Raw genomic sequence first — 55,241 nt, forward strand, 5'->3', positions numbered from 1 at the left:
AATGGATCCAGCCCTGTGGAAGGGTATGTGCCATCCAGAGTCTATCTGAATTAGAAACATACATGCCCTTTGACCCAGCAACCCAGTTTTCTAGAGAGCCCACTGCATGCATGAAATGCTATGTGTGCAAGGCCAGGAGGAACATGCATTTCTTACTGGGTCTGCTAACTGCTCTGTGACCCCTCCTCACAGCAGAATTCCAGGCCCCCTTCACCAGAAAATGCAGCAGCTCTAAATGGGCTGGTGGAGAAAGTACTCAAAGATATAGTCAGCAAAAGAAGTAAAGTAAGTTCAGTGCACCTGGTTTGCCATTATGCAGGGTACAGACGTGTTTGTGAATGGACAGGGCACATGCACAGGGCACAGGAAGGGGCACATGAAAAGCCTCCTAATGTAGCTGCCAGGGAGGGGGCTGGGTGCTGGAGGACCAGGGAGGGATACTGTCTGCCCTTTACCATCACCCATGGGAATGCCCCCCTCCTCCAGTTCTGAGTCATACCCACAAGTTGTGATTCAAAACAAAAATACCATTAAAAAAACAAGAATAGTCCTAGTGATGGATTGCAAGACTGGATCAGGCTTGGCCATGTGGATACAAGCCAAGGAAAGTTCCAGAATGCTGGGTTTTATCATCACTCTTTGCTGCATTTCCCCTTCCCAGGAAGCTGAGAGGGAAGTCAGTGGATACCTTCTTGTCTATCCTCACCCTCAGACAAGTCAGCATTCAGAACTGTCTGGCAGGGTCTGTTTCCTGCATTGTGGTTGGTAAGTAATACTTACCAAGACAGAGGATGAGATGGTTGGATGGCATCACCGACTCAGTGGACAAGAGTTTGAGTAAACTCCAAGAGTTGGTCATGGATAGGGAGGCCTGGCGTGCTGCAGTCCATGGCGTCGCTAAGAGTCAGACACGACTGAGCGACTGAACTGAACTGAACTGAACTGGGATACCACTTCAGAATGGTAACTTGAAAGTTGTTACCTCCACCTCCCCGTGAGGAAGCACAGGGGTTGCAGGTTGAAGGCAGAGGACAGACCTTGGACTGGCAGCCAGGAGGCTTGGGTTCAGTCACACCTGCCTTTCCCACCTGTGTGATTCTAGGCGTCTTTCTGGAATCAGTCTGCTTCCGGGTACTTCATCTACAGTCACAGCTACAGTCAAGTGTGTGTGTGGGGAGGGGGGATCATGCATACATCTAACAGATTTGAGCTGTTTGTTGTTCAGTTGCTCAGTCTTGTCTGACTCTTTGCGATCCCATGGACTGCAGCACACCAGGCTTCCCTCTGCTTCACCATCTCCCGGAGCTTGCTCAAACTCATGTCCATTGAGCCGATGATGCCATCCAACCATCTCATCCTCTGTCGTCCTCTTCTACTCCTGCTTTCAATCTTTCCCAGCATCAGGGTCTTTTCCAATGAGTCGGCTCTTTGCATCAGGTGGCCAAAGTTTTGGAGTTTCAGCCTCAGCTGAAGCTTCAGCCTCAGATCTGAGCTGTCAAGTGTCCCATTCCCACCTCCCATCTGTAAAATGGGATCATAATTACCATTCTGCCTCCTTCACAGGAGGTCAGGAGTTTATTTGACTGCAGACAACATCCTTGACATTCTCAGAAGATAGATTTCTGTAAATGCACCAATTTAAAATGTCAGTAAAATAAGTGACATTACTGAGAGCCTGTTAAGGGCCATGTGCTGCTCAGAGGACTTTATAAGTTTGGGTTTAACCCCCCACCCTCACAATGTAAACTCCTGGGGGTCTGGTTGTCAGTTCTACACTGTTGTCTGCCACACCCAGCATACAGTTGGCACCCTGTAAATACCTGTGGTGTGAATAGACCTTTCAACAACTCTGTCAAGTTGGTCTGAAGTTTGCCCTGACTTTGTGAAGAGGAACCCATGGTCCCAGCAGGGGATTGTGTTGCTGATGGTGTGAAGCTAACTCAAGGGACTTGGGGGCTAAACCAAGAGAAATGGCCATCGACTCAGGTTGTAGGCATTTGGTATCACTTGCGGGCATTTGAAACACAAATGTTCACATCACAGAATCCCTGTGCTGGACAAACTCTAGGTGGGATGGTGATTTCCGTATCTCAGACCTTACGTGGCTGTTTCTTGCTGTTTTAGTGCCCACAGAATTCCTTCTCCCACCTCCAAGTGGAACGGGCAGCCTACTACCCGGGAGCTCTGTGATCCAGACCTCCTGCCGGGACCTGGCATCTCTGCCCACGCAGCACATTATGCTGACTGACCCGGGGGACCCAAAGGAGCAGGACTCAGAGGAACCAAAGGCAAGTGTGGTCCAGGCCAGGCTTGGAGGGCCTCCCATGCTACAGTGTTGTGGCATCATAACACGAGTGATAACACCTGCGTGTTAAACATGCTCTGTGTTCCAGGTTCTGGGCCGGCACTCCTGGGCATTATTTTTTCAAACCTTCACAGCACTGCAAAGCACAGAGAAGTCAAGGAACCTGCTCAGGGTCACATAGTAATTTGCAGAGCAGGATTTGATCTTGAAGAGTTTGGCTCCTGAACCTGACTACTCCAGGAAACTTGGGGGTTTGGTGAAGGTTCTGGGGTGAGGTGAGCAGTTCTTACCTGGGGGGATGACCTAGTCCATTTTCTGTGCGGGAAAGGCAGTTGGTGAGGGTTGGCATGGAAGGCACTGTGGTGGTTAAGTGGTGGCTAAGTGGGAAGAAGGTGGGCTTGGGAGGCAGACAGATGAGTATTGGAAGCATGGCTCTGCCATCTTTGAGCTGTGACACTTTGCACAAGGTGCATTAACTCTTTAAGACTTATTTACTTTTTGGTGAAACAGGGGTAACATTATTTGCATGCATGCTCAGTCGTGTCTGAGTCTTTGCAACCCATGGACTGTAACCCACCAGTCTCCTCTGTCCATGAGATTCTCCAGGCAAGAATACTAGAATGGGTTGCCATGCCCTCTTACAGGAGATCTTCTTGATCCAGGGATTGAACCCGTATCTCCTGCATTGCAGGCAGATTCTTTACCCCTGAGCCACCAGGGAAGCCCTAAACATTACCTACTTCAAAGGAATTTCTAAAGACTAAACAACTATCACATACTGAAAGGTCTGGTCCATAATGGGTGCACAACAAAATATTTTTTCTTTTTCTTTTTACTTTATTACTGTGAAAGTACAGCAAGAGATAACCAGGTCTGCTGAGAAATACTAAAAAGAAGCGGTACCCTACACCAGTTAGGATCAGGCTCAGCTTCACATAACTAAAACTCCCCAGATAATAGTAATTTGGGCTTCCCAGGTAGCTCAGTAGTAAAGAATCCACCTGCTAATGCTGGAGATGCAAGAGACATGGGTCCAGTCCCTAGGTCAGGAAGATCCCCTGGAGAAGGAAATGGCAACCCCACTCCAGTGTTCTTGCCTGGAAAGTTCCATGAACAGAAGTCTGGTGGGCTAAGGTCCATGGGGTTGCAGAGGTGAATGAACTAGAATTTTAAGTTAGGACCATGGTATCTAAAGGTGGGAAGCCAGCCTTTGACAGTTTACCTTTTCTTGTGGTATCTAAACATGTGATGCAGATAACGTCTTGTAATAAACATCTTCAGCATCCAGGTGAGGGTGGGGGATGCTGCATGCCCTCAACAAAGCTCTGCCCACATGAAAATCGCCAGGACTTTTCTGGGCGAGTTGTAAAGCCACCGGGGCCAAGATCCTTTTTCTAGCCATGATTATCATCATCAACTGAGCTTTGGTCTGGTTCCCAAATGATTGACATGGTTAGTTACATACAGGAAAATATTCTTCTCCTTGAGACCTGCTCAATTGCCTTGTAGAATCTGGTTCATTGATATGTTCTTGAGTTTTTTCTACCTTATCGGTAAAAAGAACACATGCACTGAACCCTGCTGTGTGCTGAGATGTCCTGGCCCTTTACAAACGTCAGCTCACCTACTGCAGTGCTATCTTTTGGTGTGTCGGTTAGGAAATGCAGAGGTAAAGGGGTCTCAGGTTCATGATGTGTCCGATCCAGGGACTCAGCCTGTCACTCAAGCCCCCACACTGTACCTTCGGCTACACCCTGCTGACTCCCAATGGACATTTTCTTTGTAAAAGAAAATTTGGTGTGTAAAACCAAATATCCAAAATTCACTGTCTGTTGCAATCTGAACATGAAAGGTCCATGCTGGTCAAGAATCCTACGGAGATGGATTTTATTTCCCCCTTGAATTTTGCTCGTCCATTGATCTTCTGCTGTCCTGCTGACTGCACTTTTTTGCAATGTCTTTCCTTGCTCAGCCATGTTCTACTTCTGCTTTTCCTTTTAAACTAACGTACGCAAGTGTGTGGGGAATGTTCTCCACGTAGTAACACCCGGTGCTAATGATCAGCTCACTGTGGACGTGGCTCTATTTAGGGCAGAGTCAATTTGGTTTAAATCCTGTGTGAGAAATTCAGCAAGAACAAAAAAGCTTCAGAGAAAAACATCCCCGCAGCCTTTCCAAGTGTCTTTGTCTCTGTAACTATGGTTTCTGGACAAACGCAGAAAACGCTCAGGAAGAATTTTCTTTGAATAAAGAAGCTGAAACAACGGGCCAAGGGTGGCAGTAAAATGATAAGCACTTTTATTTTGATTTTTGATTTATAAAACTAGAATATAGAGAAGTAACAATAAATATATGAAAGTGTTTCCTCCAATTAAAAACAAACAACTTTCCCTGTGTCCTTCAGCAGAGGAGCCAAGCAGGCAGACAGGAGGAGGCCGCTGTGATGCAGGGCACAGGTGACCTGGTCTGCCTCTCATGTGACTCCAGGCAGCTGTGGGGTCTCGCTCAGAAGGCACAGCTCTAACAGAAGCCGTGGTGTGCTCTGACTCTCAGCCTGGCCATTCGGTGGCCAAGTCACGTCATCTTTCTGAGAGTCTTCCTGTGTTGTGGGGAGATTAAAAGAGTTCCTTTGAGCAGGCAATGTGAGACTCAAATTCAGGAACATGTGTGTTGGAAAGTTCCTGGTGAACCAGACTGTAGAGATGGTTTCAGCTTTTATTACCAGAAATCAATGCTGACCACAGGACCCGGGAGCTCTCCAGGGTCCTGAAAGACTTGTCATTCCCTTCTGACTCCGGGGCTCAATCGAGTCAGAGTGAGCAAAGGAGAGTGTCATTTATTGTGCACCTGCTGCATGCCTGGTGCCTTGCTAGGTGCTCTGCAGAATTCTCTCTCTAACATGTGTGGTCACTAGCCTGGCTGTTTGCTTCTGCATGGGCTGAACTCTATGTTCTTGTTCCTTAAGTCCCCAGTGCCAGGCACTGCCCTGACCTCCTCTGTCCTGTGGCCCCCAACACATGTGGCCTGGCTGTGGTGGTATCAGATCCTCTCCCAGCCAGCCTGCTGGGTCACTGACCAGCTGTGTATCTCCTGGCACTGGGAAGGCTGAAATGGGCACGTCTGGGAGGGAGTTTTGAAAACTGGAAAACTGGAAAGCTGAAACAGAGGTTTTTAGGCCACATTTGGATTATTTGCCACCATTTTTGGCACCTGTGTGTGTTTGGTTTAGGGAAAATTTGAAACTGAGCCTTGAATGCAAGGGTGTCCAGACTGTCCTTCTGTAACCCTTAGTCCCTGAAATGAGTTGTTGCCATTATTTATATGCCCCAGACCTCCTCCATCAGACTGAGGCACTTGAGGGCCAGGCCTGCATCTTATTCAGCCCTCTAGCCTCCGATCATGGCCCAGGATCCCAGTGGCAGCAAGGGTGCAGGCACTGTTGATGAACCAAGAAACACAGTCCACAGGAGAGAGAGCTGCAGCTTGGGTCTCCCTCCTGAGAACTGGCTGTCACAGGAGGGGCTCTGCGTGTGACCGTGGCAGCCTGCATTTAGTGAGCACCTACTGTGTGCCTGGCTCTGCTGTAAGAACTACATGATTGTTTCCACGTTTAATCATCATTACAGCCCACAAGGTTCAGGCTATTATGATTCCCATTTTATAAGTGGGGAAACAGAGGCACAGGGATGTTACTAATTTGCCTGAGGTCACATGACAGAGAAGTGGCAGAGCTGAGATAGGAACCTAGGCTGAGCTAGTCAAGCTCAGAGGTTAACGCCCTGCCTCCAATACCAAGGCCTGGCCCCATCCCCACCCCCTCACCTTGAACCTAGTCACCCAAACCTCATGTTGCTTTCTTGTGTGCCCAATCACATGGCCATATGCTTCCTGGTGATTGGGCTTCCCTGTTGGCTCAGATGGTAAAGAATCTGCCTGCAATGTGGAAGACCTGGATTCAATCCCTGCATTGGGAGGATTCCCCAGAGGAGGGCATGGCAACCTACTCCAGTATTCTTGCCTGGAGAATCCCCATGGACAGAGGAGCCTGGTGGACTATGATCCATGGGGTTGAAAGAGTTGGACACGTCTGAGCTACTAAGCACATATGGTCATAACATGATGGGAGGGAACATCCCCGGCTCCTGCACCTGCTGGGGACACCCAGGCAGTGATTGCATTTCTCCAAGCCTCGGTTCCCTCATCTTCAGGGCATGATCATCTCTCCTCTGCAGAGCTGCCAGGAGGTCAGAGGTTACGTGGGGCGAGTGTGGCAAGGACTCTTTAGCATGTTGTCATATTATGGACTGTGATTCAAATAAGGTCAATCATTGTTGACAATCCTGAGGTCTTCCTGTGTATTACTATTTCAGAAAAGGAAAGGAGGCTGGCCTAAAGGCAAGAAAAGGAAACCCCCGAAGGATCTTGCTGTTCCCCGTGCTCCTACGACAGGGTAAGATGGGGAGATCACCTGACCCACTGTTAAGGTAACATTTTGGGCTCTCCACATGGCCTGCGCTATGTGCCGAGCCTGGATGGCCTCTGTCCCTTCTCAGCCTTTATCTGTTGTTCAGGACCCTTGACTGTTACGGGGTCTCACACCACAGGGAGCGAGAGAGGGTTGTTTAGTTCTTTAAGCTGGAATAAGGTTCTGGTACTCAAAGGAGAGCTGGGCTTGAGTCACAGACAGGAAAGTGGGTGACTGTGGGGCCAGTGTGTCTGGTTTCCCTTCCAGGCTTGTGGTACCGGGGGCTCCACGGCCTTGGGTGAGCTAGTGATCCTTCATCAAGGCTTAAAGTGCAACCCCCGAGTGTCCTGAGACCTGTCCCTCATCCCCTGGCATCTTGGGCTGCAGAAAAGAGGCCCAAGGCCAGTCACTTCCCACTGCTCTGAGGGTTACCTGACTCTTCTGGAAACTTGAGTGTTTTTCTCTTTATCCTCAAGGTTCACACGTTTCGAAGGGTGAAGGTCTTTTCTCAGTTTTCCCATGACTACAGTGCACATGGCTTTTGGTCCAAAGACTGGTTTGTCTCACTCCAACACCTGCAGACTTTCTCCCTCTGCCTTGACACAAATCCCTCGTCAGGCGGGTGGGAGAGCTTGTACCTGGAGCATCTGAGCCACACAGTAACCCCATGAACAGGTGATATTATGTCCATAATACAGAGGGGGAAACTGAGGCTCAAGTAGGCTTGAGCGAGTTGCCCACCCAGTCTTCATGCCTTTCCCATGGTGGGGGTGGAATCCCTCTTAAGTCTTCCATCAGTCTCTGGATAAGCCAGCCATTCGAGTAGTTCCCCATCTTCAAATAGCCTCCATTTCACTGGTTAGAATGAAACATGGGCAAACTCATGACTATTGATTTTCATGAAAACCTGAAAGTGGGAGTCGCTGCAGCAGGCCCCGGGGCCTCCCCTCCAGCAGCAGCTCAGCGCTGTTGTGTGTGTCCCATTCCCGGTGCAGTTACGTGATATTCCTGAACGAACAGAGGAGCCAGCTGAGGGCCCAGCACCCCAATCTGCCTTTCCCGGAAATCACGAAGATGCTGGCTGCTCAGTGGGCTCAGCTCCCACAAGAGAAAAAGCAAGTAAGTCTTCTTCTGCATGGAGTGGACAGAGAACTGGGTCTGGCTGTCTGCAGCCTCGATGAGGGGCTGCTCCCCCCGGGCCATCTTTTCATACAGGAGCCAGAGGGAATGTTCCAGAAGGCAGGCACGCAGTGCCTCCCACCTCACCCCTTAAAAGCAATTACTGGTCTCTGCGGCTTTGGCATCCACTGTCTCCCAAACTGTCAGGCAGAATGGTGAATCCATGAAAGATGGCTAAATTGTCCAGTAAGTTTAGGAAATTCTGGAGCAGATCAAGGGAAATAGATTTTTCCCTCTGCAGGGCTTTTTTGGAGCCTTTTGGTATAATTTGATTCACTTCAAATATTTCAGACGAGGTCCATGCTCTCCTGGAATGAGGTGTGGAGGGAGAGATGGAAAACAGCACGCTAGGGCACAAGAATCTCTGCCACCTCTCGTGAAAGGCTTTCTCAAACTAATCCACCAAGGAGCCCCTTATGCACAGAGCTCCTGTTAACCTCCTATGGAAGTATGTTCTGGGGTCACAGAGGAAGCAACACCAAGTTAGAGGATAGAGTCACTTTTATCATGGCATTTATGTCCAATGTCAGCTTCTGCCACCTTGTCCCCACTACATTCCAGTCACCCTGATCAAGCCATGCCTGCTGTGGCGTCACCTCCTACAAGAAGCCCTCCCAAACTCCTTCTAAGTATGTCTGACCCCAAAGCCCATACTTTTCCCAGAACAGCCTGCGGCCTCCAAAGTGTCATTTCTTTGGGTCAAATGCAAAAACTCTAAGATGAGCTTCTTTAACCCCTGCACTTCCAACTTTTTTTGCCATAGAAAACCTTTGGTTCAAATGAACTATTACAGAGAAATCCTAATTTGAGAGCATGGTATCAATTAATACCTCCCTTTGCTACTCAGATCTGCAACCACTCAGGAAGTAGTTCCAGTAGCCAGTCAGACAGTTGGACAAGCCCTGGCCATCACAGTTAGGGCAGGCCTCTGACTCTGGCCAAGAGCAGCCTGGGGCCCTGGCTGTCTGTCTCCATCAGGTCTCAGGGGAGGAGAGAGGAGGTGCTCCACAGAGCATCTCTGGTTCTGGCTCCCAGTTTACCCTTCAACAAGCCCCTCCTCCCAGCTGGAGGGGAGGGTGACCCTGGAGAGGCCAGCAGGATTAAGCTCCCCGCTTACAGAAGGAAACATCAGGAATGGGGAAGAAATGTTCTCTCTACACACCCCTGCTAACATGTAAAAGAAATGAAAGCAAAACCACCGTGGTTAAGTTGGGTGAAGATGGTTAGGGTTAGTCCCCACCTGTCAAGTGGCTTAAGCTGCCAACATTCCAGTCTGAGCAGCTGAGACAAAAATGACAATTGTCTTTGGAATAAGCATGGTGATTACAAAGCATAGGACAGCTCTTATGGGTCAGGGAGGGGCAGAACCTCTGATCCAAGATTTTAGGGAGTCTCTGAGCTACTTGCATGATTTCAGAAATCCTTCCCTCTCTCCTTGCCCCAGCTGCTGTGTCTGGAGCTCCTCCAAGTCGTAGTTTGAAAAGCCCTGCTGCAGCATTGCCAGCTCTCTCCTTGGTAGAGTCAAGTCCCTGCAGGAAGGGACAGAGGCCGTGCACCATGTGCCCGGTGGAAAGGGGCTCCAGAAGCCTGAGGAAAGAGGCCATGCTCAGCTCCATACTTTGTTAGGACCAGTTCAACCTGTGTGTGCTGTCACTTCAGCCGTGCCCAGCTCTTTGCCACCCTATGGACCATAGCCTGCCAGGCTCCTCTGTGTATGGGATTCCCCAGGCAAGAATATTGGAGTGGGTTGCCATGCCCTCCTCGAAGGGATCTTCCTGACCCAGGGATTGAAGTCAAACCTCTTACATCTCCTGCACTGGCAGGTGGGTTCTTTACCACCATGCCACCTGGGAAGCTCCCAGTTCAACACATCAATGCTTTAAGCTTTTTGTTTAACATGATAATTTATTTCAAATTACCAGGTGCATAAAATAAATAGTCACTGTGAATAATAACTACTTGACAAGCATTCTTAGAGTGAATTTTGGCTACACACACACACACCAGTCCCTTGGTTACACCAGTTGGTGCCAGCCTCTGTGGCTGAAGGTGAGTCCAAGTCCCTGCTTTCAAGGAGTTCGTAGTCTAGGGGGCCAGGACCCCCAAAGTGGACACATACAAAACACGGTGAGGAGTGTCTGGGACAGAGGTTTCTACCAGGGCCGGGGGGTGGTATCCAGGAGGCATCTAATCCAATGTGGGGGTGCCTGAGCCAACCTGGGGGCATCAGAGAAAGATTCTCCAGGAGGTGAATGTTCTGTGATAGATCTTGAAGGGTAAGTAAGATTTGGCCAGGGGAAGAAAGCTGAGACGAGTGTTCCAGATGGAGGGAAAACAATAGTAGATGAGGTAGCCTGGGGCTGGATCTGATTCCTCTCTTTATCACCTATTCTCCACCCAGCACCCTGCACAAAGTTAAGCCCTGATGTCTTAAGCACTGCCATAATTGAATAGAAGTGTAAGGTCCCACGGTGGGGGTGGGGGGCCACTGATAGTGCTACCCTCCCCTGCAGTCATCAGACCACACCAGTTTTGGTGAAAGCCACAGGGAGGCAGGTTCTAGTTGATTGGAAGGAAGACCTTCTGTATGGTCTGTGTCATTCGAAAGAGGCGTGAACTTGCTGTTAGGTAGCGAGGTTTCCATCTCTGGAGGTATGCAAGTAGAAGATGAGCAATAGCTTCTTGGTACCATCCTAGAGAGACCAAGGCAAGTTGGACAAGGGGATGCCACCAGCCCCCTCCAGATGAGGGGAGTCTCACAGTATCTCTGTGCTCCTTCTTCCAGAGGTATGTCTGTGAGGCGGATGAGGACAAGCAGCGCTACATCCGCGAGCTGCAGGCCTACCAGAACTCTGAGGCTTACCGAGCCTTCCTGCGGAGGCGGACCAAGCTCAAGGTGCAGGCGCTGTGCGGTGAGTGAGCCTGGCCAGGGTGGGCAGCAGGGGCTGTCTCCCAGGCTTGGGGCTATGAGATGTTCTACCGCAGATGGAGGGTTTGCAGAGCCCTCTGTGTTAGTCCCAGCCTCTGTCAACATTCACATCCTTATGTATTTGGGGTATTAACCCCTTGGGAGATGTACGGTTTGCAGGTGTCTTCTCCCATTTCGTAGCTTGCCTTTTCATTGGAGTGTGCAGCGCAGAAGCCTTTTAGTTTGATATAGTCCTAACTTGTTTATTTTTTGCTTTTGTCGCTGTGCTTTTGGTGTGCTATCCAAAACACCATTGCCAAGACTGGTGTCTAGGAGCTTTTTCCTGATATTTTCTTCTAGGAGCTTTTTTTCAGCTTCAGGTCTTACATTTAAGTCTTTAATCCATTTCAAGTTCATTTTTGTGTGTGGCGGAAGATGTGTCCAGTTTCATTCTTTTGCATGTGGTTATCCAGTTTTCCCAACATCATTTATTGAAGAGATTGTCCTTTCCCCATTGTGTATTGGATTTGCTGAGAGTAGATCATAAGTACCCACTCGGGAAACACAGGTTCGATCCCTGGATCAGGAAGATCCCCTGCAGGAGGAAATGGCAACCCACCCTAGTATTCTTGCCTGGAGAATTCCATGGACAGAGGAGCCTGGTGGGCTACAGCCCATGGGGTCACAAAAGAGACTTAGTGACTAAACAACAAGGTGCTCTCACCACAGATACAGAAAAGAAGACTATGTAAAATGAAGGATGTGTTAATTAACTTGATTGTGGTAAGGTATACTATATCCAGTCATCTGCTTTGAACACTTTAAGTATACACATTTTTTAATTTGCCAATTATACCTGAGCAAAACTGGAGGAGGGGAAGGAGCCATGCCCCCACACAAAGCAGCTGGCATCATCCCTTTGTGGCTCTTTTTTGGGGGGTTTGAGGCACCTTGTACCTAATTACGGAGGAGGCACCCCACTCCCTCCTCCTCCTGGGGAATGTCAGAGTGGTGCTGGGACAGTGATTCCATTTTAATCCTTAGGAGGAGGAAAGGAACCCAGAGTTATGAAACTCAGTAATGCAAAGTGCCCTGGATCACCCCGAGGCCTTTTAAAATGCAGGTTCTGACCCAGCAGGTCTGGAGTCTGCATTTTCAACACACGCCTGATTCAGTCCATGCTGCTGGTGAAGGGACTCAGCCTGGCCCAGCCTGAGTCATGCCTGATGTGCCAGGAAGTAAGACACTTATCATCCCTAAACCAGCGCACGCAAGAAGGGCAACAATGGCGGATAAAGACCTCAAGTCTCCCCTACCCGCCTTGCTGAAGTGTGTCCCATGCGCCCCCTAGAGGCTCCTGGTGGGACTGCGCCCTGTTGACTGGGCCTCGGCTCAGCGAGCGCCGGCCCCACCCCACCCCACCCCTGCACGACTGGCTTTCCTCTCTCCCCTGACCCACTTCCCCTCTCCTCTACCAGCATTTCCTGGGATCACTGTGCAAAAAAAAAAAAAAAAAAATGCTTGCACCAAAATCCTTGTAGTGTGCCTCTGAGGGGTGCAGGCCTAAGGCAGAGACAGGAGCTCCACCCTACTTGTGGCACGTTCCCCACCAAGGGGCCCATGACCTAGAGCAGCACTGGGCGTCCTCACCAAGGCTCATCACTGTCCCTCCTAAGGGTTCTTCCTGCATTCCCCATTCTAGGGGCTGACCGGCATCCCAACAGAACCTCTCAGTTCTCCACTTTGCTGCTTCTCCTTTCCACCTGAGCCTGGCAGAGCACCGTCTCCATAGTGATCAGTTGTGGGCTCAGTGGCCCAAATGCCTGGGGTCAAATTCTGGCTCTGTCACCTTGCCCAAATCATTAAAGCATTCAGGGCCTCAGTTTCCTCATATGGAAAGTGGGGCTGTGATAGGACTTCCCAGGTCCCAGCATCAGGCCTGGTGCTCATTGAGCAAGTTGAACCATAGGAGCTTGGCATCTAGTGAGTTCAGCAAATATTCATGCTTTGTACCCTTTGTTCTGGGGCATGAGCCCCCCACCATAGCTTCATCCAGAGCAGGGATCTGGATAGTAAATGCTTTACCATCCAGATAGTAATATCCAGACTAGATAGTAAATGCTTTACTCTTTATGGGTGCCGTGGTCTCTGTTGCAACCACTGAACTCTATGGTTGTAGCAGGAAAGGAGCCATAGACAATATGTTAACAAATGGGTGAGACTGTGTGCCAATAAAACTTTATTTACAGAAACAAGCCGGGTTGGTCCACAGACAGTTCCACTCTGGTCCATTGTACTTCTTGGGTTTCCACTTAATATTTGTTTCCAGTGAAGCACCTCCAGATAAAAATAATCCTCTAAAAACTACTGGTCTAGCTTGTAATTGGCATTAACAAAGTGGGGTGTTGGAAGGTTGCAAGGGAGTTGTGAAGCCGCTGGTCCTCATGTGCAAAGTTAAGCAGATCATGCCCTGAGACCTCTAGCTAAGGATCCCCAGAGGGCAGTTGTCATTCTCTGTTCATGTATTTCTCCCTAAAAATGCCATTTGTCAGACTTAGCAGAGAACACCTCATCTTGTTCCATTGTTCAGCCATGTTGGTCTCCTATTGCCTTCTTATTTTTGTGGTTATTTGTAGATTGTCATCACATGACTAGTTGCCATGTTACAAGGAAAGGCTACTCCAAGAGAACTTGGTTTTTAAACAAGATGTATTTCTGCCTTATTGCAAACACAGTATATTTTAAAAGTTTACTATATAAAAATTTAATAATTATAATGAATAATTTTTTTAAAAGACCACCTAGATTCTGCCATGCTAATAAAAAATGAATTGTTTATATTTTTCCTTGTTTCTCTCTAATCTTCATTTCGTACCTGGCTAGTTGTTTATTATAAATTGAAATCAGAGGTATCTGGTGTTTCTTCTTGGTTTAGAATAAGGTATTTTAAGACCTCTTTTTAAAAAAAATGTTTACGCATTTTCCATGAGGTTTTCAATTAATTGATTTTTAATTGAAGGATAATTTCTTTACAATTGTATTGGTTTCTGCCATGTATCAACATGAATCAGCCAGAAATTGAGCAACTGAAGTCAAGTACTGATCCTCCAGCAGGAAGCATGGAGACCTCTTAGGATAAGTGTTTTCATCCTCAGAAGGCACCTCTGACCCTTGAATTGATTCTCTCCCAACACGGCTGAGGCCTTTTCTGACACAGGTGCTTTGTAAAATGATGCTGTTTGTTTTTCTATCAGGAACAGGTGTGCCAGGACATGAATTTGAGGGCAAGGGCCTTGACTTCTCGGCAGTTGATGTAAGTACTGGGGGAGTGTGGTTTTAAGCTAATCAGCCTCATTTGGTGTGGGCCCCTGAGAAACAGTGCCTCCCAAAGGAGATCTGAATTCTAATTCCTGGGGTCTGTGAATGTTACCTTATATAGGAAAAACCGGGGAAGTCCTTGAAGTTGTGATTAAGTTAAGGATCTTAAGAGAGGGGCATTATGCAGAGGATGAGAGGGTTAGATAGTGTCACCAACTCAATGGACATGAATTTGAGCAAACTCAGGGAGATAGTGAAGGACAGGGAAGCCTGGCATGGGGTCGCAAAGGGTTGGATATGACTTAGCGACTAAACGACAATTATGTGGTCATAAGTGTCCTTACAAGAGGGAGATGGAGGGAGATTTGACACCAAAGAGGAGGAGGCCATGTGACCACTGGCAGAGATTGGAGTGATGTGGCCCCAAGCTAAAGAAGGTATCAACCACCCCAAGAGGCTGGAAGAGGTAAGAACAGCTTCTCCCAGAACCTCCAGAGGGAACTAGGCCCTGCCCACATCATAATGTTGGACTAGTCAGGTTGATTTCAGACTGCTGGCCTCTGGAACTGTGAGAGTGAACTTCTGTTATTCTAAGCCACTCAGTTGGTGGTACTTGGTTATGGCAGCCCAGGAAACAAAACATCTGGGCACAGGGGTTCAAGCATCACTGGAGTGTGGCTCACACATCAGTCCCTCATGGAGGCCTTTCTTTGACGGTTCCTTGGACAAGTATTTATGAAGCCCAGCTTAGTGGGAGGTGGGGCAGCAGACTCAGGATGCAGAAGTGGGTGAAGCACGGCCCATGACTCCTGTCCAGAGTGAACTGGTAAGTGTGCAACACACAACACTAGGATCTGCTGTGATCGGGATGCGTGCACAACGAGAGGGACCCCGCCTGAGGCTGTCTGGGCCAGTCTCAGGGCAGGTGATTCTCTGAGATGATGCTCATGAAGAGGAAATGGGAAATTTCTGGAGAAAATGCTGGCCAGATGGAAATGAAGCAAAGAGGGCGCTCTAGGCTAGGGAACAGGACGTGCAGAGACCTGGGGATGGGAAGCAGCTCAGGGCATGTGGGGAACCGTGAACAGTTCTGGACGCCTGGAACAGACAAATGTGCGTATAGGGTCAAGGACAGGGTGGTGGGGACCTGGATTGTCAGATGCCCAAGCTAAGATGTAATTCATAGGCGCTTCCCCTTTGAGTTTTAAGTAATGATGAAATGGATATTTAACAAATGAAGAACAAATGAAAGTAAATCTTAAGCGGCCAGACAGATGCATTTATGGGGCTTCCCAGGTAGCGCCATGGCAAAGAACCCGCCTGCCAATGCAGAAGACTCAAGAGATGTGGGTTCCATCCCTGGGTCAGGAAGATCCCCTGGAATAGGAACTGGCAACCCACTCCAGTATTCCTGCCTGGAAAATTCCTTGGACAGGGGAGCCTGGTGGGCTACAGTCCATAGGGTCACAAACAGTCAGACTGAGTGACTAAGCACAGACACACACAAATGAGTTTATATCAAAACTTTCTGGAAGGCTACCCAAGAAGCTTTTGCCTAGAAATGGAATGTTGGATACCTTTGACTTTTTATGCATCCCTTTTCTATTACTTTCAACATGCATTCATAATAACTTTAAACATTGTTTTAAGTATAACATTCTTTATCATTAGATGATGATTTGAGACTCAGAGGGCAAAGGACTTCCTGAGTTAATTGTCCACCTGGAAAGGCCAGCCCCTCTGTGACCCAGGCTGGAGCCGCTATGGCAGGAGCCACGTGAGTGGAGTTTCCCTCCCCCGCCCAGCAGCCCCTCCCCCATCCAGCTACTCCCCCACCAGCCCAACCATCCTCTCCCTGGAGCCCGCACTGGCTCCCAGTGCCTGCCGTGACTTGGCCTCCATCTCCCTGCCAGGCTCACATCACTACCATTTTCCCCACCCACCATGGATGAATGACAGCAGGCACCATGCTGCTCCAGAACCTCATTTTTTTTCCTTACCCACCCTATGACCTTAGTCCAGCACCTGGTAGTCTGAGGCTGGCCTTCCTCATAACCTTATGTAGCTCAAAGCTTGATTATGAGGGGATGTTAAGAGCTGACACTTCAGGCCTTTGCTAGGACCCATCTCTTGTCAGATCTTGGCAAGTTTTTATATCTCGGAATTAATACATGTAATCAAATATGTATACCTCTTTTAAAATTATTTTTCTGTTAAAAATAATACATGTGCCCGGTTTTAAAAATGCAAACAGTGCACAGAGGTTTACAGTACAAGGTGGGTTTCTGCTCAGCCAGAGACCCAGTCCCTCCCTCACCCACCCTGTCCCTGCATCCTCAGGTGTCCACTATGACCAGTTTCTGGTGCATCTTTCAGAAGTGGCCCATGGATAGGCAAGCACCTACAGGTTGGTGCATATGTGTTTTGATAAAAAGACACATCTTTGTCATTTAGTCATTTAGAGTTTGTTCAGGATTGCGAAGTAAACTCTGAACATGTGAAAAACTCAGAATTGGTCGTGGACTCAGATAATACCACTGTCTCACTAATCGATGAACCCAAGGTAGGCAAGATGCATGCAGGGAAGCTGGAAGAAAATTCAAGGAACTGTAGGAACTGCAGACATGCTCTGTTCACTCATGGCTGATGCATCAGCAAGGGATGTTCCGGGTGGTGCTTATATAAGTATACAGGAACAAAGGCGGCACGCGGCCAAGCAATTACATCATGATGTATGTGCACAGTGCTATGGATGATCTCAGCCATTACATAACCATGCAGTCATGGTTTACAGGATGTAGGGTGAGAGGGAAAGGACATAGGGCCAGAGAGCCTGACCACCACTATCGTGGCTAATTGCTAGTGCTCTATAACCGCCAATTCTCAAACACTGCCTGTTGTACCCTCTTTGCCACATTCCTAATATTCTCTCCCCCACCCAGTGACACAGACCTTGGGGTGAATTGAAATTCTCAGCTGTGCTCAGAAAAGCCCCAAACCAGCCGGTGATTTCACAGGTGGAAAAGGGACTAGCTGGACACGGCTGGACCCACCTGAAGCCCATCTGCCATTTTAAGCTAATTTTATGTTCAAACAGGGGGCTTCCCTAGTGACTCAGATAATAAAGAGTCTTCCTGTAGTGTAGGAGACCTGGATTCAATCCTTGAGTTGGGAAGATCCCTTGGGAAGGGATTGGCAACACACTCCAGTATTCTTGCCTGGAGAATCCCATGGACAGAGGAACCTGGCGGGCTACAGGCCACAGGGTCACAAAGAGTCAGACACAACTGAGCGACTAACACTTTAACACTTATGTTCAGAGAAGGCAGGATCCCTGTGCCTCCCCCCTGCTCACCAGGAACTCTCTCTGTCCACAGGGCGATGAGAACAATGACCTGTACTGTCCGACCTGCAGGCAGTTCTTCAGTTCCCTGCATAACAAGAGGGAGCACCTTCTGGGGAAGCAGCACCTGCAGAACCTCACAGGTAACCAGCTCAGCTGTTGTTTAGTCGCTCAGTCGTGTCCGACTCTTTGCCACCCCATGGACTGTAGCCCACCAGGCTCCTCTGTCCATGAGATTGCCCAGACAAGAATACTGGAGTGGGTATCCATTTCTCTGGCCACCTGATGTGAAGAGTTGACTCATTGGAAAAGCCCCTGATGATGGGAAAGATTGAAGGCAGGAGGAGAAGGGGATGACAGAGGATGAGATGGTTGGATGGCATCACCAAATGGATGAACATGAGTTTGAGCAAGCTTTGGGAGTTGGTGATGGACAGCGAAGCCTGGCGTGCTGCTGTCCGTGGGGTCGCAGAATCAGACATGACTGAATGAATGAACTGAACTGAACTGAAGCCGTCTCCTTCTCCAGGGGATCTTCCCAACCCAGGGATCAAACCCACATCTGCGCTGGCAGGTGGATTCTTTACCGCTGAGCCACTAGGGAAGCCCAACCAGCTTAATGCGGCAAGGCAAACCCTGCCTCCATCTATGCTAGGAGTTCACCATCCCACAGCCCAGAGACTCCTTGTCATTTAAATTTAATTTTAAGGCAGGGTCTATTCAAACACTCTTAATGCTAGGTAGGTGTGTGGGAGGGGAGTCGGTCTTCCAAGGAAGCGCAGATAGACTTGCCTCTTAATTGACAAGGGCCCTTCTGCTCTGGCCCCACCCCTCAGGGGCCTTAGAACCTCCTGGAACCCTGCGGCCTCCTTAATGGCTCCCAGACCTTCTGCTGCCGCCCTATGTGGCCTCCAGGCCTGAGCACAGCATCCTCTCTGCCTGGAGCACTCAGCCTGTCCCTGCAAGCCTCGCCTTTCCCCTTGACCTTTGTCTTGTTTAGCTGACCTCTTCCCCAGGAGGCCGCGTCTGCCTACTATACGGGAGATCCAGGTTCAGTCCCTGGGTCAGGAAGATCCCCTGGAGAAGGAAATGGCAACCCACTCCAGTATTCTTGCCTGGAAAATCCCATGGACGGAGGAACCTGGTGGGCTACAGACCATGGGGTCGCAAAGAGTCGGACATGACTGAGCGACTTCACTTTCCCAGGAGGCCAGCCCTGGCCTTGCTGCGCACCTCCTGCCCCTCCCTGGGCCCCTCTCCAGCTTTCTCTCCCTCCCTGATTCCATCATCTCCTATCGGCCTCTTTCATTTGTCCATCTTTGTTATTGTTTGCTGTCTCCCACCAGCATACAAGCCCCTCATGTTCGGGGATTTATTCCCCGTTTTAGTCACTGTATTATCCCCTGGATCTAGAGCCTTGCCTGACACTCATAGCCAGTACTCACTGTGTATCTGTAGAAGCATGAATGAATGAATATGTTCAACAAATAACTCCTGGGTACTTATTCCCTCCTGGCACTGAGCCAGGTGCTAGGGACACAGAAAGAATAAGGCAGAGCTCTGTCCCAAAGAAACTGAAGTATGTGGATTAATACAACATCTTTCCATTAAAACGTCTTGCACTGGAATGAAAGGAGACTCACAGAAGACAGAGACCCTGCAATGATTGGAAATATGTGAAGTCAGAGGTGTGATCTGGACTAGGGAAGATACTCAATCATCATGTCAGGTGCAGAACTAGGGGGTGAATTTTTTCCCACCTATTCTTTTTTTTTTTTTTAAGTACCAAGGATCTTTATTCTTAGGTCTGATATTCAATCTGTGGCTGCAGATAATATGTCACTATTTAGAGAATAAAAGGTCCCATTATCTTCATTCAAGTCTTCAGCCACAAAGTTACACCTTATTCTCATACAAGATAAGGGCTGGTAGGGGATTAAGGAGGTACACTGAGGAGAAAAGCAAAAGGGAACAAACACTTTTACAAGCATATCGTCCCAGTCACCGTGAAGGTTACGTTTCAGGTTAACTTACAAAAGCAGTGACAGAAACATGATTTCAGTGAAAATCAGCACGTTATGCCTTTTAAAAAACCAATTCAGAAATGCTAAGTCAGGCAAGCATGCAAAATTCAGAGTATAAACAATGCAAGGGCTGGCGGCCCAAACAGGTATTTCCCTCAGAAAGAGGGATCTGAAAATGCTGCACAGAACCAAAGGCATCAGAAGCTGAATTAGCAGACCCATTTCCTCAGTTTATATATGAGGCAAGTGGGCAGACATTAACTGGTAAAGCTTACTCAGCCAGATTAAGAATGTACAGACGTCTAATTCCTGGTGCTATCTGCAACTACATGTATCTAAAATACGAGATAAATATCCAGAACACATCAAACCCACTGATTTAAAGAAAACATTTCAAGGGTGGGGGTGAAGTTGTTATTATAGCATAGCAGCACATTACACATATTTAAGAGATTAAATGGAAAGAAATAATCTCTTATTTTAATGCTCAGTTTTGATCAACACAAGTTTCCAGCCAACTTTCTGATGTAGAGCAAAACAAGTATATTCTTCAGTTTTCTTCTACACTTTTTTGGGCCTATCTTTCAAAACCGAGCACTGGGTGGGTATTTTTAATGTAAGTAATGGGATGTTATATGTACATTCTAATTACACATTTTAGGAATAAACAAAATGCATATTTCAGTAATTCATAGTGTATTTATAAAATGAAAAGCTCTCTATCAAAATACACTTTTCACTGGGAAAAATAAATAAAACAGACAAATGGATCTACACAAAGTAAAAATTAACTTTGGTAGACTTCACTGTGGAGGACAGTCCATAACAAGCTCATCTGCCCTTACTCCCCCAGAGCCGATCATCTTCCGAGTTAAGATTTTAAAAATATGTTTTAATTGATATCATTATGTTGATATTTGTTTCTTATTCCACATCATCTTCAGCCAAGCTCTGAGCACTTACAATTCTCTGACTAATTGTTGGGAGCTTAGTCAGAAGCATCTGGAACACTGGTGGTGGAAGAGTTTGTTGCAACACTTGCAGTAACTGCTGTGGCTGTCCACACACAGCAATTGCATTTGTCAGATGGTCCACACCCTTCTCATATTCACCTTGAGCTAATAATTCTTCACCAAGCTGTATTTCTTCTAGAAAGAATTTCTGAACGGCTTCAGCATCTTTAAGGTCAGGTAACTTGGAAAGCCCAGCTCTCTCCTTGGCAAGCTTTTGTTTCTTTCTTCGTTCTCGCAGCCTGTTCTTGAAGTTGGGGTCACTCCGTCTCTTGCGGTCGAAATAAATGCAGTAACCGATGAAAAGGGCCCCGCACACGCCGGCGGCGATGGCGCTGTTCCGGCCCACCATCGTCTCTCCACCCAAGAGCCGGGTCGGCTGCGGCGGGGCCCGCAAATAAGCCGTTGACCGCAAAGCCTCTGATCCGAGTGCGCGGCTCAGCCCCGACGCCCGCCGCGAGGGACGCGGAAAGGCGGAACATGCGTCACTTCCGGCCCCTGTCGCCGAGGCCCCCCCCCACCTATTCTTTACTGTTGTTAAAACAGAAATAGACCTGATTTAAGCCTCTTTTCTGCACCCTGCTTGCTGAGTGGCCTGGGGCCAATCACTTAACCTCTCTCTGCTTCCACCACTGCATCTGTAACATAAGGATGAACTGCTCGCTTCACAGGACTCTTCCGAGGATGGACATCAGAGCCTGTGCCCACTTGGTGCCCCTGAGATGCCACCTCCCCTAGGAAGGTTGTTCCTGGTCCCAAACTTGGGGGAAAGGGGTGCTCCTGAGCCTCCAGCATGTACCCTTTGGTTAGAAATTATCTTCCTCTTCTCCTGTTCCATCACCGTGTACACACGTGTGCACATGCATGCAGAGACACAAGACAAGCTTACACACAGACATGCTGACACACACAGACACACCCACATAGACACACACACACATGTCTACTGTCCTGGAAGGAGGGAGCCATGTGGTTTAGGACATATCTCTTGCTCATAGTAGATTCTTGATAGACATTTGATGAAGGAATGCACAGATCTACAGGAGGCTGATCTTCATCTGGGGTTTGTAAGGCAATAAACTATCTTCAGTAATGTCTTGTTGAAGGTGAATAATGGCAGTGAAGGTGAAAATGCATCTCATTACTTATAATTGAGTATAATGCGTGAGCTCAGATACCTAGAGTTATACCATGTAAATTACCCGCTGGAGAGGATTACGGCTCATTTCAAAATCTATAAAATCATGTGCTGGGAGATGTGAGGCTGTAGATACATGTGGCTGTGATTCCATGTAACTCTCCGAGGACCTCTAAAGTTATTTAAAGGGAAACAGACATGGGCACACCTTGCTTAGAGTTCCCTTTAAACAGCCTGCAAGTTTTATGTTAACAGTCAAGCTCTCGAGAGCGTTTCCACGTCTGCCCTTAACTGCTGTGATATTGCTGGAAATCAGGGTCTCGGGCAGCTGCACTGTCTGAGTCTCTGGGTCTCTGAGTCTCAGTGCTGATGGGAGGGGGCATTAGCCATCAGTCCCTTTGGAGCTGAATCTCACGTGGTTCACGGTGCCCTTCAAGGCGAGTGTAAGCCCAGGAATCGCCTGCTCCAGCCCTAGAAGAGGCTGTCTCCTCCCCAGCTCTCTCTTTCCTCTCACCAAAACCAGGGTGTGGCACAGATGGGAAGCCAGGGCCCAGAGCTCATTGTTTTAACCGTGTTACTGGGATCTAATTCACACACCATAAAACGCACCCACTGAGAGTGGTTTCCCACATATTCCCAGATATGTGCAACCACTTTAGAACATTTCCATCAGCCCAGACAGCACCGTACCGTTAGCAGTCACGCCCCATTTCTGGGCAACCACTAGGGTGCCTTATGCCTCCACAGGGGGCTCTGGGGGTTTAATTCTTGCTGTCTCCTTTCTGTGATGACAGTAGGCATCCCTGCCTTTGTGATATCTTAGGTGGGCAGAGCCCTGTCACCACGAATGACCTGAGTTTGCAACCCTCCTCTGCCACTTAGTGCCTTTATCACCTTGGTTGAATTTTCTACCCACTGCCTTGTCTTTTTCAAGTGCAAAATTTGGAATAATGATAATACTACTGACCTCAAGGGGCTGCTGTAAGGAAACAAGATAATTCTGTGATGCTCGGCACACTCTGGGGTCTACTATTATTATTATGAGCTTGGGGGCTGTAGCGGATAAGCGGACCAGTTCCCTACCCCACTTACCTCCCAGGAATCTCACACTGCTAATGGTCCCCAGAGCTCTGTTCTCTGCAGTCTCCTAGTCTCTCCCCTCAAGCTGCCCTTCTCTAGGCATGGTTTTCCCCCCTCTGTGCACCTGGTCTCCCTCCTGTTCACCCTCCAAAGTCCTAACAAAAAGGTGAATAATAGCAAGTTTTGGAGAAGACGGGGAGGAATTGTAGCCCTGATTCACTGCCAGTGGGAATGTCAAGTGGGGCAGCCACTTTGGAATGTAGTCTGATAGTTCCTCAAAAGGTTAAGCATAAAGTTACTATTGAGTTGGCGAAAAAGTTTGTTCAGTTTTTTCCATAAGATGTTACTGAAAAACCCGAATGAACTTTTGGCCCACCCAATATAGGATCCAGCAATTCCACTCCTAGGTATGTACCTAAGAGAGCTGAAAATGTATGTTCACACAACACTATGGATGTGCGTAACAACATTGTTCATAGTAGCCCCAAGGTGGAAGCAATCCAAACATCCATCAACTGATGAATGAATAAACAAAATGTGGTCCTTCCGTGCAGTGGAATATTATTCTGCCATGAAAAGGAGTGAGGTACTGATTTGTGCTGTAACATAGATGATCCTTGAAAACATGGTAAGTTAAAAATCCAGTCACAAAGGACCACATATTGTAGGATTTCCTGTATATGAAATGTCCAGAATATGGAAATTTGTAGAGACAGAAAGCAGACAAATGGCTGCCTAGGGTTGGGGCTTCCCAGGTGATGCTAGTGGTAAAGAACCTGCCTGTCTAATGAAGGAGACATTAGAGGTACGGATTCAATTCCTGGGTTGGGAAGATCCCCTAGAGGAAGGCATGGCAACCCACTCCAGTATTCTTGCCTGGAAAATTCCATGGACAGAGGAGCCTGGCAGGCTACAGTCCATGGGGTCACAAAGTCAGACATGACTGAAGTGACTTAGCACATATGCACAGGGTTGAGGGAGTGGTGGGGGATGGGAGGTAATGGCTGAAAGGAACCAAGATTTTCTTGGGGTGGTGATGAATATATTCTAAAAATGATTGTTGTGGTGATTGCACGTATATACTAAATATACTAAATATTTTAGAGTATACTAAAAACCATTGAATTATACCCTTTTAATGGGTAAATTGTATGGTATGTGAATTAGATCTCAAAATTGTTTGGAAAAAAGATACCGGTCTCAGCCAAGGACCCCCTCCTCCAGGAAGTCTGCCCGCTGGCCTCCACTCAGCACCAGTCCCAGTGCATTCTTCTTTTACATCTGGGGACCTGGCACAGGGAGGGGGGCTTGGGACGGAGGGGCTTGCCCGCATCTGAAGAGAGGGCCAGGTCCAGAAGAGCCACTCATCTTGTGCTCAGGGGCTGACCTTTGACATGGGGTTTCTTTGCTTTTTTAGGGGAATTTGAAAAAGACTCTGCTGAGTGCTTGAAGCATCTGGAGCTTTTGGAGGGAGAGGAAGGTCAGAATTTGAACAAAGGGGACCCAGAGGAGGAAGCCGAGTATCCTGACCCGCTTCTTCTCGGAGGCCTGATTCCAGAGAAGGGTTTTGCTTCATTTGACTTGTGTTTCTTGCAAGAGTTCATTTTTAAGCTTATGCAAAGTGAGTAGTCAAGTTCCACCACTCGCTAGTAACTTTGGTGACTGAGGGTTTTATAATCGTAGGAAGAATAGCCTACCTAATAGGTTATATTATAATATTAAGTGGGAAAAATAAAAGGTTGGTATTAACATTAGGAGAATAGCAATAAATAAAGATAATCAGATGGGAAATAACTGAGGGCTTCCAATAAGCCAGGTACAAGTCAGAAGTTTATAATAACTACCTTTTAATTGTCATAAAGGTACTGTGAGGTCGGTTATAGTATCACCTCATTTTAAAGATAAGAAAAGTGTGCACAGAGAGGTTGAGTAACTTGCGCGTGGTTGCACAGATAGTGAGCTGAGATTTAAATCCAAGTCCTTGGGTTTCAAGACCCATGTTCTTCATAACTTCCTTATGATCTCAACTATATAAATCTACACATGCATGAATCCATGCAAATGTTAGCTGTGGTTATCTCTGGCAGGCAAGAGGAGGGTGTTTTTCTTTATTCCTTTTTGTATTTGCCACATTTCCTCCAATGGATAGATGTCCTTTCCGTTATCAAGGGACAAAGTTAACTCTATTTAAAAGGGTTTTGAGGTCACCTGCACATATTAGGGTCCCAAATGTTGCCCATGTGAGGTGTGGTTCAAAGAAAAGGGGAAGTTTTGGGTGGAAAGGAACAGATAAAGTTGGTCTTCTCTCCGCCTTCCTCCCAGTCAGAGAATCTGAGCTCAGAGAGCTGAGGAAGACTCTAGAAAGAGGGCAAGCGGAGCAGGAGGCCCTGCAGAGGCAGCTGCTGGAGTTCCAGGTGAGGCGCTCCGGAGGGAAGCAGCCAGTCCCCATCTCTGTAGCCCGCTGCTCAGCTCAGGGCCCGGCCTGGTGGGCCAGGAAGCTGGAGAGGAAGACCACGTGGTCCAATTAAAAGAACACATCGAAAGCCACGGTGCCGCTTCCCTCCGCACGGTTCCTGCTAGAGCACACTTGTTGCATATTTTTGTAAAATATGGAGTGTCTGTCTGTAACATACAGAGTATTTCCGAGGGGCAGAAATCGTGCCGTGGGCCTTCTTGTGCTGCCTGCTGGCTTCACTCACGGCTCCGAGGCCATCCACGCTGCCCCGTGGCATCTGGCCTGCTATTTCTGCATGTCCCTGGCCCGCTGCCCATGTTGGGCCCCCTGGTTTGCCACACTCCTTTGAGTGTAGTTATTAAAGAACAGTGAGTGTTTAAAACAAAAAAATAAAAGGGAACACCCCAGTTATTGTGCGATGGCCCACCTGACACAGGTCCCTGGCTGTCAGCCCAGCCAGGGCCCCTGGCTCAGCAGCCTGGCCGGTGGGGAGGGTGTGAACGGTGGGGCTGGGAGGGGGTGTCCCTTACGGTCTGGGCCCTTCTTAGCAGAGCGGCTCGCTGAGCTCCCAGCCCACGTCTTAGAGGAGGACAACCACGTCTACCTTGCCAGGGATGTTGAGAGGGGCTGAGGGCCTGGCTCACAGTCACACTTGATCTGCAAATCCTGCCCTTGCCCTGGGGCTGCCCCATCCCGGGGCATCCTGGCTGGGGACCCTGCAGATGGGAGCCAGAGAAGGACCAACTCGGAAATCAGGCCCAGCTGTGGGTCTGGGCTCCTTTCCCTGGCCGTGGGGCTGGGGCAGCTCCCTGACCCTCAGGGAGCTCACTCTCCAGGCCTACTTATATAACAGGAGGCAGGGACACCACCTGGGCAGGAGGGCAGGTGAGATACTGAGAGACATGAAGAGTCCAGCCCCAAGTAGTATTTTTAACAAGGGGGTGGTGCTCTGTCAGTGGGACAGCTGTTTATTCCTTGGACTCAGGGAGGGGAGATTGACTATGTTTATGGCTTCTGTGTGTGCCCTACAAGAGCAGCTGCAAGACCCTTTTTGTCTAATTGTTTGCTTATTTGATTACTTATTCACTTGGTGCCTATTTATTTACATGTGGACTTATTTCCTTATAATTATGTACTTATTTATTGGTTCATTTATTTACTTCCTCACTTAGATACATAGTTATGTACTTATTTATTCACTTGCTTATTTACTCATTCATTCAGCTACTCATTCATTTGTTCATTCCGTTGGAAAGTTTTGGGGCTAGCCATACGAACACCTTGGTGTTCCTTTCAGAACCAACAGCAGCGGCTAGAGGTGGAGCTGGCCGGCCTGAAGACCTATGGGGTCGTCCTGGAGAAGGAGTTTGAGAACCTGAACACGGCCATCATGCTGTCCCACTTCGGCCTGCGAGTAATGGACACGGGTGAGCCTGCCATCCGGGGCAGACCCTCTCCCCCTCCTCTGGCCTCACACATGCTTCCTCCAGGTCCTCACTGGTCCGTGAAACTGAAGCCCAGACATTCCTGTCCGTTCACTTAGTCATGCCTGCACTCCTCATTTCTTCACTTAGCCTACGTCTTGCATGGCCAGCATATCCAGTCTTGGTGATGAATGGTGATACTGTCATCCTAAGTCCAGTACCCACTGGGGGTCAGCCCCTGATCTGGGTGCTTCCAGGGGATGAAAATATGGAGAAGCCCCTGGCCTCCAGCTCTAACTGCCTGGACAGACCCTCAGTCACTAGACTGTTGGGGTGCAATGTGTCCCAGAGGAGAGCTGCCCCCCATGGACAAGATGCCGTGGGCACTCAGGGGCGAGGCAGTTCCCTATCTGTGGAAGGTGGGCTTCTAGAAGGACTTGACAGGGGGAGGACCCAAGAGGACAGTCCCAAACTCCTGAGACAAAGAAGGGCCCAGAGGTCCACCTGGTGGGGAGAGGTGAGGGAGGGCACAGAGAGTGTTCATGGCTGTGTCTCATGCAGGCCTGGTGCCTACACCCTTCTCTGAAGAAAATGCCATGAGTACCACTTCATTATAAATATCTAAACATGACTGTTTGGAGGAACATAAAATGTGAACATCCCTCTTCACTCCCCACAACTCTGCCCAATCCCTTCCCTAGAAGTTTTTACTGTTCACATCTTGCCATTTTGTTTATGAATGAGGTGGTGGTGAGTGATATGTCCTAAGTCACTTCAGTCGTGTCCAGCTCTGCAACCCCATGGACTGTAGCCCGCCAGGCTCGTATGTCCATGGGGTTCTCCAGGCAAGAATACTGGAGTGGGTTGCCATGCCCTCCTCCAGGAGATCTTCCGGACCCAGGGATTGAACCCACATGTCTTATGTCTCCTGCATTGGCAAGCGGGTTCTTTACCACTAGCACCACCTGGGAAACCCAAGGTGGTGGTAAAAGTCATTAACAAGGGGGAACTTCTCGGGACATGGCTGCCATGTTGCTCTAATGAGGCAAGGGGAAGGGGGCAGTTCCAAGGCACTTAGGGGCCCTAGGACAGTGGCTGTGTACCAGTCAGTCTGGCAGATTTCAATACTTTCAGACCTGGTACCACCTCACTGGTGCACTACTGGCAACCACCAGCCGGGTGCCAGCGAGAAACAGCTGGACTTGTTCATTGTCAGCTTATCTGTTTCTTACGAATGGGACGGCACCCCAGTCCCCTGCTAATTCACGCTGAGGTGGGGGACCCCTGGGGTTTCACCATCACGGAGAAGCAGTGACTCCAGAACACACCACATCAGGTACAAGGTGTAGCATCCCCGCTCCATAAATAGCTAAGCCTCAAGGCCAAGGGCCCTGGCAATGAGAGGGATGGAGCAGGTCCTGCTGCTTCAGGAGCTTGGAGGCCCCTCCCCTTCTTCCTTCCGTTCTCCTCTCCTCCCCATCCTTGCTTGAGAGCATTTGCCCAGCCTGCAGAGTCGGACACCACTGAACAACAACAACATCAAAATCCCCGTGGAATCAGGCCAGGGCAGATGCTCTCAAGCAAGGATGGGGAAGAAAGGGGGAGGGAAGGAAGAAGAGAAGGTGCACAGCCACTGTCCAAGGGCGCCTCACTGCCTAGGACCTGCCTCACTCTTCTCACCCCAATCCAGCAACCTGGCAGCCCTGTCCCAAGAATCAATTAGACAAGTGAGATTTAGGGAGGGAGAGGTGCCAGGTGGTGAGTGCTCCTAAGAGAGAAGGGTTACCCAGGCTCAGGTTCCAGCTGGATGCGGGAAGCAGGTGGGAGGCGTGTTCTCACAGTCTTGACAAGCCCATGGGCCCCTACTCTTTCTCCCGCCCTGTGGCCTCTTCCTCACCTTGTGAATCGGATCCTCTTACTGCAGTCGTGACACCGGCAACTCTGGGGAACAGACGAAAGATGCTGCGGGGGTTGGTTAATGTCGAGGTGTGTGTTCACATGGGTGTCCTTCCCAGGGAAGGCATGATGGAAGGCATGGCATGTGGTGCCTGTGTAATGTGTATACAGGATACAGTATAACATGAAAGAAGGTCAGCTTTCAGACAGCGTTTCTTGATCATTGGCTCCAAATTTGTCAATTCAGCTGGCGTCAGGTAATGTCCAGGAAGCAGTTTTGAATGTTCAGCTGCTTCTCTGCTCCTACAGTTGGGTACTCTACTTCCTGAAGTTCCCCTCAACCCACTCAGTATTCACTCCATCCTGGGATGTCCTTTGAGCCCAGGGCTCAGTGCTGGGAAGCCAGAAATTCAAGGAGATGTTTTACAATCTCATGGAATTCTGGGTCTCAGAGGGTGACACTGGGGAGTAAATCAGGGCTCATGGTGTGACCTGCTTCCCAGGTGGCCCTGTGGGAAAGAATCCGCCTGCCAGTACAGGAGACATGGGGGATAGGGGTTTGATCCCTGGGTCAGGATGATCCCCTGGAGAAGGAAGTGGCAACACACTCCAGTGGATTCTTGCTCGGAAAATTCCATGGACAGAGGAGCCTGGCGGGCTAAGTCCACGGGTTCACAAAGAGTTGGACACGACTAAGCACGCATGCAGCATGATGTGACTCAGCCATCCTATCTGAGCCTGAGCTGTGTGCGTGGGGTACCAGGCAGGCCCTCCTCTCAGGGCCCCCTCTTCCAGGACCCTGTCCCACTTCTCCATCCAGGACACAGTTGTCTCTCCAGGAGCATCTGAGATAAGCAGAACAGACATGGATTGGGCTCCATCTGAAGAGGCCCTTGGGCTCCACAGCTTTTTCCTGGTAGTAAACTGTCTTCTCTCCCTTCCCAACTCTGCAGCATAAAGCAGTGCCCACCTTTCACCAGTGGGGACCCCAGGATGCATCCCGGGCGCACAGAGGTTAGCTTCCAAAGAGCCATCTCCCTCGGTGGAAGAAGAGTGGAGGATCCTGGGCCCTGAGGATGGGACAGCAAGGATGAGTCAGGAGAGCTGTCTACTCTATTGACCCAGAAGAAAATAAATCATGCACGTGTGTGTGTCTGCACAACAGACTCAGTCTGTCTTTTTGTCTTGGGCTTGGCAGTGTCTGCCCTGTAAGTACTGCTCCCAAGAACTGTAAGTTGAGCAGCTTTGATCTGGGAAGATGTGGTGGAGTATGTGTGCCTCTGCAAGCACAGAAAGTGAGTACCACACACACCTGCTCTCGGAGCCCTCGTGCCGAGCATCCCTGAGCCTATACCCACCCCTCCCTCTCATGGTGAGTCTCCGTGGTATATGTACACTTTGGTTTCCTCTACTGAATTATAAGGACACTAGCGCTGCCCATCAACCACAAGGGGTGGGGTGAAGATGAAGTAATACAGCCAGACCCCAGAAGCTGACCTGCAGGCAAGCAGGTTGTTTGGGAGGTAATGCCAGGTAGAGGAGTGGGGAAGTGAAACAGGGAGGGGAGGACAGACTTGAGGGGGCACATTGTCCAAGCAAGATACTGTGGCTGAGCCCCCGGGGAAATTCTGGGAGCCAGGGTGGGACACACCCCTGAGAGCATCCCACTCAGTGGCCTGGGAAATGGGGTAGTTATCCACCAACTCCCCTCAGACTCGCTAGAGGATGACTTCTGGGAGGGGTTAATTCCTTTTCCTTCCTGCCTGCTATGCAGATGACATGGGGAACACAGGAGACCAGAAGAGCCTAGGGCAGGGAAGGCTAAGGTTGGAAGGCTGGCCAGTGTGCCCCTTGGGGTGGCAAGGACAAGGGATGAAATTGGGACCCAACTGTGTTTGTTACAGGGCTGCTGCAGGGCTTTATAGGCTATTAATCAATATACATCTGCAAAATAGGGGTGATCATGGTGGTTCCTGCAGACAGGGGTGTAGACATCAGGGATTAGGTCTGCCTGCCTGCAACAAAGACGTGACCACAGTGGCCTCACCACATAACAAATGGTCCAGTGGTGAGCAGTGGGGGCTAGGACAGCAGTTCTTGTGTGTGCATGCATTGCCCACAAGGTAGCTCCCCAACCTCCAGCATTGCGTCTGTGCTCCAGGCAGGATGGGGGCAAAGCAGGGAGGGTAACAGCTGGCCTGCCTCTTTTTACAAAGAGCTTCCAGAAAGTCCCAATTTCTGGAAGGAATTTCCAGAAAGCAACTTCTATTTGCATCTCAGGGACCAAGGTGGCAGCATTTAGTCAAGATAGCTGCAAGGGAGCCTGGGAAATGTAGTTTTAGCTGAAAACAGGGCTGCCCAGAGCAAAGATGGGTTGGGTTAGTGAGGAAGAAGGGGGTAGAGAAGAATTGGGGGGGACAGAGGGCAGTATCTGCCCCAGTGAACACTGTTTCTAGAGGGGGAAGCCAGCTTGTAACCCTGCAGAGGTCCGTGTGCAGTCTGGCTGGAGTCCTGGCAGAGGATCCCAGCGTCTTTCTCTCTGCTCAGCAAACACTGATGGGGTGTCTCTGGGCATTTTTATGGCAGGTGGTCAGCCAGAGTGATAGCTACTACACTAGTGCTGCTGAAGGCCTGCTCTGTACTTGGTCTTTGTACACACTTGATGCTTGGCAACCCACTCCACTATTCTTGCCTGGGAAATCCTATGGACAGAGAAGCCTGGTGGGCTACAGTCCATGGGGTTGCAAGAGTCAGACACAACCTGACGACTAAGCCGCCACCACCACACACATCCAATCTCATTGCGCGGCAGGTCCACTTGAGCTACTTACAGATGGAAAGAGAGAAGCCCAGTAATTGGCCAGAGATGCCATCAGCGAGGAGATCAGATTTGGTTTCCATGACAACTGTATCCTATGGAGATTCAGCTCTTTGCTTTGACCACATGGGCCTACAGGACTGGTAGCTGCTTTGCAGGAGGACAGTCGTCTTTCTCTTTCAAACCAACTCGGCCTCTCCCTCCCTAAAGTGACCCTGTCCTGCACCAACCTACAGCCAAAGTTACTCTCAACGATGTTTGCTGAATAAGAATACCTGGATTATCCAAATTAGACCACAAAGAGAACTTTCAGATTTAGCAAATAAAAATACAGAACACTAATTAAATTTGAATCCAGATAAACAAGAACTTTTAGTATGTCACTTGCAGTATTTAAGACACGCTGAAAGTGGTTTAAAAAATTTTAACTGGACACCCCATATTTTATCTGGCAGCCCTAAATACAAATGCCTCAATGGCCATGTAACATCAAGCTCAGCCCTTTATTCCATCACAGGACAACCTGGACTTTTCCCGGAAGGGTACACAGCACACTGATGGTGACCCCTGAGCTGTATCCAGGTCCCAGGGTCTCAGACCCTGACCTTTGGACCGAACAACCATGAGAAGCAGGTAGTAGCAGGTTCTAAGTGAGGCGAGGTGGGCCCAGGTGTCTAGGAGGTGAGGGTGACTCTTCTCAGGTTCAGGTGGAAGATTTAACCATGGCGGGCAGGGTTGATCCTCACCTCAGCTCTGCTTCCCAAAACCTTAGGGGCCTGAAATCCACCCCTCCATCTCCATTTCCCCACTTGCCGCAAGGGAGCTGGACTAGCCTGTGTCTAATACGTCGAGTCTGAATGCCCAAACATACCTAGACATATGTTATCTCCACTTAGCTATGGGACTCTGAGCAAGGCACTGCCTCCATGAGCCTCAGTTTTCTGCTCTGTAAAATGGGGATGCCGACACCTGGTGGGGTCACTGTCAGGACCGAGGAGCTGTGCCTTCTAAGTCACCCTGCCCAGGACTGCTTGCTGTGGGGGGCGCTGGACGTGGGTGTACCTGTTGTCCCTGACAACTGTCCTGCCGGGATCCGTCCCATGGCGACAATAACACCTGCATCAGCTGACAGGTGCTGAGGGGATGCCTGTCTCATGCTCATCCCCACGGCCGAGCCTCTTTGCTGGAGCGACTCCATTCCCCAGGCACCATCGGGACCGGCTTGGGTTTGGGTTTCTCATGCCCCTCATGGGGAGCTGAACCCCATGCCACTGTCCTAGGTGGGATGTGGGGACCGGGGTGGGAGATGATGCTGTTGGGGTGGTCCTGATGCAGAGAGGCAGGATCTCGGAGCTCAGTGATGCCTCCTTCAAGAGGCCCTGCCCTCCATAGCTGAAGCCTGATCTGTGAAATCTGACTCCCTCCAGATCCAGTTACCTATGCTTCTGGGCAGTGCCTCCACAGCTCCCAGCCCAGCCTTTGCAGAATGTACCCAGGGAAACCAAATCGCTGGGGGTGCTGGGGCTCACAGGGGGGCCACGGTGCCCTCAGATGGCAGGAGTGGCCGCTGCACTTTGTGCCTGGGTGGATCCCCTGGCCAGAGGAGCTGAAACATAATTATCTGAGATGGACTTGTTCAAGGAGGCACAGAAAGAAACAAAATTGCCGTGTGACCCAGCGCATACAAACAGAATTAAAAGCAAACTCAGGCAAAGCAATAGTCAGCCTACTTCAGAGGTGCACTCTGACACTTTGTCTTCTATTTCATGTTTTAAAACTGCTGGGCACAACCCCCTAAGTTGATTTCAGGGCTTCCTAATAGGTGATGACTATAGTTGAATAAATCTTTCTCAGGCATCCTCACTATAGGCACTTTATGTTTGATTATTGGAGTCTATGACTGAGCAGGTTGGAGTTCTGGCCTGAACATCTTCCTCTCTTCATGCTGGGAGATAAGAGATCTGGGCATCTAGCTCTGCCTGCCTGCAGAGATGGGCCAGAGTGGGTGAGACGCTGAGGACTCTGGGAGTAGAAATGGTGGATAATCCTCCTGCCCTGGAATGAAGTAGAGTAAACGGTCCAGCTGATGTGTTAGGAGCACTGGCTCTGGGGCCAGACTCGGTGCCCGGACACTGCCACTTGCTAGCTCTGTGACCCTGCCTAAATCACTTTACCTCCAGGATGCTCAGTTTCCCCATCTGTAGAATGGGGATGATAGCAAGACCTCATCAGATTACTGTGAGGATTACATGGGTTCCTAGACCAGGTCTGGCATGTGGGGGATTCAGTAAATATTGGCCAGGATGGTCACCAGGGCTGGCTTCACAGGTGTGCAACCTCTCAAGTCTCACAGAGCTCTGCTCTCAGAAGGACTAGGTTTAACGCTTTGCTCTTACCATCTTAAAAGTCATAATAATTTTTTCTTTGAACCTGTGCTTTATAATTGATATCTGACAGGATGACAGAGCATGCTCAGGGGATGTGCCAGGTGGTAACACTGTTCTCCAAGCAGTTAGGTTGGTTGCTGGGCTACCAACACACACATATGCCTGGGGTGGCCTGGGGCACTGTGGGGTCCTGGGGAGGTTGTGAACTGGGCTGGGACCTAAGCCTGGGCTGCTGGTGGTGATCATGGTGGCCAGTGGGAGACCCTGGAAGAGAGGAGGAACTTCATGCCAGGAGTCTGTCTCAGGGGGACCTTTATAAATATCAACTCTCAGGCCTGAGGGCTGGGGTAGGAACTGCTGGGGTTCTGGCAGTAAACTTTGTCAGTAAATTATTACAGAACTGAAGTGTACACATGGACATGGCCACACAGTGTGCCAAGAGTTATTAGAATGCTTCAGGGAGATTAGAATCTCTGGCTTTGACAGCTATTGCAATACTGCAAATGTTCAAGGGCTTATAAATAGAAATTAAATGTAAAGATTGTCACTTTTGATGGAAAAAAAGCATTGTCTCCATATCAAGCTTTGATGAACCAGTGATTAAAGAGGAAGACAACTTTAAAATAAACTTTCCTTGTAATTAAGATATAGTGAAGAAATGCATAAATAGGTGATCGAACTATATACAAGTCATGAAGTCACTTTTGGTTTCTGTTATAACCTTCACAAATCGGGAAATGAGTATGTCAAGGCTGTATATTGTCACCCTGCTTATTTAACTTATATGCAGAGTACATCATACAAAATGCCAAGCTGGATGAGGCACAAGCTGGAATCAAGATTTAAGGGAGAAATATCAAATAACCTCAAATATGCAGATGACACCACCCTTATGACAGAAAGCGAAGAAGAACTAAAGAGCCTCTTGATGATAGTGAAAAAGGAGAGTGGAAAATGTTGGCTTAAAACTCAACATTCAGAAACCTAAGATCATGGCATCTGGTCCCATCACTTAATGGAAAATAGATGGGGAAACAATGAAAACAGTGAGAGACTTTATTTTCTTGGGCTCCAAAACCACTGCAGATGGTGAAATTAAAAGATGCTTGCTCCTTGGAAGAAAAACTATGACAAATCTAGACAGCATGTTCAAAAGCAGAGACATTCCTTTGCCAACAAAGGTCCGTCTAGTCAAAGCTATGGTTTTTCTAGTAGTCATGTATGGATGTGAGAGTTGGACTATAAAGAAAGATGAGCACCTAAGAATTGATGCTTTTGAACTGTGGTGTCGGAGAGGACTCTTGAGAGTCCCTTGGATGGCAAGGAGATCCAACCAGTCCATCCTAACGGAGATCAGTCCTGGGTGTTCATTGGAAGGACTGATGCTGAGGTTGAAACTCCAACACTTTGGCTGCCTGATGTGAAGAACTGACTCATTGGGAAAGACCCTGATGCTGGGAAAGATTGAGGACGGGAGGAGAAGGGGATGACAGAGGATGAGATGGTTGGATGGCATCACCGACTCAATGGACATGGGTTTGAGTAAGCTCTGGGAGTTGGTGATGGATGGGGAGGCCTGGCGTGCTGCAGTCCATGGGGCTGCAAAGAGTTGGACACGACTGAGTGACTGAACTGAACTGAACTGAACTGATAACCTCCACAAATTACAGGAAATGTCAGACAGTAAACATTAAGATACCATTGTATACAATTACATTCAAAACTAGATTCAGGCTTACAACAAACTGATGGATGTGGGGGCCGCTGGCTTTCCAAGGTCCTCAGTGTAAGTCCCACGTTCACCAGCTGTGTATCCTCAGGGGAGTCACATCTCTGCCTTTTCTCTGATATCAGGGTGGTGAGGTAGGACATGGAAGCACCTCTGTACTCAGAGCTGGGTAAATCAAAGTTCCCCATATCTTCCCTCCTCAAAATTTTGCCTTAGGTACCAGCTGCATAAACATCACCCGAGAGCTTGTCACAAACGCACAATCTACAGGCATGTGAGAGTCTTAGCATCACAACCTTAGATAAACTGTTTGGGGAAGTTGTCTGAGTTCTTTGTCCCTTGAGTTTAGTCCTTTTGTTGTTGTTGTTGACTTATACTGAGGACCTTGGAAAGCCAGCAGCCCCCACATCCATAGCAACATGTTAGAAAATATTAAGCACACTACAGCTTATACGGTGCTTTTCAGCTGCATTTCCATCACTCGACTAAAATTTGTGGGCCCAGTGAAAAATAAAAATGTTCCAAAGGCAAGGGAAACTCGCAGTTAAAAGTGCAGTTGTTTTGTTCAGCCGCTCAATCGTGTCCAACTCTTTGTGACCCCATGGACTGCAGCACGCCAGGCTTCCTTGTCCCTCACCATATCTCAGAGTTTCCTCAAACTCGTGTCCATTGAGTCGATGTTTCTATCCAACCATCTCATCCTCTGTCGTCGCTTTCTCCTCCCGCCTTCAAACTTTCCCAGCACCAGCTTTTAGGAATTTAGTCCTAAATATTGCTATTAAAAGTGTGTCCACTAGAGGTCACCAGAATCAAGTGGTTAATTGAATTGCCTATCATTTGCTGGGAAAGATGGACGGCAAAAGGAGAAGCAGGCAACAGAAGATGAGACAGTTAGATAGCATCACCAACTCAATAGACATGAATTAGAGCAAACTCCAGGAGATAGTAGAGGACAACAGAGCCTGGTGCTGCAGTCCATGGGGTCACAAAGAGTTGGACACAACTTCGCAACAGAACAACAACAACAACCATTTGCTTGGAAAAAGAAAAAAATGTCAGTAACAAGGCTGGGAGTAACCAAGAAGAGTTAAATCCTCCTGCACACCCACCTCCCTCAATGCAGAAACGTTCTGCCCACCTCCGCAAAGGCAAGTTTAATCAAAAATGTGCTTTAATAGAGAGCGTGCCATCAGAGGTCAGAGCACTGGTCTTCAGGTGAAAACCCTTCAGTGGGGGCCAGTCTGGTGGGATGGTGGGGCCAAGGGCTGGGGTGCTGAGTGCTTCTGCTGCCCCCACTGCCGTGGGGTGACCTCGGGCAAGTTGCTTCCGCTCTCAGCCCACAGGACTCCATCCATAAAGTGTAGGCAGTCAGACTGTGAGATTCCCAGGGTCCCCTGAGCTTGGATGATGTGGGTCTCTTCCTGATGCAGCTTTCTATATTATGCCCCAGAATTTGCCAAGGAAATAGAACCCATCTCCAAACTCCTGTGTCTACCCGTTAAGCTGCCTTTCTGGCTGTCAAGGACGTGGCATCCAGTGTGTCTGGCCGGCCTGGAGGTTTAAGGCACCTAGCATTCTAGAGGTAAAGACACATTCTTCTCTGTGCTAAGTGGAGTGGGTTCTGAGTGTGGGGAGAGATGTGTAAGATGATGGAGGGACAGAGCTGGAGGCTCCACCCAACCATTTCACAGATGGGGACTCTGAGGTCCAGGGAAGCATGTAACTCTATGCCAGGTCCCAAGAGCTCAGAGTCAGTGGTGGATCTGGGACTGGAACACAGGAATTGCTGGTTGAGAGGGCTGAAGGATGCTTATTTTCATGGCTCACTTCTATCTTTCTGGTCTCCTCTCAATAACTATAAGCATTCCTTTTGGTTTGTTTTTAGAGGTTTAGTTACTCAAGTAATATCCTAATCTGCCCAGGAAAACCCCTATGAGGGCATATGTAGTCTTGGGCATGTGGCCATGAGGGCATGTGGCCCAGAGCAGGAAAGTGAGAAAGATATGTTAGGTAACCTGAGAAAGGTATTGGGTTTGGCAGGGAAGGGAGTTGACTTTGATTAAGGCTACTTAATGGATGCCAGGTTTTGTGCAAATCACTTTACATGGTTTAGTAACCTTTTACACTCTTCACAACAACCTCTGAAGGCAAATATTACTCCTGTGTCATAACCGAGGCTAGAAGAACAAGAGATACTTGTGCAAGGCTAGGTGGCCAGCGGAGCATTAGAATCAGGTTTGTCTGTATGTCAATTAAACAATGCTAGCTGCTGTAACAGATAATCCCCGGATCTCAGTAGTTTAACCAGTAGAAGGTATTTTTTGTTCTCCGACAGTGCAATCTGGTGATCCTGATTGGTGGACAGCCTTCCCCCACAAGGTGATTCAGGGACCCAGGCTCTACCAGTCAGTGACTTCACTATTTCCCTGGCTTCACGGACCTCCTGCCTGGCTGGCAGTTGGAGAACGAGTGTGTAGAGAAGGCATATGCTTCTTTATACCCACAGCCTGGAAGTGACATCACTTCTCATGCAGTTCATTGGTAAGAAGTAGACCCATGACCACATACAGAACCAGGGGTGCTGGGAAATACAGTCCTTGCCTGAGCAGAGGTACTATGGAAAGAGGGGTACATGTTTTTGGAGGATAGTTTATCATCGCTGCCAGAGTGTGACACCAAAGGCCATGCCCCACCTGTACCTCCCCAGGCCACCATGCACTGGGCTGGAAGGAGCGTGGGCACTGCCCTCTGGGTGTGACTGGCCATGCAGTCTTGGTTGTGATAATAAATCACACAGCCTCAGGATTAGAAAGGCTCTTAGATTCTGCTCATCCATCTGAAGCTCCTTAACAGAGTCCCTGGCAAGATGGTGATACAGCTGTTGCTGGGCATGAGGCACAGATGCCCAGTGACCTGGAGCTCCCTGCTGATGAGGCAGCCATCCATGACCAACGTTCCTGGGATACTCCTGTCCTCTCTCCACCGGCTGAACCGAGGCCTGACTGCCAAGCCTACTGGGTCAGTGAAATAAGGAAACGTGGGCGCACGCTGGCCCCTCTCAGTCACCACTAGCCCTTACTCCTTTTGGATTGAAATCTTCCTCCTTGACTCTTGCCCCATGTCCTGTCCTCTAGAACATTCCAGAACATATATGCTCACTCTCCATCTGCAGAAAATGGTCATCTGGATAATTAATTGATTGAGTCATTCATTTGTTTAACAAATACAGTGGACTGCTTGCCAGGGATAGTGGGTATAGAGGATTGAATAGCATTGCCCCCTTCAAAATTTATGTCCACTTGGAACCTCAGAATGTGACCTTATTTGGAAACAGTCTTTGCAGATGTAATCCAGTTAAATTGAGGTCGTCCTGGAATAGGATGGGCCCTAATCCAAGGATTTATGTTCTCTTATAAGGAGGGAGAAATCTGGACACAGACACACAGGAAAGAACACCATGTGAAGATAGAGACACCTGGGGAGAAAGTCATGTGATGACAGAGACAGGGACTGGGTGATGCCACCACAAGCCACGGTCACTGAGGACTGCTGGCCGCCACCAGAAGCTGAGGGGAGGGGAGGGTGGGTGGATGACGCCTGGAATGTGTCCTCCCACTGAGCCCCCAGGAAGACACCTCCCTGCCAATACCTTGATTTTAAACTTCTGGCCTCCAGAACTGTGAAGGAAGAAAATTCTGTGTTTTAAGTCCCCTCGCCCCGGCCTTTTGAGGGACTTTACTAGGGCAGATACAGTGGAGTAACTGAAGTTCAGCTCTGACCATCAATCTACCTACAGGTGAGTAAAGAAGAAAGATTAAAAATACGGTTCACAAACAAATAAGGGACACTTGGAAGAGCCTGCATCAGGGTCAGTAATGGGCGGTGTTGGTGGGAGAAGCATGCTGTGAATGAAATGGTTTGGGAGGAAGGAGAGCATGGGGCAACCGCATGAAGAGTGGGTCAGGGAGGGGCGTGTCGGTGGAGGGAACAGCATGGGCAAGGGCCCTGGGGTGGGAAGGGCTTGGTACCCTCTCAGAACAGAAGGGAAACCAGAGTGGCTGAACAGGTGGGAACCAGGGAGACGGGTATGAACTCAGTGGGGCAGCATCATTGGGGGGGGGGGGCGCGCAGGAAAAGGAGTAAGTTTTTTCTTCTAAGTGGAGGGGCAAGGAGGTCTTTGGATGGTTTTTAAGGAAGAGGATGATATGACCAAACATGTCATTTTGACTGCTCTGTGGAGGATTTGAAAACATTTCTCACTCCATTCATTTGTTCATTCAATGATTGATAATACAAACAAATAATCTGGAACCATTTCATCTTCAGGCTTGCAGATGAAATGAAATGGCCAAGAGAATGCCTTGGGTGGTCAAGGTGGTCAGAGATCCCCACAATGGTGTAGATTTTAAAAAATATCCACAACCTAAAAGCTGTGAGTGGTGTTTTATTCACTGGGAATTTGGGGGACTTCAAGCAGGAGAGGCAGCATCTGAAGTAACCCTGAGAGAACTGCTCCAAGGAGGGGAGGGGAGGAGTCAGGTTATAATAGAAGTTTTGTAACAAAGGACAGGTAATCTGAACATCAAAAGATTATTGTGAATTAAAGGAAAACCAGATATCTCAAGTTAAGGAATTTAGTGAATTTAGTTAGAAATTTTCTATTATGGGAAGATGCAGATGGTCTCAATGAAATCATTCCTTTGCTATGCACCTCAGCTACCTAGGGCCAGTATCTGGTGTTTTCACATCCTGAGTTTCCTTAGGGCTCACTGTGTGGAGTGGCTGCAGTCTGATGGCTGCTAGATGGTAGGTGTTCTTTTCCTTCCTGAGTTTCCTCTGAGCTCACTGGCTCACGTGGAAGGCTGCAATTGCTGATGATTGTGATATTCTTTGTTACTGATATGGCAGGAAATATTCCATTTCTCGACGGTGAGAGGAGCTTCAAGCAGAGACCTGCTCTGCCAGGAGAGGGTCAGGGGATGCAGCAGGCACAGTGGGCGCAAAGTCTCCAAAACCTGCTCTTGCTTCCACAAGCCATCTCTTCTCCAGGCTGGATGTGGCAATTCTTGCAATTATTTCTCATAATGCCTTTTTCATGTTGTAATAAATTCCTAAAATGACGCTGTCAGCTTGCTATCCAAGAGCTCAATTATTCCACAGGACTTACTAATCAGAAAGTTTATCATAACAAGTTTTTATAAACACTTTATAATTTGCAGAGCCCTTTTGCAGTTCTGATCAACACATCCTCCTGTGGCCTAAGGTGTGGGGAGAAGGAAGACATGCAAACAGATCTTATTTCACCTCCGGAGAAGTTTCATTCCATTCCGTCATGCAAGATAACTGCCTGCAAGCTCCAGAGAGAGGCATAGATAAAGACACACACCCAGAGGCTCTAACATGAGGGTTCAGTTGTCTTTGAGTGATAACAGCCACAGTGCCTAAAAGGCAGCAGTCTTTGAAGACCTTAAAATCTGGCAGGCTGGGTAGAGAGCTGGCTCTCAGGGTGTGGACTCAGGCATAGAGCCCCCAGCCAGGAGGAAAAGACAAGATCTTGTCCCTGGCTCAGTGGCCTGGAGCAAGTCTCTTAACCTCTCTGAGCCTCTGTTTTAGAAGAAGGATGCCACCTGAATCTCACAGGAGGACCAGAGGGAAGCACTGAGTGGTTGAGAGTTAGTCAGGCTTGCCTCTGCCACCCGGATCTGCACGACCCTGGACAGTGTTACTTAAAGACTCTCTTCCTCCAATCATAAAATGGGGGGTGGTGGTGGTGGATAACAGCACTTGTTCCATGTGGCCGTTGAGAGGATCAAATGAGACAATACATAGTAAGTGCTCAGTGAATGATAACTAGCACTATCCTGGTTTCAAGATGAAGACAGGTGAAGTCCCTAAGTTACTTGGGTATTTTTCTGTTCTATTTCCTTATTGATGATAATGGTGATGAAAGTGGTGGTGGTGATGATGGTGATGGTGGTGGTGATGATGGGATGGTGGTGACAGTGACGGTGGTGGTGATGGTGATGATGGTGATAGTGGTGGTGGTAATGTTGATGGTGGTGGTGGTGGTGATGGTAGTGATGGGATGGTGGTGGTGATGATGGGATGGTGGTGACAGTGATGGCGGTGGTGATGGTGATGATGGTGATAGTGGTGGTGGTAATGTTGATGGTGGTGGTGGTGGTGATGGTAGTGATGGGATGGTGGTGACAGTGATGGCGGTGGTGATGGTGATGATGGTGATAGTGGTGGTGGTAATGTTGATGGTGGTGGTGGTGGTGATGGTAGTGATGGGATGGTGGTGGTGATGATGGGATGGTGGTGACAGTGACGGTGGTGGCGATGGTGATGATGGTGATAGTGGTGGTGGTAATGTTGATGGTGGTGGTGGTGGTGATGGTAGTGATGGGATGGTGGTGGTGATGATGGGATGGTGGTGACAGTGATGGCGGTGGTGATGGTGATGATGGTGATAGTGGTGGTGGTAATGTTGATGGTGGTGGTGGTGGTGATGATGAGATAGTTGTGGAGATGGTGGTGATGATGGTGGGATGGTGGTGGTGATGGTGGGATGGTGGTGGTGATGGTGGGATGGCAGGGTGGTGATGGGATGGTGGTGGTGATGATAGGATGGTGGTGGTGATGATGGGATGGTGGCGTGGTGATGATGGGATGGTGCTGGTGATGATGGGATGGTGGTGGTGATGATGCGATGGTGGTGGTGATGATGGGATGGTGGTGGTGATGATGGGATGGTGGTGACAGTGATGGTGGTGGTGATGGTGATGATGGTGATAGTGGTGGTGGTAATGTTGATGGTGGTGGTGGTGGTGATGATGAGATAGTTGTGGAGATGGTGGTGATGATGGTGGGATGGTGGTGGTGATGGTGGGATGGCAGGGTGGTGATGGGATGGTGGTGGTGATGATAGGATGGTGGTGGTGATGATGGGATGGTGGGGTGGTGATGATGGGATGGTGCTGGTGATGATGGGATGGTGGTGGTGATGATGCGATGGTGGTGATGATGATGGGATGGTGGTGGTGATGATGGGATGGTGGTGACAGTGATGGTGGTGGTGATGGTGATGATGGTGATAGTGGTGGTGGTAATGTTGATGGTGGTGGTGGTGGTGATGATGAGATAGTTGTGGAGATGGTGGTGGTGATGATAGGATGGTGGTGGTAATGATGGGATGGTGGGGTGGTGATGATGGGATGGTGGTGGTGATGATGGGATGGTGGGGTGGTGATGATGGGATGGTGGTGGTGATGATGGGATGGTGGTGACAGTGATGGTGGTGGTGATGGTGATGATGGTGATAGTGGTGGTGGTAATGTTGATGGTGGTGGTGGTGGTGATGATGAGATAGTTGTGGAGATGGTGGTGGTGATGATAGGATGGTGGTGGTAATGATGGGATGGTGGGGTGGTGATGATGGGATGGTGGTGGTGATGATGGGATGGTGGGGTGGTGATGATGGGATGGTGGTGGTGATGATGGGATGGTGGTGACAGTGATGGTGGTGGTGACGGTGATGATGGTGATAGTGGTGGTGGTACTGTTGATGGTGGTGGTGGTGGTGACGGTAGTGATGGATGGTGGTGGTGATGATGGGATAGTTGTGGAGATGGTGGTGATGATGGTGGGATGGTGGTGGTGATGATGGGATGGTGGTGGTGGTGATAGGATGGTGGTAGTGATGGTGGGCTGGTGGGCTGGTGATGATGGTGGTGGTAGTGGTGGTGGTGATAGTGGTGCTTGTGGTGATGGTGGTGGTGGTAGTGGGGATGATGATGGTGGGGTAGTGGTGACAGTGGTGATGGTGGTGATGGTGGTGGTGATAGTAGTGGTGTTGGTAATGATGATGGTGGTGGTAATAGAGATGGTAGTGATGGTGGTGATAGAGATGGTGGCCATGGTGGTGATGGTGGCGGTGGTGGTAGTGGTGATGACGATGTTTGTGGTGGTGGTGATGGTGGTAATGGTAGTGATACCAAATGGGTTCCTGTGTGCTGGAATAGTGATTTCCTCAGCACTAGGATCCACTACTGCCTGGGATGCCTGGAGTCTTTGAGTCCAGTGAGCTCCCATAGGAGCAGCCTCACCCCTTGGCTCTAATCTGCACAAGTACCATTTTCTCTGTGAGCTGTGACTTCACAAAGGCTGGGAAGCCCTATTTAATTTGATGCTGTTCATATCATTCTGCCTTATATTTGTTGCTTGGTAACACTGACTCCCACTTTTTTTCTTTTCTTTTTTTTCTCTAAAGACAAAGGCTTCCCCCTTTGCTCTTTTCATTCATTTCTGCAGACTCTTTAAAAGGTCTCTGGGCACTTGGTGGAAGAAGAAAATCAAAGCCCTGATCCCAACAACTTGTATCTTTAGATGAAATATTTTACTTTTGTGATAAGTGCCTTTGAAGGCTGTGTGTTGAGGAAAGACCTCTCGCTGGGAGCCAAGGACTTGAACCTGAGTTCTGATTCTCCACTATGTCAGCCTGACACTGAACTGGTTACTTAACTTCCTGGGGGTCCCATGCTGCAGCAGATTTAAAATGACTGAAATCTCTTCATCACCCATCATGTGGAATGTGGGCTGACTCCCCTGTGACTCATTTTGAACAATAGCTTGTGAACATGTGATGCAAAGAGATGTTCATTTCTGAGGCTGGGTCTTAAGGGATGTTCCACTTTCTTCCCCATCTTGGACCCTCCCCCTGTAAACCAGCAGCCATATAAGAAGCCTGACTGCACTCGGCCACCATGCCAGGAGGAAGCCAAGCAACCACGTGGAGAGACAGAGGCCACATGCAGGAGCCCAATGTCCACTTTATATGAGTGAAGCTGAGGTAGGAGATCAATGGGTTCCAGGCTAGACATTTACAACTGGCCTCCTGGTTGCATTTCATGGGGCACGAAGAAGTGGGCTTCAGGCTGGAACCTTAAAATTGTTAGCATTTCCTGAGACAGCGTTCTCCAGTTAAAGCATTTACAATCAGCCTCCTGCTTGCCCTCTGAAGTAACGACAGAAACAGGGTGAAAAGCCCGTCTTTGTCTCCTATAAGTACCTTAAGGTAATAATCTAGGCAAGGACAAAGAGGGGCAAGATCCTGCTCTCCCTCTTTTTGAAACAAGGAAGACACTATATATGTGCAGAAAGGCTCCTTAGGGGTCAAAAGTCCCAGAAGCCTTCCCTTTGATATCTATCTTGGCTGGGGCATGCAGGCGCAGCCAGGGAAGGGTCCCAGGATAGGCCAGGTGTGGAAAAAGAAACCAGATAACTGGCTAAAGGTAAACAAAGAACCGGAAGAACTGACCTATATAAACGAGTTAACTGCCTGTTTACTGCTCTCCTCCTCACTAGGGGAACACCCACACCCTTTCTCTCTGGGTGTGCATCTCTGCCTTCCTGCTATCTCAACCAAGCAAACCATTTCCCGGTGTGTTCTCCTACTTGTTACCGTGCTATATCTCTAATAAACTTTGTAGCTGCATTCACAGTTTCTGCCTCCATGATAAACCCATTTTTCACTGGGGACTGATGCTGAGGCTGAAATTCCAATACTTTGGCCACCTGATGCGAAAAACGGACTCATTTGAAAAGACCCTGATGCTGGGAAACATTGAAGGCAGGAGGAGAAGAGGACGACAGAGGATGAGATGGTTGGATGAAATCACTGACTCAATGGACATGAGTTTGGGTGAACTCCAGGAGTTGGTGATGGACGGGGAGGCCTGGTGTGCTGCAGTCCATGGGGTCACAAAGAGTCAGACACAACTGAGCAACTGAACTGAACTGAAAGATCCAGGAGAAAAGAGCTTCTAGCCTCTAGCCTTTGCTGGTCGGGTGACTAGGATTCCTGGTTTTCATCCAGGCTACCCAGGTTCACTTCCTGGGCAGGGAATTAACAGCTTGCTTCACATCACAGCTCACTACTGCCTCACCGAGATCAACACCTTCTTGGACCTTCCAGTCCTGCTCAGCCACCAGCAGAATGCTGCCAAATGAAGGACCCCAGCTGACCCCTCACTGCCCTCTGCAATGAAAGAACCACCCAGCTGATTCCTGCCCATATTCCTGACCCCAAATCAAGGGCAGGTGAACGGGTTGTTTTCAGCCACTGAGTTTGGGCATAGATTCTTACCTAGCAGTAGATAACTGATTATCATGAAGTATGACTTCTTCCTCTCCAGAGGACCACTTTGGGACATCGGGTGTTGGGGAAGGGGTTGCTATTCCTTCACCAACTGGGTAATCTGCAAACTCCTCTGAACTCTTCACCATCCAGCCCTCTACGTCCTCCTGGGCCGCTGCTCCCACCCCCTTGGCTTTCATCAGCCCAGATCTCTGCCCGGCCCGACCCTGCTCTGTCTGTTCTCCATCCCTTGCGTTCATCCTGACTTCTTCCAGAAGAGCCTTTTCCTCCTCCTCTCCTACAGCAAAATTGTCCCTTTGGGATCTAGCTCAAATGTCACCCTTTCTCCAGCTGCCCCCAGGCTACCTCTGGACTCCACAGGCCCTCACGAAGATGTCTGAACCTTGTTCTGATAATAACACTGCTGCCCTTGGTGGGGCACATCCTGGATCCTGGTGTGTCTCCAGGCAGAGTGTATGTGCTGACATCAGGCCAGACTGTCCCCCTTGGCTCAGGGACCAAGATGGATGTGCTCTGCAATGGCAGCTCATAGTCCCTGCATCGGGGCAACTCAAAGATCACCTGAACCGTGGCTAAACACCGATACTCTTATTTTCTCCAGGAAAAAAATTTCAATTCAACACATTCATGCATTTTGTGTACCACACAGTCTCAAAGAGCCAAGAGAATCTCCTGTACCCAGGCTCCTTCTCCTTTCTTGTTCTCGAAGTTCTTTTGCAAGTCACAGAGCAAGTTGCAGCCAGAGTCTGACAGCTTCCATTGTGTCAAAAACTTCGGGAAAACAATTATCTGCGATCACAGTAAGCTCTCCGGGTAACTTATATTTCTAACAATTGTCAAAAACAATATCTCTTTTTTCTAAACTGTCCAAATTGCTCCCACAAATATCAAAAGTGCTTTTTTTTTTCCGCCCAGCTTTCTCTGCCAGTCTCCACGTTGACACCTATCTATGGTGTTCCTATTGCTGCTGCTAAGTGGGTGTCTGGAAAGTTTTGGGGAGGATTTCGAATTGGGTAATGTTCAGCACTTCTTGACATTGCTTGAGTGCGGTGTGCCTAAGTTTTCTTCTATTGTTTTGTGCTAAAGTGAGTGATAAGTTCCCTCTCCCACTAACTCTGGGTATTGTAAAGATGACAGCAGGAACTCAGACTGAGAATGTGTCGCTTCGGAAGGGAGGGAGGAAAAGCTGAACCCCTTCCCCCAGGAAGGTACACGAGGAAGTTGGGAACTCACAGACTGGGGGTGTTTGTTCAAAAGGGCGCTTTTGGTGACACGTTTTATCTTCCCTAAAGCCACCTGAACCTCTGCCCAGGTGAGCTTGTTAGGGTTCAGACAGGGGATTTGGGGGTGGCGTGACATCACAGCAGGGATTGGGGACAATCAAACCAAAGAGGTGTCATGGAGTGACCCTGGGCAGGTCCCTCCACCACTCAGAGCTTCTGACTCTCTGTCTATAGCCTGGGGATAATACCCACTCTCAGGGTCAAGTGTGGATTTAATGAGCCACCAGGTGTAGTGACCCTTTGCAAGGGGTACTGATCATTTCTGGGATGATGTGCAGGAACCAGAATCCACTGGTCCTGCTGTGCCCTGGCCCTGTACTGGCCACTTCCCACAGGTTAGTTCATGGACCTTCCCAGCAGCCCACTGTAAAGTGTGTGCTGAGCTGATGCTCAGAGAGGTCCCTGAATCCTGTGCCAGACTCACCTAAGGACCCTCTCTGCTCTGTTCTCTGATGTCAGGTCTGCACCTCTTGGGAGCAGCCATGATGTCCTTCAGTAGGTGATGGATAGATCGGCTGATACATCCTTACCTGGAATACCATACAGTGCTAAAAAGAGATGAGCTATCACAGGAGGAAAGGACACGGAGGGACCTTATATGCATATTACTAAGTGAAAGAAACCAATCTTATAAAAGCTCCCTACTATGTGTTTCCAATTATATGACATTCTGGAAAAGGCAAAACTATGGAAACAGTAAAAAATCAGTGGTTGCCAGGTTGATGACGGGGGCCAGGGGGATGAATGGATGGGTACAGGGGATTCTGAGGGCAGTGAAACTGCTCTGGTGTGATGCTATAATGGTGGATACATGTCGTTTTGCATTTGTCTAAACCCACAGAATGTATAAGACCAAGAGTGAACCCTCATTAAGCTATAGACCTTAAACAATATAATGATGTCACACTACAGGTTCCCATGTGGCACTAGTGGTAAAGAACCCACCTACCAAAGCAGGAGATACTACAGACATGGGTTAGAGCCCTGGGTGGGGAAAATCCCCTAGAGGAAGGCGTGGCTACCCTCTCCAGTATTCTTGCCTGGAGAATTCCATGGACAGAGGAGCCTGGCGGTCTACAGTCCATAGGGTCGCAAAGAGTCGGACACAACTGAAGTGACTTAGTACAATGCAAGTTCATTGATTACAGCAAGTGTACCACTCTGCCGGGTGGGGGTCGGGTGGCTATTGACAGTGGAGGGGTCTCTGGGTGTTGAGGAGTAAGGGGTATATAGTAAAAGTATCTGCACTTTCTGCTCAGTTTTACTGTGAACCTGAAATTGCTTTAAAAAATAAAGTACTTTTTAGGAAAAAGAAGAACCAAAAAAAAGGAAAGAAAAAACAAAACAAAACATGTAAAGTCAGCACCTCCTTCAGGGAGCCTTCCCTGACTGCTGTAGCCAGTGGCAATTTCTTCCCATGCTGGGAATCTACATGCCAGCATCACTTCTCGCTAGTTATCTGCTCATTTCTGTTCTCTAACAGGTGGTTGGTGTTTTCCAAACCAGTCCATAAGCCCCTCCAGAACAAGGAAGTGTCTATGCCTCAGACTCTTCCATCTCACGCCGCAGTGCCCAGGAAGGGAACAAGCGGGAGGTTCTTGGCAAATGTGGCCGCTGCTGCTGGTGCCACAGAGCGCTGTGGCTTGTTGACCGAACCGTCAGTGGCCCCTGAGCTGCCCTCAGTGACGCCATGGGCAGGCCCTGCGTTGGTGGCTTTCGCGGTCACCTCTCCCCACACATCCCAGGGCAGCAGGCTGGGCCCATTTCTCAGGTGAAGGAGCTGGCACTGGGGGAGTGGGTGTGCCCCCTCCCAGCGCTGCAGTGGCTGTGATGGTTAAGTTTATGTGCCGACTAGCCTGGACCAAGGGGTGTCCAGACAGCTGGTAAGGCCTTCTTTCTGAGAGTGTACATGAGCACGCTTGAGTTGGGACTGAGAAAGGCAGACCACCCTCCCCAGTGTGGACAGACACCCTCCATCTGTTCAGGGCCTGAATAGAACAGAAAAGGCAAAGGAAGGGCGAATCCACGCTGCCTGAGCTGGGCCGTCCATCTTCTCCTGTCCTTGGACCTTGGCTCAGGCCTTCTGACTTGGGTTGGAACTACCACCAGGCTTCCTGGGCCTCCAGCTTTACAAAAGGCAAATGGTGGGACTTCCCAACCTCCGTAATTGCGTGAGAATCTCTCTAAGGCATTTCTCTCTATATATCCATATAGGTCCTATTGGCTCCGTCCCTCTAGAGAACCCGCCTAATGACCTAGTGGGGTGATGGGGACCCTGGGGGGAGGCCTGGGCCTTGCTTCTCCCCTGCGCAAGCATTTGTCTATCTTCTGCCCCAGAGCTACCTTGGCATGTTGGGAGGTCTTTTTTCCAGTATGAAACTTCTCCATGTGCTCGGTGACTCATCCATCAGAAGGCCCTTAAGAGCGGCAGTCACACTGCCTTCAGAGATGAGTAAATCACGACTCAGACTCATGGGGGCTCAGAGCTCCCCGGCAACAATGCAGTGTAGGGGGGTGGAAGTGCAGGCTGGCGTGGGTAGGTGAGGTTGGGGGGGGGCCCTCGTGTAGCACCCGGCCCTGGTGACACAGCCATGTGACTGGCGCCAGCCCTCTGTCACAACTCTGGACACTTCTGCTGCAGTTTTAAGGACTCTGCAGAGTGGACTGTGAGCTCAGACTGATAAAGGCACATAGGAAAGGAGGGTGGTGGGGGATGATTAGAGCAGTGGGGCTAGAAGGAGCGGGGCTTGGGAGCCCAGAGATTCTGCCACGGACCCGCCCTGTGATGTGTGATCCTAGGGAGCCTCCACCTCCTTGGGGATGGAGGGGGGCCACCCTGTCACGGTGTCAGGAAGATCCATTGAGATGTAACACCAAGAGAGCTTCCTGTCTTAGACATGGTCAAGGGTAGGGGGAATGGCCTCCAGCAGGGAGGCCGGGAAGGGGTCGGAGGGAGCACGGCTGGAGTGTGCTCCTCAACTTGCTGAATGCCGAGTGCGGCCCCTCTGCTCCTAGCTATCCAGGACCCCCCATAAATCCAAACTTCTGACTCCTTTGGCCCGGGCAAGGTGGGCCTTCCAGGTGGTTCTTAGATGCATGCAACCTGGGCTGGGACCCTGCAGCCCAGAGCAGGGCGCCTCCTACTTTTCCATCCGCACGAATCACAGGGCTGTCTCTCTGAAATGAAGACTCTGACTCAGGAGGTCTGAGGTGGAGTGGGTTTCTGCATCTCTAACAGGCGCCCAAGTGAAGGACGAAGATCAACTTTCAATCATGCAACTTTACAGTCATGGGCCTTAAACGTCCCTGCACATCAGAATCCCCCATGGGAATCTGCAAAGCAGGGCACTCAAAGCCAGTGCTCTGGGACAACCCAGAGGGATGGAGTGGGGAGGGAGGTGGGAGGGGGTTCAGGGTAGGGGGACACACGTGTACCCGTGGCTGATTCATGTTGATGTATGGCAAAACCCACCACAATTATTAATAAAGGAATTATCCTCCAATTAAAATAATTAATTAAAAGAAATGTGGATACCTGAGTGGCTCTAGGGTCTCACAGTCCTAGACACCCAGTGTGTGGCTGACATGCCCCAATGTTTTTCTGATCTCACTAGCCCAGGGGGCTACACACTCAGGACCTAGGTCACGGGGTCTGTGGAACTTTCAGCCTAGTCATTCAAGGGCACTACCCAGCTCTCAATACAGCTTCTTTATCTTCCTGGTCCCTTGATTCCTTGATTTTGATGAGTACGGATTTGAATGCCAAGGGGTTGGTTCAGTGCTCTGGTTATGTTTATCCCAAGGCTGTGCTTGCAAAAGTTGGAATTTCCATGCCTCACTCCAGCTCATCTGCAGGACCATAGAAGCAACATAACATCAGGATTACATTAGTTTCCTGAGGCTGCTATGAAAAATTGCCACAAACTCAGTGGCTTTAAACAACAGTTCTGGAGCCAAAGGTCGGAAATTAGTGTCACTGCACTGAAATCAAGGAGAATCCACTTCTTGCTTCTTCCAGCATCAGTGGCTGCTGGCATATCTTCACTTGTGGCTGCATCACTCCTATCTCTGTCTGCTCCATCTCCACATCACTTTCTGTGTGTGTGTCTGTGTGTGTGTGTGTAATCTCCCTTTGCCTCTCTCCTTCAAGGGTATCTGTGACAGTCTTTGGTGCCCACCTGGAAAATCCAGGATAATCACCCCATCTCATGTAATGACATTACGTGTCACTTGGTCACATCTGCAAAGACATTATTTTCCAGATAAGGTAACATTCACAGATTCTAGGAGGTAGGGGCTGATATCTAGGGGACCATTTATGACCTAATAATGATCTGAAAAAGGCCCCAACTCTGCTGTCCTTCAGATGATAACTCACCAATGTCCTTCCTTATTTTTCCTTGTATACTTGGCACGTAGCCCAAGGCCTGGAGGTGGTTCAATTCAGTTCAGTTCAGTCACTCAATCATGTCTGACTCTTTGCGACCCTGTGAACTGCAGCACGCCAGGCCTCCCTGTCCATCACCAACTCCCGGAGTTCACCCAAACCCTTATCCATCGAGTTGGTGATGTCATCCAACCATCTCATCCTCTATCGTCCCCTTCGCCTCCTGCTCTCAATCTTTCCCAGGATCAGGGTCTTTTCCAATGAGTCAGCTCTTCGCATGAGGTGGCCAAAGTATTGGAGTTTCAGCTTCAGCATCGGTCCTTCCAATGAATATTCAGGACTGATTTCCTTTGGGATGGACTGGTTGGATCTCCTTGTAGTCCAAGGGACTCTCAAGAGTCTTCTCCAATGCCACAGTTCAAAAGCATCAATTCTTCGGCACTCAGCTTTCTTTATGGTCCAACTCTCACATCCATACATGACCACTGGAAAAACCTTAGCTTTGACTAGACAGACCTTTGTTGGTTGTCTCTGCTTTTTAATATGCTATCTAGGTTGGTCAAAACTTTCCTTCCAAGGAGTAAGTGTCTTCTAATTTCATGGCTGCAATCACCATCTACAGTGATTTTGGAGCCCAGAAAAATAAATCGAGCCACTGTTCCCACTGTTTCCCCATCTATTTGCCATGAAGTAGGACACTGCTGAATGTTTGGGGAGTAAACTGAAGTGGTCTTCCCTGGTGGTTCATCAGTAAAGAATCTGCCTGCCAGTGCAGGAGACCTAACTTCGATCCCCGGGTCAGGAAGATCCCCTGGAGAAAGGAATGGCAACCCACTCTAGTATTCTTGCCTGAAAAATTCCACAGACAGAGGAGCCTGACAGGCTACAGTCCATGGGGTCGCAAAGAGTCAGACATGACTGAACAACTAACAATATCTCAATATCTTAAATAGGAAGGAAGTGGGCAAGCGCATGAATTCAGAATCTGAAAACAGTGAGGCATCAGAGAACTGCAGTTAGGGAAGTAAGAATGAAGTGTGGGAGGCCTTTTTTTTTTTTTGGCCGCACCGTGTGGCATGTGGGATCTTAGTTCCCTAACCAGGGATCAAACCCACGCTCCATACAGGGGAAGCATGGAGTCTTAACCACTGGATCACCAAGAAAGTCTGTGGGAGGCTTTTTTAGATGTTCCATTAAAGAGTCTGGACCTGAATGCAAGAAAGAGCTCCTTATGAAGCCATTCATTCATTCAATACTCAACAACAAAGCACAGGGTTATTTCGACTTTGTGGGGAAGTGAAGACAGGCCTCCTAGAGAGATGGCATTGAATTAGGACAAGAGCTGTGTTTTAGTAGGTTCTCTTAGTAGGTCTAAGTTAGTGCCCTATGAGTTTGGGTGCTGCATCAGTCAGGGTTCACTAGAAAAACAGAACCAATGGGAGATATCTATATCTGTATCAACATCTGCAGCTGTGTCTAATACATGTATGTTGTTTAGTCACTAAGTCTTGTCTGACTCTTTGTGACCCATGGACTGCAGCACACCAGGCCTCCCTGTCCCTTACTATCTCCTGGAATCTGCTCAAATGTATGTCCATTGAATTGGTGATGCTATCCGACCATCTCATTCTCTGCCACCCTCTTCTCCTTTTGCCTTCAATCTTTCCCAGCACCAAGGTCGTTTTCAATGAATTGGCTGTTTGCATCAGGTGGTCAAAGCATTGGAGCTTCACTTCAGCATTGATCCTTCCAATGAGTATTCAGGGTTGATTTCCTTTAGGATTGACTGGTTTGATCTCCTTACTGTCCACGGGACTCTCAAGAGTCTTCTCCAGCACAATTTGAAAGCACCTATATATATATATAGAGAGAGAGAGACAGAGAGAGAGAGAGACAGAGACAGAGACAGAGACAGAGAGAGAGATTGAGATTTCGAGGAATTGGCTCATGTGATTATGGGGGCTGACAGGTCCAAAATCAGCAGGGAAGACTGGAGACCCGGTGAAAGGTTGATGTTGCAACTCAAATCTGAAGGTCATCTGCTGGCAGAGTTCGCTTTTCCTCAGGGGACCTCAGTCATTACCTCTTAAGGTCTTCAACTGATTGGGTGAGGCCCACCCACATTACAGAGGGTCATCTTCTTTCCTCAGAGTCTACTGATATAAAATGTTACTCTTATCTAAAAAATATCTTCACAGCAACACCTACACTGATGTTTGACCAAATCTTGGCCCAGTCAAATTGATGCATAAAAGTAACCATCACAGCTGCTATATTTTCTGGTGAATTAAGATTTATAACTATTGAATCTCAGTAGATTGTATCTTGCTCCATTACATAATAGCCCTCTTTGTTCCTGTGAATGCTTTCTGCCTTGAATTCTTTATGCAACATTAATTTGTCACTCTTGTTACATTTTAAATTTCGGTTTTCAAATGTAGTCCACTTTGGACCTCTGTCAACATTTTGGGTACAGTTCTTGGAAATAGCACTTAAACTGGATTTTTATTTATCTCCCCAGTCTAATGGACTTTAGATAGGAAATGCAGCCCATTCATATTTCTTATGAAAGTTGATGTCCATGGTTTAAAAATTTTCATCTTTTATTATGTTTTGTTGTTACTGCTGTTTCTTTTTCCCCTTTCTTTTTGTCTCTTTATGCATAATCTCCCAATCCTCCCAATTTCCACCAATTAAGTCAGAAATTCTACTCGGCTCCTTGAACTTTTCCACTCCACCCCTTGCTCCCTCTTCTCCTGGGTTTTGCTAAGATAAATTCTATTTTTTTACTTCCAGGCTACACAGGTTTCCCTTACAGTACGTGGCTTATGTTTTAAGAATCCCTACTTAGCAATTATGGTACAGAATCCCAGGCATATTTAGATTAAACCATCAATTTTGCAAGGGTCACTGCTCACCACCATTTTCTGAGTTCTACCTTGGGATATTGACTCTGACTGAACTGTGTTGGTGAGAAAAAACTTCTGTGGGTAAAACGGACCTTCTCTGTGTCCAGCCATGTCAGATATTTCCCTTCTTCATCCCTGACACATGAATTTCATCACAGGAGGGAAAGTCTCAGTGTCTGACATTCAGAATCCCTAGATACTGTCCCAAAGTCACCGAGGAATATGACTGCTCTGATTCTCCTTCTCTTGGATGTGACTGGCTCTTTCTGGAACTCTGCAAGACTTATCCTTATCCTTGGAGTTGGAGACTTTATGGCATAGCTTTAGCCCCCAAGACATTGTTTTCTAGCATTTCTTTCATTTCTGCTTCCCCTCAAGCTCCTTTTGGAGCACCTGTTCTTTAAATGCTGTACCTCTTAGAACTGCCTGCAAGCCTCCCATTTTCTCCCTGATGATTTTCATGTGTTTTTCCTCCACATTATCTCCCAGCTTTTTACTTTTTTTCCACCTTGACTGTTTTCTTTCTGAATTTACCTATGACTTTTCAAGTTTTTCATTCCAAGCGCTGTGCTGTTCTTAGGTGCTCAGTCGTGTCCAACTCTTTGCGACCCCACAGACTGTAGCCTGCCAGATTCTTCTGTCCATGGGGATCCCCACGCCAGAATGCTGGAGTGGGTTGCCATGCCCTTTTCCAGGGAATCTTCCCAACCCAGGGATCAAACCCAGGTCTCCTGCATTACAGGCAGATCCTTTACTATCTGAGCCGCCAAGGCAGCCCATGGGCATATGTTAAATGTTTCTGTGCTCTGACTGTAATTCATTTTCTCTCTTCCTTTCCCAGGAGGAACTGTTTAATCTGTCTTCTTCCCTCTATTTATTGGGTCCTTTCAAAGGTTTGGTCATCTACTTGATGGTGGTCTCCTAGGCACTGGCCAGCCAGTGGGAGTGGATGACAAGCCTCTTATGTTCTTGTAGACAGTGATGAATGAATTGGAAAAGTCCTGTCGAGATGTTGGAGGAGGCG

General features: G+C 48.7%; 2 protein-coding genes across 2 annotated transcripts; one reads left to right on the plus strand and one right to left on the minus strand.

The window, feature by feature from the left end:
• Window positions 1-7,778: 7,778 nt before the first annotated feature.
• LOC133058468 (SWI/SNF-related matrix-associated actin-dependent regulator of chromatin subfamily E member 1-related-like) lies at window positions 7,779-29,556 on the plus strand. The gene is made up of 8 exons (XM_061145169.1): window positions 7,779-7,889; window positions 10,735-10,861; window positions 14,112-14,170; window positions 17,553-17,661; window positions 24,188-24,391; window positions 25,093-25,184; window positions 26,523-26,652; window positions 29,499-29,556. The coding sequence occupies exons 1-8, from the start codon at window positions 7,845-7,847 to the stop codon at window positions 29,501-29,503; spliced, it is 771 nt and encodes a 256-aa protein (XP_061001152.1). The 5' UTR covers window positions 7,779-7,844; the 3' UTR covers window positions 29,504-29,556.
• Window positions 20,222-21,031, minus strand: LOC133058467 (mitochondrial import receptor subunit TOM20 homolog). Its single transcript, XM_061145168.1, has one exon. It carries the CDS (start codon window positions 20,902-20,904, stop codon window positions 20,467-20,469), a length of 438 nt encoding a protein of 145 aa, XP_061001151.1. The 5' UTR covers window positions 20,905-21,031; the 3' UTR covers window positions 20,222-20,466.
• Window positions 29,557-55,241: the final 25,685 nt, after the last annotated feature.

This window comes from Dama dama, chromosome 6 (assembly GCF_033118175.1).
Source record: "Dama dama isolate Ldn47 chromosome 6, ASM3311817v1, whole genome shotgun sequence".
NCBI classification, from domain to species: Eukaryota; Metazoa; Chordata; class Mammalia; order Artiodactyla; family Cervidae; genus Dama; species Dama dama.

Bases quoted from the DNA above. Each gene is read 5' to 3' on its own strand.
- LOC133058468 (XM_061145169.1), top strand. From the start codon at position 7,845: ATGCTGGCTGCTCAGTGGGCTCAGCTCCCACAAGAGAAAAAGCAA. The intron at 7,890-10,734 runs GTAAGTCTTCTT...TCCTTCTTCCAG, and splicing joins TCCCACAAGAGAAAAAGCAA to AGGTATGTCTGTGAGGCGGA. The intron at 17,662-24,187 runs GTAACCAGCTCA...TTGCTTTTTTAG, and splicing joins GCACCTGCAGAACCTCACAG to GGGAATTTGAAAAAGACTCT.
- LOC133058467 (XM_061145168.1), bottom strand. From the start codon at position 20,904: ATGGTGGGCCGGAACAGCGCCATCGCCGCCGGCGTGTGCGGGGCCCTT.